Genomic DNA, 72,089 nt, shown 5'->3' on the forward strand with positions numbered 1-72,089 from the left:
CACAGTCAGTATTATACTGTACATTAACCCTCCCCTTGCTGCACAGTCAGTATTATACTGTACATTAACCCTTCCCTTGCTGCACAGTCAGTATTATACTGTACATTAACCCTCCTCTTGCTGCACAGTCAGTATTATACTGTACATTAACCCCCCCCCCCTTGCTGTACAGTCAGTATTATACTGTACATTAACCCCCCTATTGCTGCATAGTCAGTATTATACTGTACATTAACCCTCCCCTTGCTGCACAGTCAGTATTATACTGTACATTAACCCTTCCCTTGCTGCACAGTCAGTATTATACTGTACATTAACCCTCCTCTTGCTGCACAGTCAGTATTATACTGTACATTAACCCTCCCCTTGCTGCACAGTCAGTATTATACTGTACATTAACTCTCCCCTTGCTGCACAGTCAGTATTATACTGTACATTAACCCTCCTATTGCTGCATAGTCAGTATTATACTGTACATTAACCCTCCTCTTGCTACATAGTCAGTATTATACTGTACATTACCCTCCTATTGCTGCATAGTCAGTACTATACTGTACATTAACCCTCCCCTTGCTGCACAGTCAGTATTATACTGTACATTAACCCTCCCCTTGCTGCATAGTCAGTATTATACTGTACATTAACCCTCCCCTTGCTGCATAGTCAGTATTATACTGTACATTAACCATCCCCTTGCTGCACAGTCAGTATTATACTGTACATTAACCCTCCTCTTGCTGCATAGTCAGTATTATACTGTACATTAACCCTGCTATTGCTGCATAGTCAGTATTATACTGTACATTAACCCTCCCCTTGCTGCATAGTCAGTATTATACTGTACCTTAACCCTCCTATTGCTGCATAGTCAGAATTATACTGTACATTAACACTCCTCTTGCTGCACAGTCAGTATTATACTGTACATTAACCCTCCCCTTGCTGCACAGTCAGTATTATACTGTACATTAACCCTCCTATTGCTGCATAGTCAGTATTATACTGTACATTAACCCTCCTCTTGCTGCATAGTCAGTATTATACTGTACATTAACCCTGCTATTGCTGCATAGTCAGTATTATACTGCACATTAACCCTCCCCTTGCTGCATAGTCAGTATTATACTGTACATTAACCCTCCTATTGCTGCATAGTCAGAATTATACTGTACATTAACACTCCTCTTGCTGCACAGTCAGTATTATACTGTACATTAACCCTCCCCTTGCTGCACAGTCAGTATTATACTGTACATTAACCCTCCTATTGCTGCATAGTCAGTATTATACTGTACATTAACCCTCCTATTGCTGCATAGTCAGTATTATACTGTACATTAACCCTCCTATTGCTGCATAGTCAGTATTATACTGTACATTAACCCTCCCCTTGCTGCATAGTCAGTATTATACTGTACATTAACTCTCCTGTTGCTGCATAGTCAGTATTATACTGTACATTAACCCTCCCCTTGCTGCATAGTCAGTATTATACTGTACATTAACCCTCCTCTTGCTGCACAGTCAGTATTGTACTGTACATCAACCCTCCTCTTGCTGCACAGTCAGTATTATACTGTACATTAACCCTCCCCTTGCTGCACAGTCAGTATTATACTGTACATTAACCCTTCCCTTGCTGCCCAGTCAGTATTATACTGTAAATTAATCCTCCCCTTGCTGCATAGTCAGTATTATACTGTACATTAACCCTCCCCTTGCTGCCCAGTTAATATTATACTGTACATTAACCCTCCTCTTGCTGCCCAGTCAGTATTATACTGTACATTAACCCTCCCCTTGCTGCCCAGTCAGTATTATACTGTACATTAACCCTTCCCTTGCTGCCCAGTCAGTATTATACTTTACATTAACCCTCCCCTTGCTGCATAGTCAGTATTATACTGTACATTAACCCTCCCCTTGCTGCCCAGTTAATATTATACTGTACATTAACCCTCCTCTTGCTGCACAGTCAGTATTATACTGTACATTAACCCTCCCCTTGCTGCCCAGTTAATATTATACTGTACATTAACCCTCCTCTTGCTGCACAGTCAGTATTATACTGTACAGTAACCCTCCCCTTGCTGCAGTCAGTATTATACTGTACATTAACCCTCCCCTTGCTGCACTGTCAGTATTATACTGTACATTAACCCTCCCCTTGCTGCACAGTCAGTATTATACTGTACATTAACCCTCCCCTTGCTGCACAGTCAGTATTATACTGTACATTAACCCTCACCTTGCTGCACAGTCAGTATTATACTGTACATTAACCCTCACCTTGCTGCACAGTCAGTATTATACTGTACATTAACCCTCCCCTTGCTGCACAGTCAGTATTAAACTTTACATTAACCCTCCCCTTGCTGCACTGTCAGTATTATACTGTACATTAACCCTCCCCTTGCTGCACAGTCAGTATTATACTGTACATTAACCCTCCCCTTGCTGCACAGTCAGTATTATACTGTACATTAACCCTCACCTTGCTGCACAGTCAGTATTATACTGTACATTAACCCTCACCTTGCTGCACAGTCAGTATTATACTGTACATTAACCCTCCCCTTGCTGCACAGTCAGTATTAAACTTTACATTAACCCTCCCCTTGCTGCCCAGTTAATATTATACTGTACATCAACCCTCCCCTTGCTGCACAGTCAGTATTATACTGTACATTAACCCTACCCTTGCTGCACAGTCAGTATTAAACTGTACATTAACCCTCCCCTTGCTGCCCAGTTAATATTATACTGTACATTAACCCTCCCCTTGCTGCACAGTCAGTATTATACTGTACATTAACCCTCCCCTTGCTGCCTAGTTAATATTATCCTGTACATTAACCCTCCCCTTGCTGCACAATCAGTATTATACTGTACATTAACCCTCTCCTTGCTGCACAGTCAGTATTATACTGTACATTAACCCTCACCTTGCTGCCCATTTAATATTATACTGTACATTAACCCTCCTCTTGCTGCACAGTCAGTATTATACTGTACATTAACCCTCCCCGTGCTGCACAGTCAGTATTAAACTGTACATTAACCCTCCCGTTGCTGCATAGTCAGTATTATACTGTACATTAACCCTCCCGTTGCTGCATAGTCAGTATTATACTGTACATTAACCCTCCCCTTGCTGCCCAGTTAATATTATACTGTACATTAACCCTCCCCTTGCTGCCCAGTTAGTATTATACTGTACATTAACCCTCCTCTTGCTGCACAGTCAGTATAATACTGTACATTAACCCTCCCCTTGCTGCACAGTCAGTATTATACTGTACATTAACCCCCCTATTGCTGCATAGTCAGTATTATAAGACAAGACAAGACAAGACAAATAACATTTATATTGCGCTTTTCTCCTTGCGGACTCAAAGCGCCAGAGCAGCAGCCACTAGGGTGCGCTCTATTGGCAGTAGCAGTGTAAGGGAGACTTGCTAAAGGTCTCCTACTGAATTAGTGCTGGCTTACTGAACAGGCAGAGCCGAGATTCGAACCCTGGTCTCCTGTGTCAGAGGCAGAGCCCTTAACCATTACACCATCAGCCAACTGCTGCCTTGCTGCACAGTCAGTATTATACTGTACATTAACCCTTCCCTTGCTGCACAGTCAGTATTATACTGTTCATTAACCCTCCACTTGCTGCACAGTCAGTTTTATACTGTACATTAACCCTCCCCTTGCTGCACAGTCAGTATTATACTGTACATTAACCCTTCCCTTGCTGCACAGTCAGAATTATACTGTACATTAACCCTCCCCTTGCTGCACAGTCAGTATTATACTGTACATTAACCCTCCTATTGCTGCATAGTCAGTAATATACTGTACATTAACCCTCCCCTTGCTACCCAGTCAGTATTATACTGTACATTAACCTTCCCCTTGCTGCACAGTCAGTATTATACTGTACATTAACCCTCCCCTTGCTGCACAGTCAGTATTATACTGTACATTAACCCTCCCCTTGCTGCACAGTCAGTATTATACTGTACATTAACCCTCCCCTTGCTGCACAGTCAGTATTATACTGTACATTAACCCTCCACTTGCTGCATAGTCAGTAGTATACTATCCAATCAATTAAACATTGATTTAATGTCAAAAAGTAATCTCATCTGGGGAACTGCACCATCAGGTGTCTACCCCAGTCTATAGCCGAGGAGAGCTTCTCCCAGAACTCATAATTTTGTATACAATTTCAGGCGTAAAAGTGCTTTCTATGATTCCTCTTTTCCAGGTATTATTGTGGACTGTCTCAAATATCTTCTAACAGGACTGGATAAAATTTAAGAAATTTGAAATTAGAATTGTATACAAAATTATGAGTTCTGGGAGAAGCTCTCCTCAGCTTTTGACAGGGGTAGACACCTGAAGGTGCAGTTCCCCAGATAAGATTACTGTGTGTCATTTAATAATTGGTTAATTGATTAAATATTTTGTTAATGAGTTCCTGGGGGTGGGTATAAAGGTGTCACTAAGGTGAGGGCGATACACCTCAGGAAGGGCAATGCCCGAAACATGTCGTGTGTATCTTGCACTTTTGTGTGCTCCAATACAGTAGCACGCTGAACCTTTGGTGTGCCGTTCTTGAATCGTATCCAATGTGCTGCAGGAGTGGTGTACCAGCTGGAGTCTGGCACCAGTGAACCAGCCCCAGAAATACTGACCAGTGTGGTGGAATAGATGAATAATGAAGGAGGCACTCCAATGGCGAATAAACTTGCATTTATAATTCAGGTAGCAAACACGACATGTTTTGGGGCGAACCCCTTTCTCAAGTGTACGTGCAACCATGTGAAACACAACATACTTATGAACAGCAGTGCACCACACCCTTCATGGAGCACCCACCCCTTTAGTCAGCTGACTAAAATGACATCAATTGTCCAGATTAACATTTTCAGGGTAAGTCCATAATCCACATAAGTCCAATCTTAATGGCCACTACAACTCAAGTGTCTACCAAAAGAAACACCTGAGATACATAAGGATCGGAATAATCTGCTTAGGGTAGATAGTTTCCATAATAGGAATATAATTAAAGCAATCCCTAAAGGATAATTCCTGAGAGCCAGGAGGATCACATCCACCGAGGAAGGTTACCAGGCTGCAGCAGACCGGCTAGTTAACAAGTTTACATCCAAAGGGTATGATCACAAAATGCTTGAAGGTGAAGACTGAGGTGGGAGGAGTTACAAGAGATTCCTTGCTGGAGAGTAGACCTAGACAGGATCGGGTGGCTGGCCATATCCCGTTTGTACAGACTTACTGTAAGCAGTCGGGTTTGGTAAGACAAGTGGTGAATCGGTATTGGCCGGTTTTGCAACAAGATCCGGTGTATGGTGAAATCTTTAAATAACCTCCATTGTTTTCATTTAAAAGGGGTAGAACAGTCAGAAATTGGGACCTATTACAAAGATGTGTTGAGATGAGCTAGCTCACAAGGAAAAGAGGGACATTCCCGTGCATGAACTGCAATTTTTGCAACGCAATCATCAAGGGTGAGTGCGTGCGCCACCCGCATACTGGTAAAAAAAATCAGGATAAAATCCATGTACACTTGTGATAGCACTTTTGTAGTTTATGCACTGAAGTGTCCCTGTGGGCTCCTATATGTTGGTAAAACTACCAGAGATGTCAGAACGAGAGTACAGGAAGACAGGGGCTCGATCCGTAGATTCAAGCCATGCGTACTGAGCAGCCACACTCCGGTGGGCAAACATTTTTTCACCCGAGGACATGGAGTGTCACAGCTTAAATGGATGGTCTTGGACCATGTGCCACCACACAGAAGGGGAGGAGACAAGGACAGGTTACTGTTGCAAAAAGCAGCACGGTGGATGAGAAAATTGGACTCCATCGCACCTAGAGGTTTGAACGAAATGTTCAGTATGAAATGTTTCTTGTGATTAACCCACACCTGAGGAAGGGCTCTGCCCAAAACATGTTGTGTATCTTGTGACTCCAATACAGCTTGTTGCTGCACAGCTCCTGAGTGCCGTGTCCTTCTTTATTATTGTGGTCTTGTGATTAATGCCCTGTCTTGTATTTTCTCTTCCAGGTCGTGATGTCTTGTCATCGCTGTGGTGGGTGGATGGAGAGAGGGAATATTCGCATCTCTGGGGCAGTAAGTCTATGCAAAAATGGCTTAATGTCTGATATATATGTATTGTTCCTGAATGTTTGCTTACACTTACGTATCTCAGGTGTTTCTTTGGGTAGACACTTGAGTTGTAGTGCCCATTAAGATTGGATTTATGTGGATTATGGACTTACCCTGAAAGGGTTGATCTGGACAATTGATGTAATTTTGGTCAGCTGACCAAAGGGGGCGGGTCCTCCATGAAGGGTGTGGTGAGCTGCTGTTCATAAGTATGTTGTGTTTCACGTGGTTGCATGTACACATGTCGTGTTTGCTACCTGAATTATAAATGCAAGTTTATTCATCATTGGAGTGCCTCCTTCATTATTCATCTCTGGTATGACTGTTGTGGAGTGGTGACCCACGGAGGGATCGAGCTCCGGCGGACTAGGTTGACTGACCTGGTGATGGGCTTTACTCAGCACCCTTACCCTTTCAGTGTGGTGGAATAAGTGTGAGTTTGCCTTACAAACCTTTATAAACCGCTGCCTGACAAGAATAATAAACATCTGGTGGCCAAATGTAATTTCAAATAAAGCGTTGTGGGAAAGAACCTACGAACAACAAGTGGACTTGCAGATCAAATGCAGAAAGTGGAGATTGATTGGCCATACTCTTCGCAAGGATAAATCAATTGAGAAAGAAGGCTTAAAATGGAATCCTCAAGACAGCAGAAAAAGAGGAAGACCAAAGACAACTTGGAGAAGAAGTGTGGAGGAAGAAATAAAGAAGGCAGAGACATCGTGGACTGAGATAGAAAAACTCGCCCAGGACAGAAACCGGTGGCATGCATTTGTTGAGGCCCTTTGCTCCAGTGGGAGACACAGGTTATAATGTCTGCTGCCTATGCCGGCAGTGTGGGACTTACCAGAAGTTCATTTTAATGTGAAGTCAATTCTTACAAAAAATTAGACACACATATAGATAGAAAGTAATGCTGGGAATACAGTTTTTGCGGCAGATTTACTAGCCGATCAATTGTCAGATTGATTTTCCGATCATTTTTTCTGATCGATTTCCATTTACTTCCATTTACTTTACTTTATGAGAAAATCAATCAGAAAAACAATCGAAATCAGATCGGACCTGTCGGAAATTATCATTTGAGCCATCTATCTGCCAACAAAACCCATTGTATTCCCAGCATAAGATACAGTGAGGCGACTCTGCCCAGCAGTGGCCTATACAGAAGCATTTTCTCTTTAAGTCCACCAGGGGGAGCAGAAAAGGGCCATTGTAACATTGATAGGAACATTCATCTTTACGTGGACAAAGGTGCTCTGAATTCTTGTGTGGGTGTGGTGTAACTCTTTAGAATTCCATCCGGAGGCAATGCAGGTTTTGTTTGACAGCAAAAAAAATGAATACATTTGTGGGTGGTCTAGTAAAGTTAGTTCTGCTTTAAAGAGGAACTGTCACAAAAAAAAGTGTTTGCCTTCCACAGTAAAATGAGCCACACATTTATTTCTTCCTATGTTGATGTCACTTACAGTAGGTGGTAGAAACCTGACATTACTGACAGGTTTTGGGTTAGTCCATCTCTTCATGGGGGATTCTCAGCAAGGCTTTTATTTTTTATAAAGACATTCCCTGAAAAAGATTTATACACTGATGCTGGCCTCCCTGTTCACCGTTCACTTCTTTGGTAGTTGGCCGGAGCAACTGCCATTCACTAAGTGCTTTTAAAAATAAAGAAAGCTCTGAGAACCCCCCATGAGAAGATGGGCTAGTCCAAAATCTGTCGGTAATGTCAGATTTCTACTACTTACTGTAAGTGACAGCAACATAGGATAAAAGTAATTTATGGCTCATTTTACTCTGGAAGAAACGCTCTTCTTATTTGTATATGTTTACATATATTTTACATTTTAAGATTTTTGCGACAGAGGTCCTTTTAAGTCCCAACAGGCAAATGTTGGGGTCTTTCATTCGAGAGGTCTGACAAGAAGATTGACAACTTGGTTCGGCAAGCATGCATTGGATTTCTAACCAGCAAATGACAACAAAACAGGTGTGACTTCAGACAATTTCTAATTAGGACTAATGCATTATGTACCCATGTTTATTTCATCATGTCATGTCAGTTTAGGTACATTTTAATTTTAGAGGGATACACTAAATGTATGCACCAATTATTTATAATAAAATACAGTTAATTTAACATTTTACCCAGTGCAAACAGGTTGTAGAATCCAACTTTTCTTCTTTTTCTATATGATTGATATATCCTGTTTAGTTTATTTTGTTCACACATATTTAACCAAAATTAGTGATTTAACAGAAAATCAATCATTGTTATTGCACAGAAATAATAAAGAGGAGTTGGAACACCACAGGCTAATGCAATGAAGCATTTTTACTGCAACTTGTAAGGCCAACACCATTCTGCTGCAGACATTTCCCACACTCTGAACTTGGTGTTTAAGGCCTCTGTTCTGACCGAATCTTTTCCCATGTCCTGAACTTTACAAAGGACTTTTGTCTGTGTGACTTTTTTGGTGTGCATTAAGGTCCGCTTTCCGTACAAAGTCTTTCCCACACTCTGCACAGGAAAAAGGCCGCTCCCCTGTATGAGTTCTCAGGTGTGAAAGAAGAGATACCTTTTGAACAAAACCTTTGCCACACACTAAACATGAAAAAGGTTGCTCGCCTGTGTGCTGTTTTAGGTGGTTCATAAGACCTATTTTCCAACGAAACTGTTTCCCACACTCAGAACATGAAAATGGACGCTCTGTGTGAATTATCCAGTGTTTTTTAAGGTCTTCTTTACGTGTGAAACTTTTCCCACACTCTGAACATGGAAAACGACACTCATCTTTGTGACATCTCTGGTGTGAAAGAAGAGATCCTTTACAAATAAAACTCTTCCCACACTCTGAACAAGAAAAAGGCCGCTCACCTGTGTGACTTCTCTCATGTACAGCTAAGTTTCCTTTGGCAGTAAAACATTTCCCACACTCTGAACATGTAAAAGGTCGTGCACGTGTGTGAATTGTCTGGTGTCTAAGGAGATCCCCTTTAAGATTGAAACTTTTCCCACACTCCGAACATGAAAAATGTCGCTCAACTGTGTGACGCTTTTGATGCATCAGAAGAATTCCTTTCCGTTTAAAACTTCTCCCACACTCTAAACATAAATAATTGTGCTTATTCCTGTGAACTCTCTGGTGTCTAGAAAGCTCTCCTTTGCGAATAAAGCTTTTTCCACACTCAGAACATGAAAAAGGTCGTTCACCTGAGTGAATAATCATGTGTTTAAGGAGATATGCGTTCCGAGCAAAACCTTTCCCGCATTCTGAACACGAAAAGGGCCGCTCACCTGTGTGAACGGTCTGGTGTCTAAGAAGATATGCATTCTTAGTGAAACATTTCCCACACTCTGAACATGAAAACGGACCTTCCACTTCATGGCTTTTCTGGTGTTTAAGTAGGCTGCAATTCTGAGCAAAAGATTCACCACACACTGGACAGTGAAACTGCTTCCCATCAGGGTTTCCTCCTGGAGAATATTGTGTGACACCATTATCTTCTGCATTATAATCTGGAGGTGAGACAAGATGTCCCTCCGAGGTGTTCCCCACATCCTGTCCAACTGTTGGGGAAACAAAAGGAGATATTTCACAATGACAATAGACTATCATACCATATGGCTTTCTCTGCAATCAGGTAGCCAAACTTCATTTGTGGACGAGAACTACATGAAACTCATATTCATGGAGGACAAACTGTCCATATATGGCCAGTGTAAAACTGATAAAGATTTGAAGGATAGCTGGCTGAGGTGCGTATACACACACACACAATCTGGAAGCAATATGTATCATAGGATAGGACTTGATTCTGTGAGAGACACTGCAGGATCCAAATGCTATACAAACACATCACTGGGCAATAGGCAAACAAAGGGCTCGATTCACAAAGCGGTGTTAACCCAGTAAAAGACTTTAGGCATGATAACCATTGTACCATGCTGGTGAAAAGCCAGTTTAGGTGTGATAAGTTTAGGCGTTATAAGTTTAGATCGCGCAAAGTCCCGCGCGCAAAGCAGCACCATTAAACTTATCATGCCTAAACTTATCACACCTAAACTGAGTTTAGGCGTGATAAGGGGCTTTTCACCAGGGTGCTAACTGTTAGCACCGCTTTGTGAATCAAGCCTCTAGTGTTCTGTCTCTATGGAAGAGGGAGGAGGGACAATGGTATGGAGTGGAACAATACACTTGGCTACCGATTGACATGCAAGATTATTACAACAGACGTGAAGTTAAAGAGATATGGAGGCTACCATATTTATTTCCTTTTAAACAATGCACATTGTCTGGCAGTTCTTCTGATTCTTTGCCTCTTTTACTTTTAGCCATAGACCTTGAACAAGCATGCAGATCAGGTGCTTGACTGAAGTTTGACTGGATTTGCTGCATGCTTGTTTCAGGTGTATAATTCAGACACCACTGATGCCAGACTGATCACCAGGGCTGTCAGGCAACTGGTATGATTTAAAATGAAATAAATATGGCAGCCTCCATATCCCTCTCACTCCAGTTGTCCTTTAAAGTGACCTCAGCATTCACATGCAATAATGCTAGATTCTTCACTGAGACAACCCTGACCCGTTGCAAGCACTCTAGCGTGTTTACCAGCCCATAAGCTCAGTTCAGTCTTATCTGGTGATTTCCTATCACATCCAGTCACCTCGCACAACTCATCATTGTAGAAGTAACACACACAAACTGATTCTGCATTTACAAGGGTCATCCGAAAAGTATCAGCCATTTTCATTTAATCACTTTAAGTGAACCCGAGGTGGGCAGATGGGGGGCACATGGGACACAGAGGCATGTTCTCTGCCTCCTGACATGCCTCTGCATCCCCACACCGCCTCTCTCTGCCCCTCCCCTTCCCCCCCATCGCGCTATAGCCTCTCCAGATTGGCGACAATATTTGTCGCTATCTCTCAGGTAAACACAGGGAGAGGGATTCCCTGTTCAAATCAAAACACCCGCCAGGGGTGTTCCTGCAGGGTTTCCAGGGCTGCCATTGGGCAGCTCTCTCTCCCTGGCCACGCCTCTCGCTGCTCCCCCTCCTCTCTGCACGCTGTGAGAGACACACAGTCTCTCCATGCAGCGTCGTAACCTATAGGTCATGAAAGTAAAAGTGGGCCAGTGCGGCCCACAAAAGTGGCGGAGAGCGGCGTGGATGGCAGCTACCTGATCCCCACAGCCCCTCGGATCAGACTACTAATTTTTTTTTTTGAGCCCACCTCGGGCTTTATTTAAGAAAACTTTACACTTATTTTTGACACAATGGGCTATATACAGAAGACTTCTGATAAATTACTTAGTTATCACCTAATTGATAAAAATAACTTTTCAGCACATTAACAAGCAAAATAATCACTCAAAGCAAGTAGTACCTGACTTCATTTCAATATTACTTTTCTTACCTTAATTATATTTTATTTTTGCTCTTTGGGAGCTTAAAAAAGTAACAAAGATAAGGTGAAAACAGAGGAAAACAGGTAAAAAAGCTTTGTAAATCATGCCCTATATTGTCTGATAATTTTTCCACATAATAACCTCCTTGGAAGGTTTCCAATCCCTTTGTTGTAATAGAATCCCACTCCTCACCTATGGGATGGAGGGATTGGAGATGGGGTCTTCATGTTAATGCTGCTGAACAAACTGTAACAAGGGTTCTGCAGTGAGCTGACAAGCGGTGAAGGGGAGAAGAGGTTAACCTGATAGATGCAAGTTACATTACACAGAAAGAATACATTACGTGGCATATCAAAGTAACGGCTGTTACTTGTATTATTAATCACTTACCTGTGCTGATATCTAGAGGAGATTCCTCCTTTTTTATGGTCACCACCATGTCCCTCTCCTCCATAGACTGCTGATCACGCCTCACATGCATAATTCCTTCCTTACTTCTAATTGTCCTCATTATGTCACGCTGCTCCGTAGAATGCTGAGTACTTTTCTCATACATTTCATCTTCTTCTTCCTTTTTAATATTTACTTTCACATCAATCCGCTCTGCAACCTAAAATCATTAAAAAAGATCTTTAGCCGATTCAGAGCAGTTCTGACAGCTTAGCCATCTCCTTACTGATTCAGCATTAGCTTTCCATATCTACCTATTCAATAACAATGGGCTCAAGAAGACTGTATGAATGCCGGCAATACAGAGTCATTGATGTGCGTAGAGGGAGTCGAGGGATGGAGCATATAGCACTGCCTCCCACCTTGATTCGCTCTGCGTGCTCAGAATTACACAAAACGTTTTCAATGTATACAAATTATGCAGGTAGAAAAACACAAAGTCTTGTAAAAGTAACACCTTTTAATGGCTAACTGATAAAGGTAAATTATGCAAGCTTTCTGGGATCTAGTCCCCCTCTTCAGGCATATTTCCAGATGTTAGCTGAAGTCAAACTGATGATGGTAAATAGTAAACACGAAGATGACAGTTGTGCTGGTTACTGTTTAGCAGTTAGATGTCAAGTGATCAGCAGAAATCACGGTACAGAAACATTTTTACTGCAATGTATACAAAAAAAACAAAGGTCCAGCACTGCAGTGCAATTGTGCATTTAATCAGTATTCGTTTGTCACAAACAAAATGCAAAATTGAGTGCAAAGATTGCAAAGTTTATGTAGGACACAATGATGGGATATACAGTATAGCCAAAACTATGTAGCTGCATATAGCAGATAGAGTCCTACCCTGAGGTAGATGGCAGTGGGTGAAGGGCTATAACGGGCAGCCTAACAGCCGTTTTGCACGATGGTGCTTCTTCCGAGGCTATTCCACTGAAGACCTCTATTCAATAACCATCTTTACAGGGTTGGGGCACCCCACGAAATGTATTGTCTTTTTTGCACAATACATTTTTCCTTCAAGCATATAGGCTTAGACCTCCAATACTGGGTAAGCTGCTCCTACCTTTCTTTTTAACTATTATTTTTATGTTTTAAACATTATATACATTTTAGGTGCATCTCAATCCCCCGTACTTCTACATGTCACCCTACTGCGGAGGGCAGAGACGGGAATGTCTATTTTCATAGAGGGAGCAACTGTACGCCAGAGAGACCAGTCATCAACCCGAGTGCAGGACGGGAGTTACCCACGCGCTGGAGGTGGTTGCTGCTTGGCAATCCCGGTTTGTGAGTAACCTTTTCTGGTTAATATCTATTCCACATTGTTACATACTACACCATATTGGGATGCTACTCATCTTTTGCATGCTCATTTTTTTATCAAGATCACTTGATCTACTTCATGCACAAAATTAAGATTTTGGGGATTGTGTAATAAATAACATATTGAGAGTGATAGGGAAACGTAGAAATAGTATAAATGAATAAAGATAGATATATAGATAGACTGTATATTTTAATATTTTTTTAATCACTGAGCAGGATACTTTAAATCAATTAAACATCATGGAAGAATATTATCATGCACAATTCACTTTTTAACTCTAAATCATCAGATCAACCAACCTGACAATGGTAGGAGATGGTGGGATCTTCCTGTGGACAGTCCTGGGAATAAAGAGGACCTGTACTTCTCTCTGGTGGGTTTCTGTCCCTGGATCCAGCTGTAGGAAACACACACTGACTGAGAACGGAATAGATTGTTGTAGAGACTGAAGAATGAGAACCTGTGAATGGTTTCTGTATTTAGTGTGTATTACTGACCTGTGCTGATCTGTGAAGGAACGTCCTCCTCCTTACACTGCTCATCACCCCACACATACGTCTCTTCTGGTTCCTCTTTCACTTCTACTTTAATACTGATCACATCTTCAGCCTAAAATAAGATCACAAATGGAAGATCATGAGTTTAGGAACTGCACATAATTATAAAACATAAAAGCACTTAGGGCTCTTTCACACTACAGGCAGCGGTGAAAGGCTAAAACGCTGCGTTTTGGCTGCAGGCGTTTTCAAGGCGTTTTAACGCCTATACATTACAATCAGTTGTAATGAGAAACGCCGCGGTAGGCCCAGAAAAAGCGCCTGGGAGCGTTGAAACGCAACGCTCCAAAACGCGGCGTTTAGTGTGAATGGTAAAATGAAAGTCTATGGACTTTCTTTTACCTAGGAAAACGCCAACTTCGGCCGAAAAAGCCCTCTGGTGTGAAAGGGCCCTTAGCTGTTTGGTGAAGTCCTTAGAGTGCCCATACATCTAGCAATATTTGGGTAGATAGACCTCTTGACAGATCTCTCTCTGATCGAATCTTACCAGAAAGAGATCTGTTGCCTGCCCATACACCTCAAACCAATTCTGCCTATCCGCCTCCCACGTACTACATGCCAGCCCCGGTTCATGTACTCTGAAAATTCTCGCCAGCATGACTCTGGGCCTCTTCCACCATCACCCCTCTGTTCGCCATTAGCATGAGCGCTGTACCCTGTGGTGCATGTGTGACCTCCCACACACATGCAGAAACTCACGGGGGTGACAGTGTAACTGGGCTAGAGTCGCGTCACCAGGACAAGTTAGAATTTCACAAAACACAGGCACAGGGGAGGACATATTACACTCAGGGGACAGTGGCCAGAGGTCATTTGCCTACATCGGTTGTCGCAATATCAAATGTTGTTACCGTCGTGCACCTGATTGAGCACTTTCGATCGAGATGTTCCAGCATGTCTGATGGAATCATCAATCGTGCGAACATGTTGCATTCGATAAAATTATAGAATCGGATGGTCGATCATTAGATGTATGACCACCTTTAATTATATCTACCTTATAATGTTGGGGGATGGTGGGATCTTCCTGTGTACGATCCTGAGAGAAAAGAGGACCTGTACATCTCTCTGTTGGGTTTCTGTTACTGGATCCATCTGTAAGAATTACACACAGTAACTTAACACATCAAGATGAGTATTTTCACATTTTCTCATAATTCTGCATTAATGGGGGATTAGGGTTTGGGGGAGAGATCATTTATGCCTACAGTTATCTAGCTAAATAGAACTCGGGTACCTCAGGACCTTCCCATCATATTTCCATTTGGCATCTGCAACTCAATACACAAGCCAGAACCTATTTTAGCTCAGTACAGAAGATCCACCTTGTAATTGCTTTAGCAGTCCCAAATGCCATCCCCCATAGATCCCGAGGACCTCGGGAATAAAGTTTCCTCCAGCAGACAGAATGATCAGAGCTGTAGGTGCACAGACAATATAGGATACTAGAAATGTCACATGAGAGAGGCTCCAAAACAATATAGGGACCAAAAATCTGGGGTAACTGGGCACACTCTAAAAGGACACACAGAGTTGGAGAACATTTGGAGCTACAGTTTAGGGCATTTATTTTACAGCTTTCAGCACCTTCCGCATGGAGAAAAAGGGTGCCTGAATTCTCTCCCGTACAACTATTTCTGAGAAAGTTTCACAAATAGGCTACCTAGTCTATATGTGCGTATCAAACGATGGCTGTATCTATATGAAGCCTCGTACACATGATAGAGGGTTTTTGCCCTCAAGGCTGTCTCTACCAAGAATCTATAGCATGTGCACTGCTTCCTAAGTGGGCTGTCGAAAGATCCAGAGTGCTGGATCATCCTGGTTGAGGGCATTGTTCTCCTCACTGCCCCTCCCACCGGAAGCCTCTACATTGTCCCATTAACAACCTCCACAGCAAAAGAGCATGTCACATAGCTGTGCCCAAATGGATGGTCTGTACAGCACTCAGACCTGAGTCCCTGTGGGTGACTTTCTTTGAGCATGTCTATGCACCATATATGGAGCCCCTACACTGCTCTTTCCATGAAATGAAAATCTCCTCTTACCTGGTGATGTGAGGGACAACTGATTCTCCATTCTGATGGCCTTGTAGAGGTCCTTGTGTCCTTCTAAATACTGCTACTCCTGCATGGAGAAACAAATAAGGACATCCTGACACATTACAGAAGTCTCACCAACACCTTTAGAAATTTTTATATCTGTCTGCTGAACTGGTTGCCTGATGCATGTAGTTTGCGAGTGCAAAGGGTTAATATTGATATTTACCTATTGAGAACCTGACACCCAATAAGACGATCTGCATTCATAAACGGGTGCATGTCATATCGCCCCGCTCAGTTCGGTATGGGGAGAGCCGAATGATGGCTGTCCCTGCTGCCGCTAAACTCCAAGCGGCGTTAAACATTATTTCCCCTCCGAGTTGTTGCAATGTAATTCAGGGTCTGGCAGCCGCCAGAGCCTGAACTACCGCTACACGGGGTGCGCATCATAGCATTGCTGCTATGACGGCGCCCAGTTTCAGCGCTCGCCTCTCAGAGCCACGCGCCGAAATCAGCTGATTCGTTTAAAAACACCCAATCCGTTATAGCTTCCGCAGCTCCTCAATGCTTCTGTTCAGTAACGGGGAAGCTCTCTCCTCCTCTGGTGTTGTGGTGACTCCACTGAAGAAGCCTCTGACTCTTGTTGTGCTACATGAACTTCTGCAAGTAAAAATACTCTGCATATTGAAAAGTCATCATCCTGCCTGCTGCTCCCTCTACACACATACACCCCCCCCCCCCCCCCCCGGATCTGCACCAATCACCATGTCTTATGCCATGCTCCTCCCCTGCTTACATCTGCACCACTTACCCTGTCCTATGCCATGCTCCTCCCCTGCTTACAGCTGCACCACTCACCCTGTCCTATGCCATGCTCCTCCCCCCCACTTACATCTGAGCCACCTACCTTGACCTATGCCATGCTCCTCCCCCACTTACATCTGCACAACCCACTATGCCATGCTCCATCTGCTTACATCTGCACCACACACCATGTCCTATGTCATGCTCCTCCCTACATACATCTGCACAACTCACCCTCACCTGCACCACCTATCCTCCCACCCCCATATCACTGCTCCTCACCTGCTCACCCACTTCTCATCTATCCTCCCTCCCTATGTCACTGCTTCTCACCTGCCCTCCCACCTCTCCTCTATCCTCCCTCTCCCATGTCACTGCTCCTCACCTGCCCTCCCACCTCTTTTCTATCCTCCCTCCCCCATATCACTGCTCCTCACCTGCCCTCCCACCTCTTTTCTATCCTCCCTCCCCCATATCACTGCTCCTCACCTGCCCTCCCACCTCTTTTCTATCCTCCCTCCCCAATATCACTGCTCCTCACCTGCCCTCCCACCTCTTTTCTATCCTCCCTCCCCCATGTCACTTCTCCTCACCTGCCCACCCACCTCTTTTCTATCCTCCCTCCCCCATGTCACTGCTCCTCACCTGCCCTCCCACCTCTCATCTATCCTCCCTCTCCCATGTCACTGCTCCTCACCTGCCCACCCACCTCTCATCTATCCTCCCTCCCCCATATCACTGCTCTTCACCTGCCCACCCACCTCTCATCTATTCTTCCTCCATGTCACTGCTCCTCACCTGCCCACCCACCCCTCATCTATCCTCCCTCCCCCATATCACTGCTCCTCACCTGCCCACCCACCTCTCATCTATCCTCCCTCCCCCATATCACCTCACCTGCCCACCTACCCCTCATCTATCCTACCTCCCCCATATCACTCCCCCTCACCTGCCCTCCCACCTCTCATCTATCCTCCCTCCTCATGTCACTGCTCCTCATCTGCCCACCCACCTCTCATCTATCCTCCCTCCTCATGTCACTGCTCCTCATCTGCCCACCCACCTCTCATCTATCCTACCTCCCCCATATCACTCCCCCGCACCTGCTCTCCCACCTCTCATCTATCCTCCCTCCTCATGTCACTGCTCTTCACCTGCCCACCCACCTCTCATCTATTCTCCCTTCCCCATATCACTGCTCCTCACCTGCCCATCCACCTCTCATCTAGGCCCCCTCCCTATGTCACTGCTTCTCACTCTCACCTGTCTACTTACCTCTTATCTATCCTCCCTCCCCCATGTCACTGCCTCTCACCCCCACCTACCTCTCAACCCCATATCACTGCTCCTCACCTGCCCACCCACCTCTCATCTATCCTCCCTCCCCCATGTCACTGCTCCTCACCTGCCCACCCACCTCTCATATATCCTCTCTCCCCCATGTCACTGCTCCTCACCTGCCCACCTACCTCTCATCTATCCTCCCACCCTCATGTCACTGCTCCTCACCTGCCCACCCACCTCTCATATATGCTCTCTTCCCCATGTCACTGCTCCTCACCTGCCCACCCACCTCTCATCTATCCTCCCTCCCCCGTATCACTGCTCCTCAACTGCCCACCCACCCCTCATCTATCCTCCCTCCCCCATATCACTGCTCCTCACCTGCCCACCCACCTCTCATCTATCCTCCCTCCCTCATGTCTCTGCTTCTCACCTGCCCACCCACCTCTCATCTATCCTCTCTCCCCCATGTCACTGCTCCTCACCATCTCCTTTCCACCCACCTCTCATCTATCCTCCCTCCCCATGTCACTGACCTCACCCTCGACTGCCAATCTCCATGTCGCTTCTCCTCACCTGCCCACCCACCTCTCATCTATCCTCCTTCCCCCATATTACTGCTCCTCACCTGCCCACCCACCTCTCATCTATCCTCCCTCCCCCATATCACTGCTCCTCACCTGCCCACCCACCTCTCATCTATCCTCCGTCCTCCATGTCACTGCTCCTCACCTGCCCACCCACCTCTCATCTATCCTCCCTTCCCCATATCACTGCTCCGCACCTGCCCACCCACCTCTCATCTATTCTCCCTTCCCCATATCACTGCACCTCACCTGCCCACCCACCTCTCATCTATCCTCCGTCCTCCATGTCACTGCTCCTCACCATCTCCTTTCCACCCACCTCTCATCTATCCTCCCTCCCCATGTCACTGACCTCACCCTCGACTGCCAATCCATCTTTCCTCCCTCCTCCATGTCACTGCTCCTCACCTGCCCACCCACCTCTCATCTATTCTCCCTCCCCCATATCACTGCTCCTCACCTGCCCACCCACCTCTCATCTATTCTCCCTTCCCCATATCACTGCACCTCACCTGCCCACCCACCTCTCATCTATCCTCCCTCCCCCATATCACTGCTCCTCACCTGCCCACCCACCTCTCATCTATCCTCCCTCCCCCATGTCACTGCTCCTCACCTGCCCACCCACCTCTCATCTATCCTCCCTCCCCCATGTCACTGCTCCTCACCTGCCCACCCACCTCTCATCTATCCTCCGTCCTCCATGTCACTGCTCCTCACCTGCACACCCACCTCTCATCTATCCTCCCTCCCCCATGTCACTGCTCCTCACCTGCACACCCACCTCTCATCTATCCTCCTTCCCCCATGTCACTGACCTCACCTGCCCACCCACCTCTCATCTATGCTCCCTCCCCCAATGTCATTGCTTCCCATCCTTACCTACCCCACATTCTTGCCCCAGCTTATATCTAAAAAGGACTCAAGGTGAATACAAGCAGGATTCATGGCCCGATATTAAGTCTGGATCTGGGCTATATATCAGCAAATGGAGATGTAGATGTGTAATATACTTACTGATAATTTTTTCCCTTAGATATCAATAAAACCTTTACATCTCCTCCGCAGCCAGATGAAACAAGGTTTTTCACAGCAATTTCCCGTCTTTGTTACCCACCTTTTCCTGCCTGTGCTCTCTGCGCCAATAACACGCGGTCGCCATCTTGTGGATAATACAGGCACTGCACCCCTACCAATTCTACGTGTAGTTTATTACTTGGGAAATGCAGGTTCCTTCTTTACCTGCTGTCCACACCCATAACCCCCTTCCTCCCATTCTCTCTCTAACCTTCCCCCCCTTTCCCCCCACTACTACCACCACCACCATCATCATATTGACTGCATAGGGGTTCCTTCCCTCCCCAAACCCTTCAAACGGCTCTCCTCTCCCTAAGCACCCTCCTCTCACCACGTTCCACCTTTCCTGGTCAGGTTTCCCACATGCTTCCCCCCACCCACTAGTCTTTCTGTCACCTGCTTCCCTCCTCTCCTCTCATCAGCGCTCCTCCGCCAGTTTGCTTACTTTTCTGCTCTTCTCCCATCTGTTTTCCTTTGGCCGTCACCTCCCTCACCTGCTGTCCTACCACAGCCCCCACCTGTTCTCCTCTAACTAAATTCTTCATTCTACAGCTCACCATCATTAACTGCTCCCCTCCCTTTGCACACCTCATCTCCAGTTCTCCACCTCAGCCTCCTTATCTGCTTTCCGCTCTCATCCCGTTCTCTTCTGCTGAAATTCCCATGGCGAGTTAGTGTATCTGTTGTCTTCCCGCAGCCACCAATCACACCTGCTCTGCTACGAAAAGCCCCTTCCTCACCTTTTCACCTCCACAATATTATTTTTTTCTTTCTGGTCTTCTGCCCCCCTCAGCCTTCTTTCCTCTTATGTTTTCTTCCTCCTCACCTTTTCTTAATTCCTTAGCCCCCCTTCCATGCCTTTTCTCTTCTCTCAGTCTCCTCCATAATCATCTGCCTCCCTTTCTGAGCCCGTCCTCTACTGTTTGCATCCCCAACTCACTTATTCACCTACATTTTTCCCACAGCTGCCCTCCCCACCTGGTTTTCAGCCCCATAGTCCCTTGGTTCACTGTTCATTAGCACTTCTTCCTCAGGCTCCTCCTTCAAGTGTTCTTCTTGCCACAGTTGTTGGAACATGTGGCTACTGTTATCGTTTTCCAATTTATTGCCCTCTGCAGCTTTGTGGCACCTGGTGATTCTGTTCTGACAAATATTGCCAGTTCCCTGCCTTGCAGCATATTTTTCTACTGTCGCCAGTTTGTCAACTCTTCTCTCGTTCTGTTGCCATTCACTAGTTTTGTTCCTCATTTTTACATTGTGTGATTACACCTCCATATTGCTATTTCTTTGTCTTCTCCGTTGCTCCCGGATACACCTGAGGGCTAGTTCACACTGGGCGATTTTTCAGCGATTTGCTGATCACTGGCGATCAGCAAAATGCTGCTGCTAATGCGGATGGTGCATGCAGCATTTTTGGAATGATTGCATTTCAATGTTATAGAATCACAAAACACAATCACTTTTAAGTCGCTCTCCTGAGCTCCAATGAGAGACAGTCAGTGATATGACTATAGTAGGGATTAGATTGTGAGCGCCTTTGAGAGACAGTCAGTAATATGACTATGTATACACTATGTAAAAGCGCAGAAGAGGTCACCACTATATAAATACATATAATAAGTACAAAACTGAGGCTAAATATTTTTTAGAGGTGGTCTGAGATTCAGGTTCCCAGATAATGCATCGGAGAAGAAACTAATTTTTTTAAAAAAAACATTTTTTTTGAAAAAGTACAAAACTACTGGGAGGAATGAAAACACTCAGTGTGTCTGACTTCTCCTTGTTTTTTTTACTATTATTATTATTATTAAGTCTAAGGCCACAAAAAAACAAAAAACAAAACAAAAGGAAACCGGGTGCAGACAAGTTCTTAGTATCACTTATTATATACACACATTTAACTAGTTAAAGAGAGATGACACTTTCATGTGAAAGAAGAAAATGCTGTAAATGTAGATGTCTTTTTGCAAACTGCTGTTATTAAAATTAACTTTCCCCAAAAAAGTCCAAAGTGGACAATATGCTCACACTGATCCTTCTTGCAGCCTTAGCAACAGGACTCTGTTAGGAGTACAGTTGCTATGAGAGGGATATGGAGACTATTATATTTATTTCCTTTTATACAATGCAAGTTGCCTGGCTGTCCTGTTGATCCTCTGCTTCTAATACTTTTAGCCATACACCCTGAACAAGCATGCATATCAGATGTTTGGTTGAAGTTTGCCTGAATCTGCCACATGCTTGTTTTACGTGTGTGATTCACACAGTACAGATGCCAAATAGATCAACAGGGCTGACAGGCAACTGGTATTGCTTAGGATAAACAAGGTGACATGTGACATGATGAGATAGACATGGGTATGCACAGTGCCTAGCACACAAATAACTATGCTGTGTTCCACTTTTTCCTTCTTTGCCTGAAAGAGTTAAATATCAGGTATGTAAGTTGCTGACTCAGTCCTGACTCAGACAGGATGTGACTACAGTGTGACCCTCACTGATACGAAATTCCAACTATAAAACACTTTCCTAGCAAAAAATGGCTTCTGAGAGAAGGAAATAGATACAAATGGTCAATAGTTCATAGATTTTAGCTCTGGCTTACTTCAATGAATGTGCCATTGAGCAAAAACAATACAGTTAAAACTTAAAAAGTAGATTTAACCACTTAGTTCTATCTGGATGGATATATCCGTCCAGATAGACTGTGCACCTCCTGCTGCCTGAGACGTGAGACACTGGTAGTTATATTTTTCATTTGGAAGGGGACATCTCTGCTGAAAGCTCTCTCATTGGTCGTTACCCGTCTAGTGTAGAACAAATTCAGATTTTGTTTTGAAGGATTTCTTACATCCTAAACATCAGCAAGAAATGTTTCCTGTGTGAAGTCTCTTATGCCTAATGAGACAGGAATTCCACATAAAGCATTTCCCACACTCTGAACATGAATACGGACGCTCACCAGTATGAATTCTCTGGTGTACAAAGAGGTGTTCTCTCTCAAGAAAACCTTTCCCACACTCTGAACATGAAATAAGTCGCTCACCAGAGTGACTTTTCTTGTGTTTATAAAGTTCATGTTTCTGAATGAAGCCTTTCCCACACTCTGAGCATGAAAAGGGCAATACACCGGTGTGAATTTTCTGGTGTCTGAGAAGGTGTCCTTTCTAAGTGAAATCTTTCCCACAGTCTGAACATGAGAAAGGACGCTCACCCATGTGACACCGCTGATGTCTAAAAAGGTTAGAGGCTCTGAGTGAAGCATTTCCCACACTCTGTGCAAGAGAAAGGACGCTCACCAGTATGACTTCTCTGATGCGTGAGAAGTCTCCCTTTTTGAGAAAAACCTTTCCCACACACTGAACATGAAAAGAGATTATCGCCTTTGTGGAATCTCTGATGCATGGCAAGATTTATTTCTTGTGGAAAACATTTCCCACGCCTTGAAAATGAAAATGGACGCTTCCCTGTGTGGCCTCTGTGGTGTGAGAGTAGATCAGATTCCTGACCAAAACACTGCCCACACTCTGTGCAGGAAAACCGCTTTACAACAGAGTGGAGTCTCACGTGGACATCAAGCTTTCTCTTTTCTGAAAAACGTTTCCCACACTCAGAACACGACAATACACAACTGTTCTAACTGTGATTCTGTGTGTGAGTATTTGGGGTAACAGGATGCGATCTGTCAGCAGATTCCTCAGGATTAGAGGGATCCAGTGATCTGTCCTCATGGTTAAGTCTGTGATGTGTATTTCCAGTATTGGGGTTTCCTCCTGGAGAATATTGTGTGATGCCATTATATTCTGCAATATAATCTGGAGGTGAGATAAGACGTTCCTCCAAGGGATTCCCCACATCCTGGCCATCTGTTTCAAATATATTTTTATTAGTATTAAATTGAAAAACAATATTTTATGTTTTGCATCCAGTGTACATTAGTGATAAAATTCAGACTAAATAAGAATTCGGCCCAAATTTACAGGATTCAAATTTGACTTTTTTTTTTTCAATATTGGATAAACTTGGGGTATTCCAAATCCCAGGTGAATCCCCAATTGCAATGAAAGTAGAAGGGGGCTGTAGCATCCAAAATAATCAATTGCCAAAAAAATAGGTCGTGTCACCCTTTGTTTTCTAAAATATGTCCCCCATTTTATTTTATTTGTATCTGGTCTGGGTGCCTTTGCCTAACTGCAGGAACTGTTCAGTGGCAACAGGATTGTTATAGCTATAGTAACAAGCTTATCTCAGCATGCAGATAACAGAAAGCTTCCTATTTCAGATAAGCAGTGGCTGGTTAGTGTACTGGTTAAGGGCACAGCCTTTGACATGGGAGAGCAGGGTTTGAATCCTGGCTAGGGTCAGTACCTATTCAGTAAGGAGTTCAAGGCAAGACTCCCTAACACTGCTGGGTGGCCTCTTGATCACGTCCCAGTGGCTGCAGGTCTTGAGCGCTTTGAGTCCGTCAGGAGAAAAATGTTCAGATTATTAAGATAAGGACACTATAAACAGAGGGTATTTGAATCCCCCTCCCTTTGCAGAGTTTACACAGTGAGGTAAACTTGTTGTCTAGGTGATGTTTGCTGTGGGCAGGACAGTAAGCTGTGGCAGTAGGAAATTAACTTTGAGCACAGATGTCTGATCAGAGATAACTCCTGAGCAGTGCCAAAACTGTTAAAAATAATTCAGTCCCATCTTACCTGGCAATGAGAATCTCTGCTGATTCTCCTTCACAACTGATCAGTCTTCAGTTCTTAGCCATGTTCTGTATCTGCCTTTTTTGTTTATCACTCACCTGGGGTAGTATCTATAGAGGATTCCAGCTTTTGACTTGTCCTCATCATGTCACTCTTCTATAGACTGCTGGTCGTCCCTCACATGCGTTTCATCTTCTTCCTCTTTATTAATTGTCCTCATCATGTCACCCTCCCCCATAGACTGATGATCACCCCTCACATACGTCTGGCTATCTTCATCTTTCCCCTCAATTTTCACGTCAACGTGCTGTGTACCCTAATATTGTTAAAATATTAAATGACTAAGATTAGATAAAGAAAAATGATACAATTCAAGTCACTTTTGACTTTGAAATCATTCGTTCCACCTACCTGATAATGATGGGGGAGGGTGTGATCTTCCTGTGGACAATCCTGGGAATAAAGAGGACCTGTACATCTCTCTGGTAGGTTTCTGTTACTGGATCCATCTATAGGAAACACACACACGCTGACTGAGAACGGAAGAGATTGTTGTAGAGACTGAAGAAGGAGAACCTGTGGCTCTTTTCTGTATTTAGTATTTATGACTGACCTGTGCTGATCTGTGAAGGGATTTCCTCCTCCTTACACGGCTCATCACCCCTCACATATGTCTCTTCTGCTTCCTCTTTAATCTCAGCTTTAATACTACTGATCACATCTTCACCCTATAAGACCAGAAATAATAGCATATGAAGTTATAAGCAACACACTTTCTTGAAATTGATGCCGTTAAGGACAATTGAAGTAAGAGGTATATGGAGGCTGCTATATTTCTTTCCTTTTAAACAATACCAGTTGCCTGGCAGCCCTGCTGATCTATTTGGCTTCAAACTAAACCCTAAACAATTAAAGCTGCTCTTGTGTTTTCACACTGGGGATGATTTTGTGCATTGTCAGTACATTTTCAGCCCCCCAGCAAGTAAAAAAGCACCTGAAATAAGTTGTCCAAAATGAATTTAGATTTGATGTTACTCTTCCTACCAACTATTTCTGTCTTACTGGGTGTGTTGCCTACAGATGGATCCAGTAACAGAAACCCACCAGAGGGATGTACAGGTCCTCTTTATTCCTGGGATTGTCCACAGGAAGATCCCACCATCCCCCATCATTATCAGGTAAGTGGAGCTGAGAGTCTCATCACATATCAAAGTGATTCTAAAGGTAGGATCACACTTGTAGATTGCCACCCGATGTGGCTAAAGTGTGGATCTCTCTCTGATCGGAGCAGAGAGGGATTGAATCCTTCACACACTGCACAAGGATTTTCAATAGACTTCTGTAACGATCGGTGTAACACAGAGAGGGTCTGATTACCGGTGATCTGCAGTATCACTGGGAATACAGATATATACCCGATTATTGATGATCTGCAGTATCACCGATAATCAGATATATCTCTAACCTCTGGACACCTGGGTAAAAGTGTATAGTGCAACAGAAATACTTTGAGGACTGCACCTGTGGAGCAGGCGCACAGCAGTAAGGAGTACTGCACAGAAACACGTTCCTTCCGTAAGCCTGAGACTCTCCCGAGGGAGGGATCAGGCTAGGAGTAGGAAGGACAAGTGTGAGTGACACCAGGAGGAGTGTCACCCACAGTTCTGTGAGCTATCTCTTGGCTGAAGAGATAGCTCTCGAGGTCGGACAAGCCAGGTCGGCAACAGACAGACAGATCAGGGACAAAGACAGAAGACAGATGCGGATTCCTAAGACAAGCAGAGTATGGCAACAGAGTATCAGATATAGCGAAGTACCTAATCAGAGATCAGAAGAGTAGTCAGGAAAGCAGAAGGTCATAACAGATAAACAATGCAATTAGTACTTTAAGCTATCAAGAATCTGACGCAGTGTGGATTCCCAGCTCCAGCCGGTTCTGGCACACTGTCGGATCTAGCCAAGGTCTGAGAGCTAGCACATATAGTTTTCCCTAGACTGAGGTGTGAGGTCCTTGATCATCAACACCTAGGAACTGGTCTAGATAAAACACAGATAATATCACAGATACTGACAAGGTCTGAGTGCTACCACGTAGTGATCGCAACGCCAAACACCAGAGAAATGACCAGCACCCAGTATATATACACAAGCGCTCTCCAGCGCCTCCCCTAAGTGCTGGACCAATGAAACCTGATAGAATTGTCAGCTGATCGGCTGGATCAGCTGACAACCTTCTGGCTCTGCCTCTCAGCGCGCGCGCGCGTCCTTCTGAACCTGTGTGGACTATCAGTCCCAGCCACACCAGACCTGTGTTGTAATGCATCCGTTGGTTTGAACGCGGAGCCAGCCGCACCGCTGTCAGAGCATGCGGTGGCTTCCCCGCGTTCATCCATACTGCTAGTGGTAAGCTCATGCGTGCAAACCGCCGCCTTGTTCACTGGGCATGCGGCGGCTTCTCCGCGCTCCGTCAGGCTAGTGGATACAGGCCCATGCGCGCAAGCTGCCATGTTGAAGTCGGAATCAGCCGCCTACTTTAAGTACTTGCGGCGGCTTTTCCGCGTTTTCTCACAACTTCAGCATGAAATCTATTGAAACACAAGAGAGCCAAAGCTTTGCACTTCTTTGTAGTAGATCAATATATTTCTGTGATATTGAATTGCACAGTATTTGTGTCAACCACATCCCTTCAGGAAATATGTAGAGAACAATATTTTTTATTTATGCAGGCCCATTATATTTCACAAAGCTGTACAGGGTGTAATGTAGACAATAGTGCACAAAAGTCAATAATTATATAGAACTGTGCAATAAAAACGTATGAAAATGTGTCTATAAATAGTAAAAAGTATAAAAAAAAATCTAATAATGCTGGTACAAGCATAAGCACAAAGTTACGTCAATAGGGTAAAAATCTGCCCTCTTAAGATTATAGTCTAGAGCAATGGGATGGAACAACTAAGTTGGGGGCAGAATTAGAGCAGAGAAGGTAGCAGGTAGTTTGATAGCTGAAAGCCAGGTGTGTAGTTTGATAGCTGTGCCAGGTGAAGGGATAATGCTTTTGATGAATTGTATATTTTTAGATAGGGAATTTTACAGGTATGCTTGATTGTTTCAAAATTCAATTCTTGATGGATATGGAGTGGAAGAGAGTTCAAGAGGAGGGCTGAAGCGCGTGAGAAATCTTAGATACAAGAGCACAAAGAGGTGTCCACAGAGGAGGACAGAAGAGCTTGACATGCAGAGCAGAGATCACACTTCAGGAGATGTCTAGAAATTAGGAGAGGGATTGACCCAGGATTTCAATTCAGATACTCCATATTTTTGTTAAATTAAATACATTTGTTTTTCTGTGCATCAATTAAAAAGTTTTCCAATGACTGGTCTTTGGGTTTGCATTAGACCCCCACTTCTAAGCGATTTATTTAATTCTTTCCTTGCAAGGAACAAAGTATGGGGTGGCCAAGTTAAGTTAGAGTGGTGACCTGGTTTCCAATTCCTTATCCACATTTTTCAGTATGCGCTGCTTGAAATCTAGAGGTAAAACTTGTCAACCATGTTTTGGTAAAGGAATACATGAACCCGATTCCAAAATACTAATATCCAGGGCTGAGACCAGATTACGTGTAAAAATGGGGGTTAGGGAGCTGATACTTAGGACAGTTGGGCGAGGCATTAGAGAAAAATGTAACTAGTTTGGACGGAAAAAGCTTGGATTGGAGTAAGGCAAATAGATCAGTTTAGTTAAATGTCTGAAACAAACATTCTAATATTATCCAATACCTCCAAATGTGAATGCAATACACTGCCCTACTACACTTAAGATAGATTTAATTAGTAAATATGCACTTTGGTTTGCTATTGACATGTGACTTCGCAGGCTTTGAGCGAGTGACTGCATTCACTGGCTAATAACAGTATCATCAGGCGCTGTTCCGTACACAAATATGGGCGAGTCTTCCCAGTGCCCCACTTTCCATATCATTTGTTAGGCTCTGTATACATTTGCAATTATTGTCACCCATCGGGGATTGAGAAAGGATCCCTTGGTCAACAAATCGGGGACCGATGCTGTACAGACACATCTCTAGCCTTCAGGCTAGCCATGTGTTCTCTTGCTATAGAGGGGGTGGAGGGAGGACGATTGGCCAATGACAGAGCAGCTTTCCACAATTGGGGGAAGCAAAAACTACATGGCAATCAGGCATGCTTGGGCGTCAGGGTTTGTTGAGGATACAACAAGTTGGACATCGGCCGTACATTATACACACATTAGAAAGGGCAATGATCGTCAGCCGAAGCAGTCGTCACCACCCATTTTGGCCAACTTTTATCTAATGTATGTATTTAATCTGCATCATGAGAACAGTACCCCAAAAGTGTGATGCCCGGAAGGTGCGCATACACATCCAATTTTACCACTGCCAAGTATTATGATGTAACAATCTGTTCATAGTATTTAAAATGTCTTGGCCCTCATACTACATGGAAGAGGTCAACCATAATTGGATGTGTGTACACCCTTAGATTCTTTACTGCAGCTCTTATTACATCCTCGCTGGACTTGACATCGCCCAGGGAACGAAGAAAAAAGGAAAAATCATGAGCTGTGTATTTTAACACGTTATTTATTTAACTATTAAGGTGGTACAGTTTACCAAAATAGTTCACAATATTAAAAAGGGTTACTTAATGGTTGACAAGTTGGAAGACAAAGAGTAATCACACTAAACAATTACATTTAGAGGATGTCATTCTGTACACAGAAGTGTCTAGCATGTGGCATGAAGAGTAGCAAAAAATGATCCAACTATAGATCAGAATTATACTCCACCCAGGAGATCTACACCTGACGTGGCATAAGCTTTCATGGATGGATCCAGTGGATATAAAGTGTATGAAAAACTAATGCTGCCCATACATGCATAGATTTTAATGCAATCTAATGCAAAACTATCAGTTTTAAAACAATTATTTGAATTTTTTAATTTAATGTAATCAAAATTTTCCAATTCTCCTATTAATTTGAAAAAAAAATGTATCCTTTTTAACTTGTCCTCCCATTGTGAATGGCATCCAATGATCAGTTTAAATGTAGGAGTCCAGCATTAATCCAAGCAAGCTGAGTAGAGATGGTCAACAGGATGCTAATAATTTTGAGATAATACAATGTTTATGTAATTACATACAAGAAATAACTGAACAAAATCATCAGCTGCTGCATTTCATTGGTCCAGTTCCATACTGCATAAAATCAACATAGGATTTACATCATACATTTTTTTTTAGGGTCTCACTGACCATCTCTATTGCTAAGCACTGGGTCATAAGTAACCATCCACTACACTCACTGTGGATATTCAGCCCCCCCCCCCCCCCCTCATGCTTTTCAGTGCGACAATGCCACTTAGGACACTACTGTAATATATATATATAGCAGCTTTTAATTAATGGTGTCAGTACTGTGCAAATGTGGACCAAGTAACAGTTGAAATGTTGGGGAAACCTTGTTAAACATTGACATTGAAAACAGATATACAGTATATCTGACTGGTATAAATGCCTAAATCTATCTCCTTTCACCCGCTGCACAGCAGCACTTAGACTGAGATATGCCACACAGTGAAATTCTTACACTCTTAACGGGAAGCCATTGCTGGCTCTTCTATGAGGTGAGGTGGCAACACTTGGGGGCAGCAATCTTCAACGTTCATTGACCTCATGTTATCAGTATCAATAGTTAACATGATTAATATTTTGTAACTAACTTTGGATGAGACCTCTCATTATATGTATTAGAGGCGCTAGAGCCCGACATACCCTAACCTTTTGGCACTTTTCTGTTATTGACCTGAAGAAGCAGATTGGACATGCAAAACGCATTGTCTTTGTGTTTCTTGTGTACAAAAAGCAAAAAGTCAATTAACCCTCCGCACACTCACATGCAAATTCTTTCACAAATTGTATGCATTTCCACCACAGACGCCTGGCGTGCATCTTCGAGAAAGGTAAACCAACAATTCCTCTCTTAGTTTTTAAATGGTTTTTAATCGTTTTTTAATTGTTTTTAATCATTTCATGTATTTTATATATTTTGGGTGCCTCCGCCCAGCAGTTTACTCTCAGTATGTGTGTCTGTGTAGGAGGGGAGGCGCATCATTATAAAGCTTGTCTTAGGCAGCAAAAATATAGACCCACCCCTGATGCCTAATTAGCGTGCTACTGCTCATCACAGTCTAGTCAGCAAACCCTGAACTGTCTGTATGTTGGATAGTCACCCTAACTAAGCAGGAAGAGAGCCAGCAAGCTTGTCACTCTACAGGAAGTAGCAAGTATCCCTTCCCTTTACCAAGCATGGGCAATGGGCTCTCAGAGCATCCCCTTGTTCAGTTAGGAATAACAATTTACAAAGTGGGTAAAACTGCATTGTAAATCAGCACGGCTTGTTACTAAGGGTAGGTGCACACATAACATAACGTGAAAGGTCGCATTTTATGTCATCTGTGGGGTTTTTTTTGTGTGTTTTTTTTACCGCAGATGCGTTTTTCAAGCGTTTTGCGTGCATTTTAATGCGTTTGCATTTTGTATGTGTTTTTGAATTGCGTTTTGTGCAAATGACTAAGAAGACAACAGGAAGCAGAAAAACATCACAAAACAATTATTTTTTTAAAACGCATATAAAAACGCATGAAAAACGCATACCATTGCATTTCCATTGACTTTCATTATATGCGTTTTTGAAGCATTTTTGCATAGTATGCAGCAAAACCAGCGTTTTTAAAAACGCACGCATACAAAACGCATATGCGTTTTTTCCTGCAGCCCATAGACTTCCATTAGCGGCAAAAATGCAACGTTTTAAGCAACGCTAGCATTTCTACTAAGTGTGCACCTAGCCTAACAGTAACAAGCCACAGCCGAAAAACATACAGGTGCCAACGTGACATAAATATATATATTGCAATTTCAACGCTGGCTCTCTTCATGCAGTTCCTCCACAGTACATCATGGCAAACGGAAACACATTAAAGCAGTAGGATTAGCCATACTATTCCAGGGGGAAAAAAAACACATATATAAGTAGATAAATGCTTGATCTACTTACATAACACATGTATTATACTGTCCATGTTTTGATTTCAGTGAATTTTATATAGTAAATGAAGAGAATTCTGTTCCTGGTGGGGGCCATGTCTTTTGCCCACAGTTTTGAGATAATAAATCCTGATGTTATTTCTGCTCTTAACTTTTTTTCTTTTCTCCTCCAATCGCAGAGTCACCTCAGCCTTGCTTGTAAGCACAAGTGAGCAGAGGATCGTGTTTCAGATAGGCAGCTAGGCAGGGAAATAAATGGAAGAGGAGGATTATATTATAGATAAAAAGAACCCCCAGCATGCAACTGTTTGGCACTGACTACTAAAGGGCCAGTGCTCCTTAAAGAGAATCTGAATCTTTACACCTTATATTCAACAGGGGCATGTTTGCCCCTGCTAAAACGCCGCTATCCCGCGGCAGAACGGGGGGTCTTTAGCCCCCAAATCCCCTCCGTGGTGTCCGGGGAGTGCTTCCTGTTGAGGCAGGGCTAATGGCAGCAGCCCTGCCTCTCAGCGCTGTTAACAACCCACATTATAAGGTTGTTAATCAAGCCTGTAATCACGTTCTCATATCTAGCAGAAGGGTCCAAGGTGACTATTTCGCCTTCAACCATTTAGCCGAGATATGGAGATATGGGGACTCGATAACAACAGGCTCCATTAACCGATCAGCAGCTTCAAAGGAATTATCTTGTTTGATATAAGTTGTCCTCAGTCGGCAGAACTCGTGCTGTAAATTCTTAAAATGCTTTGATCTCTTTGTACTAGCAGAAAATATAGAAACTGAAAGCAGAAGTCCTCTGTTATCGTCTTACACTGCCCCCTAGTGACAAGTGGCCATAAATACACATTACAGCAGTGCTAATTATTAGCAAGGAAACGTAACAAATAAGAAATAAAAAATGTGCTAAATTAATTGGCCTGGAACACTTGCAAGCCTCTAAATAAATTGGCTTCTAAAGGGTTAACAAACTTATACAGTATAATCCCTTTATAGTAGACTTCAATGGACCAGAAAAAGTAGTTTACTATATCAGACATTTAGACACATTTGCTGGGACCTGAGGACCGAGTTTACTACATCCAGAGGTTTACTATGTCAGAGTTTACTATAATGAGATTCTACTGTAATGTGGGTTTTCACCAGCTGGTAAGCTTAATGTGTTTCTGTTTGCCATAATGTACTGTGGAGGGATTGCATGAAGAGAGCCTGTATTGAAATTGTGATACATATACATTTCTGAAGTGGGAGACCCGGGTTCTCATCTCGGCTCTTTTTGTTCAGTAAACCCGAACCTATAAAGTAAGGAGATTTTGGGCAAGACTCCCTAACACTGTTACTGCCTACTGAGTGCCCCCAGTGGCTGCAGCTCTGGTACTTTGAATCTGCCAGGAGAAAAGGGTGATGCTGTATAAATGTTTTGTGTCTTGTCTTTTATCTAGCTATAAATATTTCTTCATATTTATTTATGAATAATTGATGATTTTTCCAACTTAGAACTCACTATTATGGAATGACCATCCCTAAAGCCATCTTCAGTACCCCCTGGGGTCTGTGTACTATGTCAAGAAGCTAGTTTTTACAGGATGTTTTGTCACTTACTGAGTAGCTTCTTCAGATCTGATCAAGTGAAAGAAATACTGGACAGCTCCATACAAAGGGAGATAATCCACTAACTCCAGCCATCGGACACTTATCATGCACAACTTGAGTTTTTATGTCCCAGTTTACAAGTGTGTACTACCTTTAGACATACTTTAGGTAAAGATGATAAATTGGCATTGTGTGTTCATTTTGATTGGGGCAGCCATTTACACATGGGGTTTCTTCAAACTAATCCCTTAAAGAGAACCTGAGGTGGGTTTGAAGAATGTTATCTGCATACAGAGGCTGGATCTGCCTATACAGCCCAGCCTCTGTTGCTATCCCAAACCCCCCTAAGCTCCCCCTGCACTCTGCAATCCCTCATAAATCACAGCCACGCTGCTGACAAACAGCTTGTCAGAGCTGGCTGTGTTTATCTCTATAGTGTCAGTCTGCTGCTCTCCCCGCCTCCTGCAGAACTCCGGTCCCCGCCTGCATCCCTTCCCCCCCTGCTGATTGGAGGGAAGGGATGGGGGCAGGGACCGGAGCTATGCAGGAGGCGGGGGAGCAGCCGAGACTGACACTACAGATGTAAATACAGCCTCACAGCATGGCTGTGATTTATGAGGGATTGCAGAGTGCAGAGGGGCCTTAGGGGGGTTTGGGATAGCAACAGAGGCTGGGCTGTATAGGCAGATCCAGCCTCTGTATGCAGATAACATTCTTTAAACACACCTCGGGTTCTCTTTAACAGAAGAGATTCAACCATTTATTATCAACATGCAATGCTGATTTATTATATCTACTTAGATGATTGAGACCATACACATCTTAATGCTGGGTACACACTATGAGATTTTCTGGCCGATTTACCAGAAAGAAAGGAGATAAGGAATCCTCTCAGTGGAAATTTCAGAAGACAACATTTATTTGAGTAAACAATACAGCAAATAAAACTATCCCCTGATGACGGCGGAAGGCTGAAACTAGTCGGGACGAGAGCGGGCAATGCTGCATACCTGATCACTAGTATTGTGCTATAGTACCACACCAAGTGGGAAGCGATTATTGCCAAGAGGGTCCCTACTGGAGTAGGACCCTCTGAATGTGAGTTTTATTTGCTGTATTCCTGGAGAATTGTTTACTCAAATACATTTTGTCTTCTGAAATTTCCACTGAGAGAATCCCTTATCTCCTTTTTTTCTGGTGCACTGAGCTGCACTTTTTGGAGTGAAAGATGCACATGTGGGATCTCTGGAGGTGGAACAAGTGCATAGTAGCATTCTGACGTTGATCATACAGCTCTACTGTTTATCTAAGATATACTGCATGAGGTTAGAAGGATACGCCTCTACAGCGGCTGCAGTGTGAGAACTGAAGAACAAAAAAGTGCAACCATCTTGGGGCGCCTCTTGTGTAACGATTTGCTATCAATGAAATTTCTTGACCTGGATAAACAAGGACCATCACAGAAACCCCAACTGTAGTAGTCTTTGAAAGTGAAGGAAACACAGTTTAACATGTATAAAACTCTCTCAGTGGTCGTCACTAGTCTGGTGGATGGCAAATTCACATTTTATTCTTGTTTCTAAAAATGTCTTGCACCTTAAGCATCATCAGGAATGCTTGTCCATGTGAAGCCTCTTATGCCTACTGAGGCAGGAGTTCCACAGAAACCGTTTCCCACACTCTGCACAAGAATACGGCCGCTCCCCCGAGTGACTTCTCTGGTGAACAAAAAGATGTTCTTTCTCCGTAAATCCTCTCCCGCACTCTAAACATGAATAAGGACGTCCGCCTGAGTGATTTTTCTGATGTTTAATAAGTTCGTCTTTCTGAATGAAGCCTTTCCCACACTCAGAACATGAAAAAGGCCGCTCCCCTGTGTGAATTTTACGATGTCTCAGAAGGTGTCCTTTCTGGGTGAAACCTTTCCCACAGTCTGCACACGAGAAAGGACGCTCACCCATGTGACTTCTCTGGTGTCTAAATAGGTTGGAGCTCTGAGTGAAACATTTCCCACACTCTGGACAAGAGAATGGCCGCTCGCCACTGTGGCTTCTCTGGTGTGTAAGGAGAGCCCCTTTCTGAAAGAAACCTTTCCCACACTCTGAACAGGAAAATAGATTACCAGCCTTGTGGTATCTCTGGTGCAAGGTGAGATTTTTCTCCTGGGAAAAACGTTTCCCACACTCGTCACATGAAAATGGCCGCTCATCTGTGTGGCTTTTCTGGTGCGCAAGAAGATCAGATTTCTGAGCAAAACATTTACCACATTCTGGACAAGGAAAGCGATTCGCCACAATGTGGACTTTCAGATGAATGTCCAGCTCTGTCTTCTCTGAAAACCGTTTGCCACAGTCAGAGCATGAAAGCGAAGCACCGTTCACTTGTGCGCCAGCGGTCTGATCTTCGCCATTATAATCTGGAGGTGAGATAAAACGTCCCTCCGAGTTGCTCTCAACATGGTGTCTGTCTGTTAGAAATAAATATTTATTAATATTAAAAAAAAATGTTTTTCCACATTTCGTAGTCAGCACTTTCTTTTATGCTGCTGCCACTTACAGTAGGCAGTAAAAATGTGACAGATCTGACAAGATTTGGACTAGTCCATCTCCTCATGGGGGTCCTCAGGATCTCCTTTATTCTTTACAAAAGCACTCCCTGCAAAGGATCTATACAAAGATGTCGGCCAGCTGGCATACTCATTTGCACACTATTCTGCCAGTTGGACAGAGCAACTGCCCTTCAGTAAGTGGTTTTAAAAATAAAGACAACCCTGAAAATCCTAGATGAGGAGATGGACTACTCAGATCTGTCAGAATTTTACAACCAAATGTAAGTGACAGCAACATGGAGAAAAGTAGCTTACAGTGCACTTTATTCTGGAACAATATGTACATTTTACACACATACATGTATTTCAAATTTTACAGTTAACAGCTGTCCTGCACGCATTATCTCGAGATAGATAATGTGTGCCGGACCATCCTCAGCTTCAAATCAGGAAGAAAACAGCTATGGCCTCTAAGAACCGCACCAAATCAGCACACAATAATTTTGAAAAAAGTATATCCTTTATTAATTGATCCACAAAAGATTAAAACACAATTAAAAACAGGTGGGGGATAACAATAAACCCAGATTGTCGGAGAACCGGCAGGAAAATAAAGTGCAATTAGTGCTAATAACACACCACTAAGGGTGTGAAACAATTTAATGGGTGCCAATTTGGGGTAATGACCAATACGATTATATTGTACATAGGGGGAGTGGAAGGGAATAGGAACAAAAGTGCAGGTGCATAATTAAATAACAATAAAAATCTATTATATGCAATTATGACAATGATTAGTCCTCAATGTGTAGCAATGTAGAATAAAACAATAATAATCACTGTAAAAAAAGGTGTTTGTACAATGAAAGTGATAGGCGAAAGAGTCACCTAAAGAAATAGTGAGTGAAGATGGCAGTACCAATAAAAAGTGATAGATGAGCAACCACCATCAATGTGGTGAAAGTCCTACCGGTAAGTGATTGGCTCCACGGGGGGACTTTCACCACATTGATGGTGGTTGCTCATCTATCACTTTTTATTGGTACTGCCATCTTCACTCACTATTTCTTTAGGTGACTCTTTCGCCTATCACTTTCATTGTACAAACACCTTTTTTTTACACTGATTATTATTGTTTTATTCTACATTGCTACACATTGAGGACTAATCATTGTCATAATTGCATATAATAGATTTTTATTGTTATTTAATTATGCACCTGCACTTTTGTTCCTATTCCCTTCCACTCCCCTTATGTACAATATAATCGTATTTGGTCATTACCCCAAATTGGCACCCCTTAAATTGTTTCACACCCTTAGTGGTGTGTTATTAGCACTAATTGCACTTTATTTTCCTGCCGGTTCTCCGACAATCTGGGTTTATTGTTATCCCCCACCTGTTTTTAATTGTGTTTTAATCTTTTGTGGATCAATTAATAAAGGATGTACTTTTTTCAAAATTATTGTGTGCTGATTTGGTGCGGTTCTTAGAGGCCATAGCTGTTTTCTTCCTGATTTGATGTTGTCTTCATTGGCCATTCTGCTCATTTCGGGGTTCCTTATCATTTACAGATGGGACTGTATTATTGTTTATGGATGGTGCTCCACATGTTGTGTCTTAGGACCATCCTCAGCTGTCATAAGCCGTTTTGCTGCCTAATGCAGCTATGCAGAGTGGTGCAAGGAGCTACTTTATATTTACATGCTCCAGGCGGTTGGACTGGCGTCTCCTTCAACCACCGCCGGCACTGCACTCCCGGCATCCTCTTCCAATCACATAATCTGACGTGGTTGTGGAAGGAGGCACCCTATCGGCAATGAACTACTATTCAATATTTATTCATGTCAGCACACTACGTGTTACGGGACGCTCATCAGGCTCTGCCCATAACATGTAGTGAGCTGACATTAATAAATATTGAACGGTAATTAATTGCCTATAGAGTGCCTCCCTCTACTTCAAAGTATTTCTTGTACTCATAGAACTTATATGGATACAGAGGTTCCAGAAGGATAAAAAGATATAAAACATTTAAAATGAGGAGGTAGTGGTGGACTTACCTCCTCTGGGCAGACAGTAAATTACAACGTGTTTCGCAGGACTGACCCGTTGCATCAGGCAAGATGGAGCATATACAAAATCAGGTCTAGTACTATGCCAAGCGCCTCTTGGCATAGGCGCTTGGCATAGTACCTGTAACGATCGGTGTAACACAGAGAGAATCTGATTATTGGTGATCTGCAGTATCGCCAAAAATGCAGATATATACCTGATTATTGATGATCTGCAGTATCACCGATAATCAGATATATCACTAACCTCTGGATACCTGAGTAATATGAGTGTTTGGTGCAACAGTAATACTTTGAGGGGAATACCTGGGGAACAGGTATCAGGGCAGCAGGCAATACTGTCCAGGAGAACAAGTACCTTCCAGTAACCTGGGACTCTCCCGCAGGGAGGAGCCAGGTTAGGAGTTGGAAGGGCCAGAGCGTGCGTGACACCAAAGGCAGGATGTCACTGACTGATCTGTGAACTATCTCTAAGTGAGAAGATAGTTCTCGAGGTCGGACTAGCCAGGTCGGCAACACACGGACAGACAAAGTACAAAGACAGGAGACTGATTCGGTAATCCTAAGGCACGCAAAGTTTGGCAACAGAGTATCAGATATAGCGAGGTACCAAATCAGTGATCAGAAGAGTGGTCAGGAAAGCAGAAAGTCATAACAGATAATAAACAATGCCTAGTCTTGGGTGTAAGCTCCATGATAATCAACACCCTGGAACTAGTCTGATATATATATATAACAGAATGGTAACACAAGTCCCTAGACTTAGGTGTGAGGCCCTTGATCATCAACACCCTGGAACTAGTCTGAATAATAACAGAATGGTAATACAGATTCCTAGACTTGGGTGTGAGGTCCTTGATCATCAACACCCTGGAACTAGTCTGAATATAACAACTGGTAACACAGAATCTAACAAAAGGTCTGAGTGCTTCCACGTAGTGATCGCAACGGCAGACAACCAGTGAATGACCAGCACCCAGTATATATAGTACAGCGCTATCCAGCGCCTCCCCTAAGTGCTGGACCAATGGGAACTGGTTGCAACGTCAGCTGACCGGCTTGGTCAGCTGACTCGCTTCTGGCTTTCATAAAAGTTCTGCCTCTCAGCGCGCGCGCGCGTCCTTCTGAACCTGTGTGGACTATCAGTCCCAGCCACACCAGACATGTGTTGTGAACCACCCGCCGCGCTGGACGCGGAACCAGCCGCACCGCTATCAAAGCATGCGGCGGTTTCTCCGCGTCTAGCCATACTATCAGATGTAGGCCCACGCTTGCAAACCGCCACGTTGTGTTCTGAGCACACGCGGCGGCTTTTCCGCGTTTTCTCACAGTACCAGACCTGTTTTTGTATATGGTGTACAAGATACAGAGGCGCCAAAAGAATAAAAGGTAATGAAATGAACTTACAAAAGCCAACTGGTTAAACAGAGGAGGCAGCGGTGGTATTACCCCCTCCAAACAGACACAGGCAAGGACTGCGATTGAGACAGTCAACAATTTATTCGGAACTCCAAAAAACAATGCGACGCGTTTCACGGGCCATACATTCCGCTTCCTCAGGCAAAATACAGTAGGATTCAGACCTGTTTTTGTATATGCTCCATCTTATTGCCTGATGAAGCGGATCACTCCTGCGAAACACGTTGTATTTTACTAGCGTATGTAAATAAATTGTGTTGCTGAAAATTGATTGGCATTTTCTTGTATCTGCCCGGAGGAGGTAAGTCCACCAATAACTCCTCATTTTAAACGTTTTAGATCTTTTTATCCTTCTGGCGCCTCTCTGTATCCATACTACGTTATACATATCCACCCTTGGTGGAGGGGTGTTACCCCTTTTTTCCTTGCTCTACAGAGAGCGACTTCTTAATCCTGATTGGGGACAGGTCTAATCTCCCCACCTGCATTTACAGTGGTTACCTATGCGGTAACCCTGACTTGTGAGTATACTGCACAGACTCTTTCCACACACCTTCATTTACCAGTGCATACTACACTATATTGGGCTCTCGGGGTCCCTCTTTTGTTTATACTCATAGAGGATAAGCTAACTGAATTTAGTTCCACCCCTGATGACAGTATAGAGGCGAAACCGGTCAGAAAATGGGCATCTCAAAATGCTTTCACCAATTGGTATTCTGGTACTTGTAGTGCCTCACGGCAATGTGATTAATTCTGGGTCCCTGTTGCACAGGAACCACAAAGTGACAGTGTTATTTTATGATTTGTTTTACTTAATAAATAGCTTCTGCTTGGATCTGACACAAACCTTCATGGTGTGTTTGAGCACTGGGTGTCTGCAACATATCTACAGCTCTTTTTTCTCACGGAAGGAACAGTTTATGCTAACAGATCAACAGATATTGAATACTATGATCAGATTGTGTAGTAAAAACCCTCACACTATATGGAGGTGGTATAATTGGTCAATGATTGGCCAATCAAAATTGAATGTGTGTACCAGGCTTTACTCTGGGAATTCAGTGTTTGTTACTCACCTGAGCTGATATCTGGAGGTGAATCTTCCTTTCCAATAGAAGGCATCACGTTACCGTCCTTCATAGCCTGCTGATTGCCCATCACAGCCGTCTCCTCCTCTTCCTCCTTAACTACCACCATCGTTTCAGCCCCCGCCATCGTCTGCTGTTCGCTCTTCACGTACGTCTCTTTTTCTTCCACTTTCACCTCAACTTTCTCAACACGATGTTCTACCCCCTTAGAAGTAAGGAAAAGACATTGAGAAATGTTCAGGACCAATATAGTGCATCTATGCAGGTTAGAGTTAATTTTGAGCTCTAGGAGCTGGATTCATCTTACCTGATGATCATGGGGCATGGTGTGATTATCCAGTGGAGATTCCTGGTAATAAATAGGACCTGTACAGTTCTCTGGTGGGTTTTTGTTACTGGATCCATCTGTAGGAGACACGTGACGGAAAAGTATACATGATATATCTCATTTTTATTTCCCAGCAAAGATGACAAAACAGGAAAGGAATCTGAGTCATTAGAAGTCACTGACCTGTAAATGCCTGATATTTATAAAACATTTACACTAGAGTGAGTATAAGGACCCGATAACCGCTCCCAAGAGTGTGCTTGCTCTGTTACTCAAACACACAGCATAACTCAAACAACCTCATTATTATGAGACACGCCCCTCTCCTTCCTCAAGTCCAGGGTGGTCTCCTGTGCCCATCAGCACTTCTGTGTGAGAGGACCTGCCTTGCCACCTACTTCTCCCAGCTGAAGAAGAGCTGCTTCCTCACCTTCTGCCACCCACAAGCCCATACGCCTGGATAAGGAGTTTTGCTGACCCTTGGAGAGAGACCAGATGCCATTTTTGTTTAACTTGAAAAAAATTACAGAATCACCACACATGCAGCACCTCTCTGATCTCCTGTTGTGCAGTTAGTGAGCTTATGGGCTCAGGCAGCATCAACAAGCAATCTAAGTGCTTCTAGGTGCGATAAATCACTCATAAGTTTGAATTGCACACTTCCTAAGGTAGATCTCTGGGAGGCTGGCACCTCAAAAATATTAAAAGCAGGTTGAGGTTTAAAAGGAAGCTTAAAGAGAAACCGTACCCAGGGACTGAACTTCATCCCAATCAGGAGCTTATACCCCCTTTTACATGAGAACTTTTTACCTTTTCTCAAATGGATCATCAGGGGGGTCTGTATGGCTAATATTGTGGTGAATCCCTTCCCACAGTGTGATGTCAGGACCATGGTACTGACAGTTTCCTGTCTGTGAACCTCATTGCATTGTGGGAAATAGATGTTTATAGCTGTTTCCAACTGCCAAAAAAGCAAGCAGCATCTCCTTCCACTGACATTTCCTGCTAGCAGTAAAGCTGTCACCATGTGATAAATGTCAGAATGTAAGTCAGGGAGAGGAAAGATTTTACAATGGGCCAACATTGACTAAATCATTTATACATAATTATTGTAAAAATGAAGCACTTTTTTATTACATTATTTTCACTGGCGTTCCTCTTTAAGTGTCATGATGAGATAGAAATGTGTATGTAGAGTGCCAGGCACACAAACAAATATGCTGTTGTTTTTCTTCTTCCTCTGCCTGAAAGAGTTAAAGGGGCACTATGGTGAAAAATTGTAAAATTTAAAATATGTGCAAACGTAGACAAATAAGAAGTACGTTTTTTCCAGAGTAAAATGGGCCATAAATTACTTTTCTCCTATGTTGCTGTCACTTACAGTAGGTAGTAGAAATCTGGCAAAAAGAAAAAGGTTTTGGATTAGTCCATCTCTTCATAGGGGATTCTCAGGGATTTATTTATTTTCAAAAGCACTTAGTGAATGGCAGTTGCTCTGTCCAACTGCCAAAAAACTGTGTAGAGAGCAGGGAAGCTGGCCAGCATCATTGTTTAAATCCATTTTAGGGAATATATTTATAAAAAGCCTTGCTGAGAATCCCCTACGAAGAGATGGACTAGTCCAAAACCTGTCGCTTCTGTCAGATTTCTACTACCTACAGTAAGTGACAGCAACAGAGGCGTCCGAGCCATTAGGCAGCTATAAATTTTCGCCTAAGGCGACAGGAAGAGGCAAGGGCGCTTCTGCACTGAGTAGTGAGAGAAGAAATGCCTCTCAGCTGACTCAGGTGTCAGTTTACACAGCAGCAGCGGGGCTGACTGGACTTCAGCTCAATGATTCAAAGAACCACAGTAATGAATGAGTCAGTGAGAGAAGGCACTCATCCTAGTCAGGGATCCGAGGAGTACAGCATCATCAGCTCCTGAGTCCAACTCCTGAGAATTCAGTCCCTCTCTCTCTGCTACTGCTAACTGCGTGGATGTAGAGACTGTGTAGCAGCCAGGCATTGACTTCCCCCCAGGCCGCCTTTCATTCAATGATTTAGGGTTGGTCCTGTGTCTGCTGTATTCAGGTTTGTTGATGTAAGGCAATGTAAAATACTAGGCTAGCTGATAAAAGTGCAATTAGAGGGCAGGCTAGCTGGTAAATATACACAGCATGATGTAGAACTCGTCTGGAGGGTCAGTGGGAAAAAATCTGTCTGGTCTCTCTCCATTGTTATAATGACTGCATGTGCAGATAAGGTCTTAAACAGGTTGAAAAGTTTTGACAGTCCCTAGACTCCAGGAGGGCTGCTTGCTGACTTGTGTAAGAGATTGGCAGGGACAGCAGTCCTATTACCAGCAACTAGTCTCTGTGTAATGTGGGACTGCAATACATATAAACTGCTCCATCTCAGGCTATTCTCAGTCTCACTCCACTCCTCCTATCTCTGTATGTGTATAGTGTATGTCTACTGTGTGCTGTGTATAGTGTGCTGTGTGTGTGTGTGTGTGTGTGTGTGTGTGTGTGTGTGTGTGTGTGTGTGTGTGTGTGTGTGTGTGTGTGTGTGTGTGTGTGTGTGTGTGTGTGTGTGTTGTGTGCAGTGCGTGTACTGTGTGTGTGTGTATGTTGTGTGCAGTGTGTGTACTGTGTGTGTGTGTGTGTGTGTGTGTGTGTGTGTGTACTGTGCTGTGCGTGTCTAAAGTGTGTGTGTGTGTGTGTGTGTGTACTGTGTATAGTGTGTATGTTGTGTGCAGTGTGTGTACTGTGTGTGTGTGTGTGTGTGTGTGTATGTTGTGTGCAGTGTGTGTACTGTGTGTGTGTGTGTGTGTGTGTGTGTGTGTGTGTGTGTGTGTGTGTGTGTGTGTGTGTGTGTGTGTGTGTGTGTGTGTGTGTGTGTGTGTGTAGCGTGTGTACTGTGCTGTGCATGTCTAGTGTGTGTGTGTGTGTGTGTACTGTGTATAGTGTGTATGTTGTGTGCAGTGTGTGTACTGTGTGTGTGTGTGTGTGTGTGTACACTGTGTGTGTGTGTGTGTGTGTGTGTGTGTGTGTGTGTGTGTGTGTATAGTGTGTGTGTGTGTGTGTGTACTGTGTGTGGTGTGTGTGAGTGCATGCCGCAATAAGTATATTTTATGGTGAAACGCTCTGCTGCATAACAACTATTTTCTGGTGAACCCATGCCGCAATAAGTACATTTTCTGGTGAAACGCTGCTGCATTATGATTTTCGGGGGTCTTGGGGGTGGGGTTCACCACAGGAGTGGTGTTCACCATGAGGGGTGCGGGGTATGGGACTGGGGGCAATCACGGGGGAGGGGGGGCCACAGGATTTCTCGCCTGGAGTGACAAAATGGCTAGAGACGCCCCTGGACAGCAACATAGGAGAAAAGTAATTTATGGCTCATTTTACTCTGGAAACAAACATACTTTTTATTTGTCTATGTTTGCACATATTTTAAATTTTAATATTTTTTGCCATAGTGCCCCTTTCATTTTCAGCTATGCAACTGACAGTTTTTCTCCAGTCGGGACCCAGTCAGACAATAGTCCTTCACTGATAAGGAATTACAGCTTTCCTAGCAAAGAACTGGGCTTCAGAGAGTAGAGCATAGATAAAAAGGTCAACAGTTCATACATTTTAGCACTCCCTGTTTCACTGTGTGGAGACACCACAATAGATATACTTTAACATTTTAAACATAACAGTGGGATATCTAAAAGTCATTTGATAAGTAGGAGAATAGATACAATTATGTATCTCAGTGTATTTTCTTTTCTTCCTTTACAAGAAATGAAAGTTTCCTCTTACCCAGTGATGTAAGCGGCAGCTGATTCTCCATTTTGGCGCCCTTGTAGAGATCTTTGTGCTCTTCTATATACTCCCATACCTACATTGAGACATATAAACATCTTGACACCTTATAGAAACCTGACACTCAATGATAACAGTCACCATCCAGATATAGGCCTTGCTGTAACATCCCAGAATTCCCAGCTCACCTCTCCTGTCAGCAGCTCAATCATCTTATTAATGACTTCTAGAATGGTCTTCCCACTGTGTTTCCCAGGTGTCAGGGAGTGAGGTAAAGGCACTGTGATGGGGGATGGACCATGGAGATGGCTACTGGGGGGCAGCAGTTTATCAGAGGTCTTCTTCACAGCTTCATAATCCTGTGTAATAAAAAAAAGGCGTCATCACCACTTTGTACATTCCATAGATCCTTAGATCTTCACTGAAGTGTTCTTATAAGAGCTAAGATTGAAGTCGCGTGAAACTCCCAGAATCCTCCTCACCTCTCCAGTCAGCAGGTAGATGATCTCCAGGGTGAGGTTCAGTATCCTCTCAGTCATGTGACTTGGCTCCTCCTCCATCTTCACTGATGTAGTCATGATATCTATACAGGAAGCTCCTCTCTGTGAAAAGAGAATAATCTGAGAAGTCCTCTTAGGTTTCTCTGAAGAATTCTCTAGTGTCTCAAAGCGTGTGCCACAGGACTGAGGCCCATATTGAACATGCTCAGGAAGAATACCTGGGAACTCTCCAGCTGTTGGCTGGCACTGCTAGCTTTCTAGTATCTTAGGTGACCCATCTGCAGCCAAGCTCCAGCTGCCTTCCCTGTGCACAGACCAGTATGCACAGAGGCACTGAGTGTGTGTAATTACCCAGACTCCTCAAGGGATACAACAGCTACATGTGCAACATATCAGTGTGAATAAGAGGAAGATGATCGCAGTGGTCCTTTCCCATACTGATCTCTGCACGGAGAAGAAGCCTACACTGTAGTGGAGACACTAAGGAACGGAACACTTACAGGGGTAAAGTAGGACTAATGAGGGGCTTTACAGTTAGCAATGTGAAATGCTGGTACTAAAAGGGCCACACCAGCAAAAGAAATAAGCTGTTAAAACCTGACACAACCGACAAGTTTTAAATCAGTCCATCTCCTCATGGGGGATTCTCAGGGTTTTCTATGTTTTCAAAAGCATTTTCTGAACAGCAGTTTAACTGACAAAATAGCAAGATGTTAGCCAGCCTCCCTACTCATTTGAATACTATTTAGCAGTTGCTGAGTCAATAACTGACAAAATAGTACATAAGTGAGTAGGGTGGTTGGCTGGTATCTTAATATTTTGTCAGTTAAACTGCTGTTCAGAAAATGCTTTTGAAAACATAGAAAACAATGAGAATCCAATATGAGGCTATGGTCTAGTCCAAAATGTGTCGGTTCTGTCAGGTTTTAACTACGTACTTTTTTTGCTGGAGTGGCCCTTTAAGACCTGCTGTGACCTGACGATAACTGCCTAACAGACAAGTGGTAACATTAACAGCCAGTAGGAGGCGCTACTGTCCTACTCCTCACTCTATTGGATCCCATATACTGCTGGGCGGGTGTTTCTCTCTCTCCCACCCCAAGCTCACTTGTCTTTCCTGCCCCCTCCACGTGTGCTCCCTGCGTCTCACTGTAATTCACCTTCCTGCTCTTCTGGGCCCCACCGAACTATAACCAAACAAAAAGCTCAGTAACTAAGTGACAAACTCCCTCTAAAAATGCCATTACCAGCCAGCAGTGCACTTTGTAAAATGAGGCCAATGGCCTCAATTTACTAAGCTTATCTCCTGTCTTTAGTAACGTTTCTAGAGTTATCACCATGGTGATAAGGCATGTAGTGTTCAGGAAACATTTTACCTCAGGCAAACCTAAAGTTAACTCTTCGTTAAAGAGACTCTGAAGCGAGAATAAATCTCGCTTCAGAGGTCAAAGTTAGCAGGGGCATGTGTGCCCCTGCTAAACCGCCGCTATCGCGCTGCTAAACGGGGGTGCCTTCACCCCCAAATTCCCCCCCCGCACGACTTGGTCTTACATTTGGGCGCTCCTGGAGGCAGGGCTAACCGCCGCAGCCCTGCCTCCAGTCGCGTCTATCAGCGGCGCATCGCCGCCTCTCCCCCGCCCCTCTCAGTGAAGGAAGACTGAGAGGGGCAGGGGAGAGGCGGAGATACGCGTCTGACAGACGCGCGTGGGGCAGGGCAGCGGCGGTTAGCCCTGCCCCAACCAGGAAGCGCTCCCCCGCTGCACCGAGGGGATTTGGGGGATCAGGGACCCCCGTTAAGCCGCGGGATAGCGGCGTTTTAGCAGGGGCACACATGCCCCTGCTATTTATGAGGTCTGAAGCGAGATTCATTCTCGCTTCAGACTCTCTTTAAGGAGAGATCTCTAAAGTTAACGTTTCAATCCTTAAAATAACTACAGAATTCTAAAGTAAAAGACAGGCGGTTAATTAACTGCATATGAAAATAACTGCAGATGAGGTAACTTAAGGAATGAAGAGATACGATAACTCTCTCACCGTGGGGAGGTAATTTTTCTCTTGCCTTATCTCCAGCATGATCTTAGTGAATTGAGGCCATTGTCTTTATTGCATCTCTGTCTATTGCAGTCGCATCCCTGGAACTTTTTTAATGAAATGCATGACAGCTGATTCATTGATCAAGCAATCAGGTAAACAAGTCATTGGTGGGTGTGGCCACAGACAGGTGGGAGTCAGCACTCTGCTTACAGGATATATGAGATGACGTGACATGATGATATAGACATGGGTATGTACAGTGCCAATACTAATAACTATGCTGCATTCCTTTTTTTTTTCCTTTCTCTGCCTGAAAAAGTTAAACATCAGGTATGCAAGTGACGGCTTCTGTCCTGCAGAAAATGGCTTCTGATAGCAGGAAAGAAATAAAAAAGGTTCAACAGTTCATAGATTTTAGCTGGGGCATACTTTAATGAATTTGTCATTGAGCTGAGACAATGAAACAATAGAAACGTAGGAAGTAGATTTCAATGTAACATAAAACTGTGGGATATATTAAAAAAAGGCAATTATTGGAAGGATGATAGATAAATTGGTTTATCACATCAGTTTATTTTCACCTTGTGTTTCCTCTAAGCATTACAGTGATGGCCATGTGGGCGGTTGACTCTGGAGTATGTAGCGTGTCCGAGTGGAGTGCCTATCACAAGGTATGTAACTGAATTTATGAAGCATTGTGAAGGGCCGTGTGGAGTGTGGTACTGTAAGTCGCAACAGCACTGCTCAAGCCGTTCCATGGTAATGGCTGTATACCGGTCTCCAGTGTGTGGTCTGTCTCACCCACCGCTTGTAGTGTGTCTCCAGTATGTGGTCTGTCTCACCCACCACTTGTAGTGTGTCTCCAGTATGTGGTCTGTCTCACCCACCACTTGTAGTGTGTCTCCAGTATGTGGCCTGTCTCACCCACCACTTGTAGTGTGTCTCCAGTGTGTGGTCTGTCTCACCCACCGCTTGTAGTGTGTCTCCAGTGTGTGGTCTGTCTCACCCACTGCTTGTAGTGTGTCTCCAGTGTGTGGTCTGTCTCACCCACCGCTTGTAGTGTGTCTCCAGTGTGTGGTCTGTCTCACCCACCGCTTGTAGTGTGTCTCCAGTATGTGGTCTGTCTCACCCACCACTTGTAGTGTGTCTCCAGTATGTGGTCTGTCTCAGCCACCACTTGTAGTGTGTCTCCAGTATGTGGTCTGTCTCAGCCACCACTTGTAGTGTGTCTCCAGTATGTGGTCTGTCTCACCCACCACTTGTAGTGTGTCTCCAGTATGTGGTCTGTCTCATCCACCACTTGTAGTGTGTCTCCAGTGTGTGGTCTGTCTCAGCCACCACTTGTAGTGTGTCTCCAGTGTGTGGTCTGTCTCACCCACCGCTTGTAGTGTGTCTCCAGTGTGTGGTCTGTCTCAGCCACCACTTGTAGTGTGTCTCCAGTATGTGGTCTGTCTCAGCCACCACTTGTGGTGTGTCTCCAGTATGTGGTCTGTCTCAGCCACCACTTGTAGTGTGTCTCCAGCATGTGGTCTGTCTCACCCACCGCTTGTAGTGTGTCTCCAGTATGTGGTCTGTCTCACCCACCACTTGTAGTGTGTCTCCAGTATGTGGTCTGTCTCATCCACCACTTGTAGTGTGTTTTACATCCATGTGCAGTAACCTTTATGCCACTGCTGATGCATATACAATCTATATCACCTGGTTTTCTGCTGCCCTCAGAAGACATAATATTTATTTTCCCAAACTGAGGTTAGTATTGTACTGTGGACAAAGCTTTTTTAGCCAGTTCATAGAGCTTGACTTTGGATTATACATGTATTAAGTTACTGCTGCCCATATATTAGCCTCTTATCATGTGTCTGGCACACATCCTAGTTTACAGTCACTGTAATTATCGATTGTGTATAATCTGTTTATGTGAGGAGTAATGCTTAGCAGGTGTAATGCTGAAGTATGCTTCTTATCGAAGGCATGCCACAACCCCATCTGCGCATGCTCAGTAGAGTCCTTCTCATATCCCTTCACTGGCTTGTCGATATTTATTCCATAGGGGCAGTTTTAAAGGCAGGTTAGTGTTAGAAGTGCAGAGGCTTAGTGTTAGCAGTGCGGAAATTCGTTTTAGGAGTGGAGAAGGTGGAAGAGAGGTTAGCTGAAGCAGAGGTCGGGGGTAAATTGGTGTTAGTGAGACCACACAGGTATTCCCCTCACTTCATCTATCTAGTAGTACAACCTGATAAAGTATAGAACAGGTAGTACAACTCAACAAAGAAGGACTCAACATATCACCGGCACCATATAGAGGAGTGCTTCTTTGTGTCATCTGTGTCTAAACCTCATAGAGAAGAGATCTCCAATCACAGCACCCTCTACAACATGGAGTGTTGTGATTGGCCGAATAGTGTGGGCATGGTTTACTACAACCAATTTGAACCTAAAAGTTCAAGAGTGAGCCATAGACTCAATCACGTTAGCAGAATTTCCCTATGAGGTTTCTTGCTGGGTCCCCTAAACTAGACCAGCGGCAATTTTTGATCTACAAGAAGTGGATCTGGGGGGGATGCCAACCTGAAACATTGCACAGGGTAAATCAGATCCCAACTGTGAAGTCCCTAGTCTATTTTAGGGGACCCAGTAGAAATTCAGCTAACTTGATAGTTTCCAATAGGTTGTAGTAAAGTACGCCCACACTGTTTGGCCAATCACAAGGCTTTGTGCTGTAGAGGGTGCTGTAATAGGAGAACTGATTTCCTGCCGGGTCCCCAACGTTTACTACCACTGTTGTGAATGAGTTATTAACTTATAGCTTGAATTAAAAAGGAATCTGAAGTAAATTTTAAAACAAAAAACAGATTCTCACCTAAGGAGAGGGAAGGCTCTGGGTCCTATAGAGCTTTCACATTCTCCTACCGGTCTCGGCTTTCCTCCGCAGGCTCCCCCGTTAGCAGTCCACGACCAATCGGATTGGTCAGGGTTGGGGAGACTTTGGCACTCGGGCTTCTGAAGACGGGCCGCTCCGTACTGCGTACTCATACTTACGCAGTACAGAGTCGCCGACTTACGAAGATTGCTGAAGTCTCCGGTGGCGAGAGATTTGTACGGAGCAAATTGCGGGGAACACGGGGACCAGGAGGAGAACGGGAAGACTATAGGACCCAGAGCCTTCCCTCTCCTTAGGTAAGTATCTTGGTGAAATTGCTTCACCATATAATTCAATTCATAACAATTTACAGTTCTGCCCATGATTATTTTACTGTGAGTGTGTAACGAGGGGGCTGCATGCAATGTGAGTTTGTAGGTGGGGTGAGGGGGCTGCATTGTAATGAGTGTGTAAAAAGGAGGGGGCTGCATTGCAATAAGTATTTAACAAAGAGGTGGGGACTGCATTGTAATGAGTGTGTAATGAGGGGAGGGGGGTGCTGCATTGTAATGAGTATGTAATGCGGGGAGGGGGGCTGCATTGTAAAGAGCCTGTAATCTGGGGGGAGGGGAGGATGCTGTGTAAATTGTCAGGCTGCATTATCATGTATGTTGCTGGGTACTGTGGAAGGAGGTGTAATATAATGTCCTGATTAGAGTATGATCCATCTTATTACCTCCTGTGCTGCCACTTCCAGCAACGACCCCTCTCTACTTCCTCCAGCTTCACCTCTAACAAAAGATCAATGTTCAGCACAGAAATCTCCTACCATGCAAATTCCCACTGACCCAGGAAGGGAAAGGGCTGAGCCAATCAAAGCCGGCAGCTGCTGATCAATTAGCTGGCAGATGGTTAATTAGCCAGCAGCAAGAGGCTCTCTACATTTCTGCCTAGAACTTCCTGTCTGTGCGTTCCACCTCAGACGCCTGCTATCGCCATCTTGTGGTGTGTAAAGGAACTGCATGGTGTTATTGCAGTTGAGACTTGCTCTGCATTTTTAGAGGCTATATTTTATATGTTTTACATAACACTGCTTTTTGTTATGAGAAGGGAAGGTGTAGGAGGGGCAAATAATTCTGAGTTGCATGCAAATTTATTACAAAATTGTGTGAACCTGGGAACTGGGCAAATCAATCTCAGCAGTGTTTTTATTGGTCCAATTCTTAATAAGGAGTGCAGTATGATAGTGAGGCAGTATATAAAGCCACATCACAGGGGAGAACCATAATTGAGAGAACTACAATAAGAAGCACTAGCACAGGCTACTGCAATAGGGAGCACTATACATAAGGAACATGTAATGAGGGGTAAAAAAGGAGGCTGTGATAGTAAAGAAAAAAGGTTTTATCCACACCATCTGAAGACTGTGCCGTCTGCAAAATAAATCCTCACTAACTCTGCTAATACAGGGGTTCCCTGAGATCTAACAGTTATTTGAATGGTTTCTCCAGGGTGAAAAGGTTGAGAGATTGCTCTAAACAGATTCTAGTCTTCCTTTCCCCTCCCTTTTTCTTGTATCCACTGCTTACCACCCCCCCCCCCCCATCCCCCTGCAGCTATTTACAGCACGTAAGCACACCCCAATGTGTTGTGTACATTATATGAGCAAGTTTAGAAAAGCCATTGAAGTGCTCCTTCATTTTGGAAGAATATTAAGGTCTTGTTTTTTACTGGCCGCAATCACCTTGGATTTCCGGCACACAAATTCAGAAGAGCAGTCTTTTGAAATCAATAGTCTGCTTCTGATTCACGTGCAATAAAATACTCCAAAAGATTTTAAAGAGACTCTGTTACAAAATTTTTAGCCTTATTTCTTCTATCCTTTAAGTTCCTATACCTGTTCTAATGTGCTCTGGATTACTCCAGCCTTTTCTAGTTGCATTGTCTCTGTAATATATCTAATATAGTATATATCTAATCTTCTTTTCTTTGTCAAGCTTTGTCGACCCAGAGAGGAATGCACTGCCTCTGCTGTGATAGGGAGAAGTTAGGCACGCCCCCTGCAGGCTCTGTGTGTGTTTTGTTTATTCCTCACAGACAGCTCTCAATTTCAACTTGTCTGAGGGGGGAGGGAGCTGCCCATGCTGAGAAACTGTGAGAATCCTTGACTGGAGTGCAGAAAATGCACTATGTAATAAAAACTTGTAGTATACTGTAACATGATATATAATACACATACATCACTTCCTGGTTAGCGGCCATGTTTTTTGTTTGTAAACACTGCCTAAAACTGGCGATTAAAAGCCAGGATCACGGCAGGGAGCGGCGGAAATGGCAAAGAGGGATTCAGGAGATCACGGTGACTTGATTGGTATGTTTTTTATTGTACAAATCGGACAGTACAGATTATCTTTAACCCCATTCTACACTATTCAAAAACTAAACTTTATACGAAATCTTGAATTTGGGCTTTAACCTTATTTAAAGTGAACCAGAGGTGAAAATAAACTGAGATAAACTATTATATTTATCCTCCTACTCCTAAAAATTACCGTTTTAAAGCATCCCAGCATGTTTTTATTTACATTTAAACATTTACAATGTAGGTTGAATGTCTCTAATCAGTGGCAGCCTATCAAGTGTTCCAGAGTTAGAAAAAGGTCAAAAGTTCATGTATTATATTTCCTCCTGCCCTCAGAAGTTGTATTCTGCCTGGAAAACTTATCAGTGATGTTTACTGTATTCCCGACAAGGTACCAACAAGATGGAAACTGTCACTTCCATGCCTTGAAATGAACCCTTTTAGGCAGAAAAATAAAGAAAGTAGAACCACCTGGTTATTAATATATTTGGCACTGTACATACACGTTTATCTCATCATGTCACATATCACCTCGGGTACACTTTAATAATATGTATGTATTTTCCAAAAAGGATCCTAAAAGATTGCAGCAATCCCCACCTCTATAGGTTTTCAGCTCTGATACACCATTGAACGTAAACAGAGCTCTGAATGGCCACTGAGCTGAAAACCACCTCACAGATTGGTCAACTTCTTGGCCAATCAGTGGCTTTAGCTGTCAAATCAGTGGCCAATCAGATGTCTGTATCACTTTGAAGCCAGGCCTGTTATGAAGTTTGCTGCTGTGGACAGACTTTTCAAAGAAAGTCCAACACAGGAATAAGTGTGATAGTATTTATTTACAAAGTGGAGAATAAGCATAGCGACATATTGAAATACCATGCAAGCATATTTATACAGGGAAAAAAACAGCCTAAGAGAAAAATACAAAGCATTTCTAGCAAATAATATACAAAATTTACAGAAAACCTATGGCTGGATGCAAGTTCACAAGAGACAGGACCAAACAAATCAGCGAAACAGGAGACCTAGCATACAGCTGTGCAGACAAGACTGGCAATACAGTCAGGAGGTGGGGACAAACTTGGAAGAATGGGACTAGCTATACATATAGATCCCCTGGGGGAACAAACAAGTGTTACCTAATGATTAGCACTGGTAGGAATGGTCAATGGGATGCAAATGATTTTGAGTTGATACAGGATTATGCAAAGTTTATATGCAGATTTATGCAGAATGAAAATGGACCAATCAAATTTTACCTCAGCAGAATCTGATTGGTTCATGTTCAAGCTGCATACATTTGCTTAATGCTGCATCAACTCTGAATTATTTGTATCTCATGGACCATCCGAAATTAGCAGCACATAAGCCTCATCAGGAGACCTGCACATTGTGGTCATTGGTACTCCATGTAATGCAAAACTGAAAGAGAGCGCCATCAGCGGGGAAAGAAGCAAAAGACCATTTCAGAGCACCACCTTTCTGTAAATAAAGGCACTAATTAACGCTAAGGAAGGGATCACACTCACACATTCCCCTCAAGCGTTTTGCAGCACAATAGAGCATTTTGAAAAGCAATTTAACTGAGCCAATAATTTCAATGTAAAACCACATGTGTTGTGTGGGAAAGTAGTGCAGGTTGCATCTTTTTTTTTTTACGTTACGCAATGTAGAACCACATATGCCTCCAGAAACCGCACAGGCACCATACACTACCATTATATGCGATTCCGCATGCATTCTTTGTATGCTCATCTGTGGCTTCTGCCTGACACAAAAACGGAGGAAATGCAAACATCAAACCAACAAACATCGATTCCGCAGTTTTTATACCAAAAACAGTACAATTTTTTTTCCCAGCGTTTCTTTATATTGTAAGCATTTTGGGGACCGCTTGCAAGTTGCAGTCTGACAAGGTGCCCCAAGCATGCGTACAATATAAAAAATAAACAAAAAACACTTTTTAATTTTTTTTTTACTTTAATGTTTGCTGCTATAGGCAGTAGTGCTGCCTACAGCTTTTTTTTTTTTTTTTTGTAATTTTTACACTTAGAATTTTTTTTATATTAAATCCAATGCAAAAAATATGAATCTGCCGCCTGAATTAATGACGCTGAATGCATGCGTCGTCAGAGGAACATGTGGGGGGACAGGAAGAAGATGGAGGAAGAAGGAGAGATCGCCACTAAGAATCCGTGCACAGGGAAGCCGCGAGGTGACGGCGAGGGATCCCGCATGCCAGCGGCGCTGCAGGTGAGTAAACAGGAATTACTGGACGAGAATGACTTGTCCTTAACAATTGCAGCTACTTTTTTTAGGATGAGTCAGGTTCGTCCTTAAAGAGAACCTGTACTGAGTAAAAATATTTAAAATAAACACGAGGTAACTTCAAATAAACATTACATACTTACCTTGCCATCAGTTCCTCTCAGAAGCTCACCATTTTCTTCTGACAATAATCCCTTCCAGTTCTGACAATATTTTGTCAGATCTGAAATATATCAGTTGCTGTCAGTAAAATATCAGTTGCTGTCAGTTATAGCTGAGAGGACAACTGATGTACCAGGTAATGTCCATGTTTCCCTATGGCTCAAGTGGGCGATGTTACAGTTTAACAGTGTGCTGACCAGAAAGCTGTTATGGGGTAACAGCCATTTTCAAAATGGAGGACAGAAAATTCCCTTGATCACAGTGAACAAACGGGACGCAGGAGAGGAGAAAGAGACTGAGGAGTAGACTACATTGAAGGTAAGTATGACTTGTGTATGCTTATTTTGACTTTTTATTTTCAGTTCAGGTTTTCTTTAAAGCGGATCCGAGATGAAAAACTAACTATAACAATTAACTTGTCTATATATCTTATCTAAAGTTTAGATAGTTTATACAGCAAATCTAGCCGGAAACAGCTTCAGCTATTTATTTTTTATTTATTCCTGTGACACAATGAGAGCGTCCATGTTCTGTTTGTCACAGGCTGAGGGCCGGAGATGCTATCAGCTTGCCTGTGTGTAATGTGAAAAATTCAGTCCCCTCTCCTCCTCCCCTCTGCCTCTGAAATCACTGGCTAGTAAACTCCTCCTCCTCCTGCCCAGACTGAGCTCCCATAAGCCCTTGCTACAGTGCCTTGGCACTCTGAAAAAGCTGTGGGCTAGGCTTGTTTAGTTTATAGGGAATTAGAGAATTAAAACAAAAAAAGTATTTGGCTTGGGAAATGCCCTATAAACTATATGAAAGGAACACAATTATGCAATGAGTTAAAGTTTATCTCGGATCCACTTTAATGCTAGGAAGGTTACTGACACTGTACATAGTTTATTGCAAGCCATGTACTGTAAACCATGTACAGTTAGTCATTAAAGTTATCACCGGAACCAATGTTTGTTTGATGTCGGCATTTCTGTTCCTCGAGTAACACTGGACCACACTTCACTTGCTAAACTGAGGAAGTGGCAGACACAGCCCACACCATTTTTTTTTTCTTTTTTTCAATTCATAAATTGTGGTGAACTTTCCAATCAATGGAAATTTTTGAAAAATCTGACTAATGTATCACACAAGTGTTCATTTTTATTTTATTTTTTTTTTAATTAGGAAATAATGGTTGAAAACGGAAAAAAAAAAAACTGCTTAGGTGTATAAATCATGAAATTTACAATCTATCCTACACTATTCAATTTTCTGCATTATAAAAAGCAACAATTTTCACTACGGCCGATCGAAAAATATTAAGAGAAAAACAAAACAAAAAATGTGATTACATTTCTCAATAGAAAATATTCATTTTTTCTATACAGCCAATTGTTTTTATCAAAAAAAACCCCCCCTGAAAAACAGAATGTTTTATTCTATCATCTGGCCGCCATGTTTTTTTTCTGGAGCGAGGCTGTGGATGACCAGGCTGTATTTCTGCAGCTTGAAGCTGCTTGTTCACTGCTTTTTTCCCTCCATGCACAAGCGCTTTGTTCTATTGTGAATGTGTGGACCGTACTCATGCATGCCCAGGGTGGATGAGTTTATTCACAGCCACGGTTCTGGACAGAAGAAGCATACAATGCCTGCTAGGTCGAATATGTTTACGGGAACTTGGCGGTGGAACAGTGAGCTGGAGAAGGATCCAGAAGTCATCCAGAGGCTTCCTACCACTGAGATAGGGATCTAACTCTTCTTTTTTTTATGTTTTATTCCACTTCACTATTGACTTCCAAATTAATTACTCTTCCCCTTAGCACTTCACACTACGATAAATTAAAGGGTTTAAAAAAAAACACATTTGAAAATGAATATTAAAGGACTTTTTGAGGCCTATGTTTCTATCTAATATATGGGTACAGATATTGCATAAGTTACTCCTTTCTTCTTCTGTAACAACAGCGATGCCTAACACTGACCCTCAGCACAATAACCATGCCAAACACTGACCCTCACCACTATAACCATGTCTAACACTGATCCTCAGCACTATAACAATGCCTAACACTGACCCTCAGCACTATAACCATGCCTAACACTGACCCTCACCACTATAACCATGCCTAACACTGACCCTCAGCGCTATAACCATGCCAAACACTGACTCTCACCACTATAACCATGAGTAAAACTGATCCTCACCACTATAACCATGTCTAACACTGATCCTCAGCACTATAACAATGCTTAACACTGACCCTCAGCACTATAACCATGCCTAACACTCACCCTCAGCATTATAACCATGCCTAACACTGGCCCTCACCATTATAACCATGCCTAACACTGAGTCTCAGCACTATAACCATGCCTAACACTGACCCTCACCACTATAGCCATGCCTAACACTGACCCTCACCACTATAACCATGCCTAACACTGGCCCTCACCATTATAACCATGCCTAACACTGATCCTCACCACTATAGCCATGCCTAACACTGACCCTCAGCACTATAACCATGCCTAACACTGGCCCTCACCATTATAACCATGCCTAACACTGACCCTCACCACTATAGCCATGCCTAACACTGACCCTCACCACTATAGCCATGCCTAACACTGGCCCTCACCATTATAACCATGCCTAACACTGATCCTCACCACTATAGCCATGCCTAACACTGACCCTCACCACTATAACCATGCCCAACACTGGCCCTCACCATTATAACCATGCCTAACACTGACCCTCACCACTATAGCCATGCCTAACACTGACCCTCACCACTATAGCCATGCCTAACACTGGCCCTCACCATTATAACCATGCCTAACACTGATCCTCACCACTATAGCCATGCCTAACACTGACCCTCACCACTATAACCATGCCTAACACTGGCCCTCACCATTATAACCATGCCTAACACTGACCCTCACCACTATAGCCATGCCTAACACTGACCCTCACCACTATAGCCATGCCTAACACTGACCCTCACCATTATAACCATGCCTAACACTGACCCTCACCATTATAACCATGCCTAACACTGACCCTCACCACTATAGCCATGCCTAACACTGACCCTCACCACTATAGCCATGCCTAACACTGACCCTCACCACTATAACCATGCCTAACACTGGCCCTCACCATTATAACCATGCCTAACACTGACCCTCACCACTATAGCCATGCCTAACACTGACCCTCACCACTATAGCCATGCCTAACACTGGCCCTCACCATTATAACCATGCCTAACACTGACCCTCACCACTATAGCCATGCCTAAAACTGATCCTCACCACTATAACCATGTCTAACACTGATCCTCAGCACTATAACAATGCCTAACACTGACCCTCACCACTATACCATGCCTAACACTGACCCTCAGCACTATAACCATGTCTAACACTGACCCTCAGCACTATAACATTGCCTAACACTGACCCTCACCACTATAACCATGCCTAACAATGACCTTCAGCACTATACCAATACCTAACACCCTCACCACTATAACCATGCCTAACACTGACCCTCACCACTATAACCATGCTTAACACTAACTTTCAACACTATAACCATCCCTAACACTGACCCTCAGCACTATATCAATGCCTAACACTAACCTTTAGCAATATAACAATGCCTAACACTGACCCTCAGCTCTATAACAATGCCTAACAATGACCCTCACAACTATAACCATGCCTAACACTGACCCTCACCACTATAACAATGCCTAACACTGACCCTCACCACTATATCAATGACTAACACTGACCCTCACCACTATATCAATGACTAACACTGACCTTCAGCACTATAACCATACCTAACACTAACCCTCAGCACTATAACCATGCTTAACACTGACCCTCAGCACTATAACTATGCCTAACACTCACCCTCAGCATTATAACCATGCCTAATACTGACCTTCACCCCTCTATAACCATGCCTAACACTGGCCCTCACCATTATAACCATGCCTAACACTGAGTCTCACCACTATAGCCATGCCCAACACTGGCCCTCACCACTATAACCATACCTAACACTGGCCCTCACCACTATAACCATGCCTAACACTGACTGTCAGCACTATAACATTGCCTAACACTGACCCTCAGCGCTATTACAATGCCTAACACTGACCCTCGTCAATAGAATTATACCCAATTTCACCTTCACCAAAAGCACCATTATAATAATGCCTACCATTGACCCTCTATAGTGATGCCTAACTCTGACCTTCACCAATATACAATAACCCTCCCTCTGACCTTAACCATTATACCAATGACTAACTGACTCTCACCACTAGAAAAATTCCTAGCACTAAATTCGTGTTTTCTTTTTATAATAATGTGGATAAACTGAAAATCATCTCTCTTCCAAGTGAGATGACTTCTTGGGAAAGCTAAAGTCCTTGGTCATGAGAGGTCTACCTAATCTGCCAGATAGACAAAAAATGTTTGTGTGGCAAGATGGGCTTCTTCTGCTGGTAAAACTTATGAAATTTGAGCTTTCCTAAATGTTCTATCAAGCAATGATCAAATATCAAAAGCTTCTCCAGGACTTGAAGCAGAAATCACAGCAGTCTTTACACTGGAAGGAAACAACAGGGCTTTTAGAAATATCTCCATGGCATACAGAACATTTTGTTGCTTCAAGAATGCTTGGCCATATGACGTCTCTTATGTCTGACAACACATGATTTTCGCAGAAAACGTTTCCCACACTCTGAACACGAAAAAGGACGCTCGCCCGAGTGACTTTTCTGATGTCTAACGAGGTGTATGCGTCTAGCAAAACACTTCCCACACTCTGGACAAATAAACGGCCGCTCTCCTGTGTGACTTCTTTGATGCACAAGAAGGTCTGCTTTCCGAATGAAACCTTTATCACATTCTGTGCAGGAAAAGGGGCGCTCCCCTGTGTGATTTCTCAGGTGTATCCGAAGGGCTCCTTTTGCCATAAAGCATTTCCCACACTCAGAGCACTGAAAAGGCCGCTCGCCTGTGTGACTTCTGTAGTGTTTACGAAGGTCTCCTTTTCGTATGAAGCCGGTTCCACACTCGGAACATGAGAAAGGACGCTCACCTGTGTGACTTCTTTGGTGTTTAATAAGGTCTCCTCGCTGTATGAACCCTTTCCCACACTCTGAACATGAAAAAGGACGCTCACCCGTGTGACTTTTATGATGTTTAATAAGGTCTCCTTTTTGAATGAAACATTTCCCACACTCCGAACACAAGTAAGGACGCTCTCCTGTGTGACTTCTCTGGTGTTTAACAAGGTCTGCTTTCTGAATGAAAGTTTTCCCACAAAAAGAACATGAATAAGGGCGCTCCCCCGTGTGAATTTTCTGGTGTCTAAGAAGGTGTCCTTTCTGAGTAAAACCTTTCCCACACTCTGAGCATGCAAAAGGGTAATCGCCTGTGTGGTGTCTCTGGTGCGTGATGAGCTTTGCCTTCTGTGAAAAACATTTCCCACACTCTGAGCATGGAAATGGGCGCTCACCTGTGTGGCATCTCTGGTGTATAAGAAAAGATTCTTTCCGTACAAAACATTTCCCGCAGTCCGAACAGAAGAACTCCTGCTCAACACTGTGGACTTTTGAATGATTATCGAGCTCTGTTTTATCTGGAAAACATCTTCCACTATCAGAACATGACCATGAAGAGCTGTTCACTTCTTTGTGACATGTCTGATGCTGTAGGAGACACTCTTCCTGTTGAAAGTGCTCCCCACACTCTGTGCAGGAAAAAAACCCATTGCCTGTGAGAGATTCCTGGCATTCGCTGGTTGATCCATTCTGTGATAAACCTTTCCCATACTGGACAGATTTGGAGCAAAGATTCAGCCTCTGGTCCACATGCTGTGACCAGGACTGCAGCCAGCTGTGACCTGTTTCATGTCCAACAAGATTTGGTTCTGATGTCAGATATTTATGATAATCATCAGACAATTGAGTTGCTGTATCCCCCTTGTGGTAACTCAGATGCAGGTTTGGAGTAGCAGGAAGTGATTTATCAGAATAGTCCTCAGGATTAGAGGGATCCGGTGATCTCTCCTCATGGTAAAGTCTGTGATGTGTATTTCCAGTAATGGGGTTTCCTCCTGGAGAATATTGTGTGACGCCATTATCTTCTGCAGTATAATCTGGAGGTGAGATAAGACGTCCCTCTGAGGTGTTCCCCACATCCTGTCCATCTGCTGGGGAAATAATAATAATAATAGTCTAGTCATAGAACATTCATTCTCCTGTATGCAGGCAGCAGTCATGTATGTGGCTCTGGTAGTTTTACATTCCTGGCATTGAACTGGGCATGTTGGAAACACTGTTAAAATATTGGAAATCCTGTCATACATAAAATACAATGTGAAAGTATTGTGTGCATGCAATGACATTATGGCTGGGTGCAAGAACTGAGTCACTGGCACCAAAATGCAGCTGGGAGGTGATACTGACATCTGCTGGGGTCACAGGAGGTGTGCTCCTTTCATCCTGTCACATCAATGGATTCAGAAGAAGAAGGCAAGGGCACCGCTCCTTTAAGAGCCCTTTATATGCTATGTGGGTATAAACAGGTACAGCGGGGGGGGGGGGGGGATTACAGACTAGATAGCTAACTGTTTCTTGATGAGTGTCGCAGTGTCGCTTCATCAGAGGCAGTAGTCAGAGTTCTACTGTGCTTAACTTTTTGCAGACCGACGCAGTTTAAATCTACGTCAGGCGGGTGGCGCTGCGGTTCTGACCGGACGTAAACTCTACGTCCCATTCACTGCGCGCCCCCGCCCGTTCCCGCCGCTCTGCCCCCGCCGCAATGTGCTGCCCTGCCGCCTCTATGACGGCAGAGCATTCTGAGCCGGGCAGGAGCCGTTTTCATTGGCTCCTGGTCCTGTCATTACTGTAAGCCAATCCCATTGGCTTACATTGAGTGACAGGGTCAGGAGCCAATTAAAGCGGCTCCTGACCGGTGCACATCGCTCTGCCGTCATAGAGATGGCAGAGAGAGCAGCCTGCGGCAGGGACAGAGCGGCGTGACCGATGGATTAATGCGGCGATTCGTCGGAATGCGGCGTTTTAGCGTACCAGCAGCCTCTGGTCCTAAAGGGGGCAGAGGCTGCTGGTACCGAAGTGGTTAACAAAGGGCAACAGGCCCAAAATGTTGTGCTTATATAATGTTGTATCACCGCTATTTAAAGAGCAACTATTAGCCATACAATGCCAGGAAAATAAAACACATAAGCAGACAGTTACTTGCTCTACATACATAACAGATGTATTGCACTGTCCATGTTTTGGATTGTATTGATTTTTCATTTTTAGCAATAGATTATCTTGGTCCTGGCAGTGGCCATCTTGTGTCCTCCGGCTTAAGAAGCCAGCCACCCTGTCCCTCATACAGGTGCAGCCACCATGTCCCTCATACAGGTGCAGCCATCATGTCCGTCATACTGGTGCAGCCATCATGTCCCTCACACAGGTGCAGCCATCATGTCCCTCACACAGGTGCAGCCATCATGTCCCTCACACAGGTGCAGCCATCATGTCCCTCATACAGGTGCAGCCATCGTGTCCCTCATACAGGTGCAGCCATCATGTCCCTCACACAGGTGCAGCCATCATGTCCCTCATACAGGTGCAGCCATCATGTCCCTCATACAGGTGCAGCCATCATGTCCCTCACACAGGTGCAGCCATCATGTCCCTCATACAGGTGCAGCCATCATGTCCCTCATACAAGTGCAGCCACCATGTCCCTCATACAGGTGCAGCCATCATGTCCCTCATACAGGTGCAGCCATCATGTCCCTCATACAGGTGCAGCCATCATGTCCCTCATACAGGTGCAGCCATCATGTCCCTCATACAGGTGCAGCCATCATGTCCCTCATACAGGTGCAGCCATCATGTCCCTCATACAAGTGCAGCAATCATGTCCCTCATACAGGTGCAGCCATCATGTCCCTCATACAGGTGCAGCCAGCATGTCCCTCATACAGGTGCAGCCATCGTGTCCCTCATACAAGAGCAGCCATCATGTCCCTCACACAGGTGCAGCCATCATGTCCCTCATACAGGTGCAGCCATCATGTCCCTCATACAGGTGCAGCCATCATGTCCCTCATACAGGTGCAGCCATCGTGTCCCTCATACAGGTGCAGCCATCGTGTCCCTCATACAAGAGCAGCCATCATGTCCCTCACACAGGTGCAGCCATCATGTCCCTCATACAGGTGCAGCCATCATGTTCCTCATACAGGTGCAGCCACCATGTCCCTCATACAGGTGCAGCCATCATGTCCCTCATACAGGTGCAGCCACCATGTCCCTCATACAGGTGCAGCCATCATGTCCCTCATACAGGTGCAGCCATCATGTCCCTCATACAGGTGCAGCCATCATGTCCCTCACACAGGTGCAGCCATCATGTCCCTCACACAGGTACAGCCATCATGTCCCTCATACAGGTGCAGCCATCATGTCCCTCATACAGGTGCAGCCATCATATCCCCTATACAGGTGCAGCCATCATGTCCCTCACACAGGTGCAGCCATCATGTCCCTCACACAGGTGCAGCCATCATGTCCCTCATACAGGTGCAGCCATCATGTCCCTCACACAGGTGCAGCCACCGTGTCCCTCATACAGGTGCAGCCATCATGTTCCTCATACAGGTGCAGCCATCATGTTCCTCATACAGGTGCAGCCATCATGTCCCTCATACAGGTGCAGCCACCATGTCCCTCATACAGGTGCAGCCATCATGTCCCTCATACAGGTGCAGCCATCATGTCCCTCATACAGGTGCAGCCACCATGTCCCTCATACAGGTGCAGCCATCATAGAGGAATGGAGATGGGCCTTTCATATGGTGTACAGTATCTCCTCCTCATTTGTTGGTGCCATGATGTAATACTGAGGAATGGAGATGGACCTTTCATATGGTGTACAGTATCTCCCCCTCATTTGTTGGTACTATGATGTTGTACTGAGGAATGGAGATGGGCCTTTCATATGGTGTACAGCATCTCCTCCACATTTGTTGGTACTATGATGCTATACTGAGGAATGGAGATGGGCCTTTCATATGGTGTACAGTATCTCTTCCTCATTTGTTGGTACTATGATGCTATACTGAGGAATGGAGATGGGCCTTTCATATGGTGTACAGTATCTCCTCCTCATTTGTTGGTACTATGATGTTATACTGAGGAATGGAGATGGGCCTTTCATATGGTGTACAGGATCTCCTCCTCATTTGTTGGTACTATGATGCTATACTGAGGAATGGAGATGGGCCTTTCATATGGTGTACAGTATCTCCTCCTCATTTGTTGGTGCTATGATGTTATACTGAGGAATGGAGATGGGCCTTTCATATGGTGTACAGTATCTCCTCCTCATTTGTTGGTACTATGATGTTATACTGAGGAATGGAGATGGGCCTTTCATATGGTGTACAGGATCTCCTCCTCATTTGTTGGTACTATGATGTTATACTGAGGAATGGAGATGGGCCTTTCATATGGTGTACAGGATCTCCTCCTCATGTGTTGGTACTATGATGCTATACTGAGGAATGGAGATGGGCCTTTCATATGGTGTACAGTATCTCCCCCTCATTTGTTGGTGCTATGATGTTATACTGAGGAATGGAGATGGACCTTTCATATGGTGTACAGCATCTCCTCCTCATTTGTTGGTGCTATGATGTTATACTGAGAAATGGAGATGGGCCTTTCATATGGTGTACAGTATCTCCTCCTCAGTTGTTGGGACATACAGTCTGCTCTTCTACACTCTTAAAGGCAACACATGAACTGTATCTGTATTTAATGCTTATTACTAACCTGTGCTGATATGAAGAGACGATTTCTCCAATTCAAATGTCCTCATCATTTCCTTCATCTTCAAAGACTGTTGATTTACCACCACATATGTGTCCTCTACTTCCTCTTTAATTGTCACCATCATGTCACCCTCCTCCATAGACTGTTCATCATCCCAAACACACGTTTCCTCTTTAATTGTCCTCATTATTTCACCCTCCTCCGCAGAGTGTTGAGCAACACTCAAATATGTTTCTTCTTCAGCTTTCACCTTAAACTTCACATCCATCTCCCCTAAACCCTAAATAGTTGAAAAATAATTGAAATCATGAGAACCAACATTATAGAGAATATCTTATACAGGTTTGAGTTATTTTTTAAGTTCTAGACTCAACTTACTTGATAATGGTGAGAGGCAGTGTGATCTCCCTGTGTACAATCCCGGGAATAAAGAGGACCTGTACTTTTCTCTCGGGGGTTTCTATTACTGGGTCCATCTGTAGGAAACATACACACTGATGAATACAGCAAAGTCCCCATTATCCGGAACTCAGGCAACCGGAAGTCTCAATTAACCGGCATGCCTTAAAGAGAACCCGAGGTGTGCAGATGGGACACAGAGGCATGTTCTCTGCCTCATAACATGCCTCTATGTCCCCACACCGCCGCTCTCTGCCTTCCACCGCCGCGCTACAGCCCCACGAGATCCCGGAGGTAAACACAGGGAGAGGGATTCCCTGTTCAGAACACCCTGCAGGGTTTCCAGAGCTGCCATTGGGCAGCTCTCTCTCCCTGGTCACGCCCCCTGCCGCTCCCCACCTCCCTACATGCTATGACGGACACACAGTCTATAGTGCAGCGTCGTGACCCAGAGGTCACCAAAGTAACAGTGGGCCATTGCGGCTCATGGGAGCGGCATTTTTTGCAGCTACCTGATCTGCTCAGCCCCCGGATCAGGTAGCCTACTTTTTTTTTTTTTTTTTTGAGCCCACCTCAGGCTCTTTTTAAGGTATACAGGGACTGTTTTTAAAGGGTTTTGCCACGATTAAAATACAGTGGAACCTTGGTTTGCAAGCATAATTAGTTCTAGAAACATGCTTGTAATTCAAAGCACTCTTATATCAAAAGCGAATTCCCCCATAAGAATTAATCAAAACCCAGTTGATTCGTTCCACAATCCAAAAACAGTTATAGTAAAATAGTATAAATAAAACGTAAACAAGACTTTCACTAAAACTAACTGAATCATTGGCATCTGTTGGCTTGCCCCAACCTTTTTTGTGTGGCTTTAACAGGGAATTTATCCAGTGACAGTTAGGGCCCTTTTACACTTAACCTCCTTGCCGGTCTAAAAAATCCGGCAAGGAGGCAGCGCCGCACTTTTTTTAAATTTATTTATCTTTTAAATTATGTAGCGAGCCCAGGGCTCGCTACATGATAGCCGCTGAGCGGCGGCATCCCCCCACCCACTCCAATCGCCTTCGGCAATCAGAGTATGCAGGAAATCCCGTTGAGAACGGGATTTCCTGCAGGGCTTCCCCGGTCGCCATGGCGACAGGGCGGGATGACGTCACCGATGTCATGGACGTCGGGACGTCACAGGGAACCCCGATCCGCCCCTCAGCGCTTCCTGGCACTGATTGGCCAGGCGGCGCAGGGGTCTGGGGCGGGGGGGGGGGGGGCGGCTCGGCGCGGCGGGTAGCGGCGAATCGGGATAACCAGCATGGAGGTTAATCAGTTGCTCTCAGTTATAACTGAAAGAAAACTGATTTTCAAAGTAAAGCCCATGTTTTCCTATGGCCTCTTTTACACTTAACGCGTTTTAACTGAAATCTTCCTCCCATGCACTGCTATGGAAAAAAACGCGTACCAACGCGCACTAACGCACACCAGCTGATTAAATGTAAAAGGGCCCTTACTTTCGAAAATTTCGTGGAAATGTGACTTTGCACAGTCTCTACACTCAGATTAAGTACAATCCTGCAGTGCCAAAGAGAGGAGAATTATTGGCTGAGTTTGATGACATGACGCACGTATACTTTTTTTGTTTATACTGTATATCAAGATGTTGCTTGTATATCAAGTCCAAAATTTCACAAAAATGTTTGCTTGTATTGCAAAGCGCTCTTAAAGAGAACCCGAGGTGTGTTTAAAGAATGTTATCTGCATACAGAGGCTGGATCTGCCTATACAGCCCAGCCTCTGTTGCTATCCCAAACCCCACTAAGGTCCCCCTGCACTCTGCAATCCCTCATAAATCACAGCCGTGCTGTGAGGCTGTGTTTACATCTGTAGTGTCAGTCTCAGCTGCTTCCCCGCCTCCTGCATAGCTCCGGTCCCTGCCCCGTCCCTTCCCTCCAATCAGCAGGGAGGGAAGGGATGCAGGCGGGGACCGGAGTTCTGCAGGAGGCGGGGAGAGCAGCAGACTGACACTATAGAGATAAACACAGCCAGCTCTGACAAGCTGTTTGTCAGCAGCGTGGCTGTGATTTATGAGGGATTGCAGAGTGCAGGGGGACCTTAGGGGGGTTTGGGATAGCAAGAGAGGCTGGGCTGTATAGGCAGATCCAGCCTCTGTATGCAGATAATATTCTTCAAACCCACCTCGGGTTCTCTTTAAAACAAGTTACTCTCAATCCAAGATTTTACTGTACTCACTGAGTGTCTAGCCTTCCTGCTTCTCCTAGCGACTTTCTGGCATCCGTGCACGGCTCCCGGCGCCGTGTCATGTGATCCAATGTGGGTCAGGTCACACGCTGGGAGCTGTGAACGGGGGACCTCGGAAAGCCGCTACGAGTGACAGGAAGGTTAGAAGACGGTGCTGAAGACAACGCTAGAGACTCTGTATTTTAATTAGCACAGGGGGGTTTAGTGCTTTTTTGGTCGGTTGCTCAAGCAACCGGCAAGCACATATATCTGGCACCAGGCGATTCCGGCCGGTGCCGGATATCGGGGACTTCACTGTACATTGTTTCTGTGTGATGAGGATCTATGTGGACTTTCTGTATTGCTCTCTTGTTTAAAGAAAGTCTCCTCTTACCTGGTGATGTGAAGGGCACCTGATTCTCCATCAAGATGTCCGTGTAGAGATCCTTGTGACCTTCTAAATACTGCCACTCCTGTATGGAGAAATGGACATTAGGACTCTGGCACCTTATAGGAACCTGACACATGCCTTATCAGAGTTGCCACGTCTTATCAGAGTAGCACAGCGAGCGCTACAAACGTTTGCCTGCTAATTGGTAATGACGAGAGCTCCACACGTCCTGCTCTGAGCCCCTGTGGGTCCAATCACTTTAAAGGACATTATCTGCGCACTTTGGCCCAATAGTGACAGGAAACTTGACAGGCAGCCTATTGGGCCAAATTGTGGGGAGTGCTGTGCTACTCTGATAAGGCTCGCTAAGTCTGATAAGGCACATTAACTCTGATAAGGCATGTTAACACTGATAAGGCATGCTAACTCTGATAAGGCACGCTATTTGTTATAGTGAATCAACCCCATTGCTTTGTATTATGTATTAATGTATAATATTGTATAAGAACACATAATTTCCGCCGTCACTCACCACTCCCATCAGCAGCTCAGTTATCCTTTGTATGACTGCTAGAATCTTCTTTTCTTTGTTTTTAGAATTTTTTAGGAAGTGAGTTGGGGTCCCTGTGATGGGGGATGGGCCATGGAGATGACTGCTGGGCTTCAGGAGCTCACCAGATGTCTTCTTCACCACTTCATAATCCTGCAGAATAGATTTCATCACTTAATTTATTCCTAGGCTCTTCTTCACCTCTTAGCTCAGATGTGTGACTTATTAACAGACATACCATTGATGTCATGTGACCCTCCCAGAATCCTCCTCACCTCACCAGTCAGCAGGTAGATGATCTCCAGGGTGAGGTTTAGTATCCGCTCAGTCATGTGACTCCTAACATTCTCCATCCTCACTGATGTGGTCTACACAGGAAGCGCTCTCTGTAAAGGGATAATAATCTATGTAGAATGGTTTAGAGAGTCAGGTACACTGTCACCCCTCATTATGAACAGAAAGGCCATAATGTGCAGATCCTGCTTTGTGGCAGCCTATGTTTCCATATTCGGCAATTATCAAGAGCCAAAGAGCCTAAAACAGCCTAAGCGATTGTTCTATATTATGGTTGCATCTATAATAATATATTTCTATGTTTAATGGGGATAAAAGGCTCTACATTTAGCTGTTCTATAAGTATCCAGTAGATCTGGATATACAGTTGAGTAGATAGCTGTATATTTAGGTCATATCCGTGCTATAAACCAGCAGATCTGGATAAATTGTGTTGTATTATAGATCCATGTCTCAAACTGTGCAACCAACAAGCCCAGAGTTGTCTAGTTGGATACAATAATCTATATTTTGTCTTAAAACTATATTATGAAAAGCAGAGGCACAGCTGCCACAAAGGTGACCTATCCTATCTGATATGCTGACATCAAATCAACAAATGTTGATTTACGTAATACTTTAAAAGGGATTCTGAACAGAGAATAAAAATGTAATTTGAACTTACCTGGGGCTTCCTCCAGCCCACCGTAGCCTGTGAGATCCTTAGCACCTTCTGGGGCCCCTCCGTTCTTCTGCTGGCGGCTCCGGTTGCGTGCGCCTTCACCGGGAGCCGTGCTCAACTGCGCATACATGGCCTGTCCGCCTCAATCATGCGGCGCATGCAGTTCTCAAAAGAGTGAACCGCGCCAGGAGTGCAGACGGGCTGAGCATGCGCAGTTGCGTTTAGCTCCCAGCAAAGTCACGCACTACCGAAGCCACCAGCAGGAGAACAGGGGGACCCAGAGGATGTCAGGGAGCTGGAGGAAGCCCCAGGTAAGGTCCAACTCCATTTTTAGCCTCTGTTCAGGGTGCCTTTAATAACAGACTGTACATGATTTATTGCAAGCTTTAGAAAACCATTACGTTTCTTCTTCAGGTATTATACAGAACTAGATAAGATTATTCTGAATGGTGCCTGAAGAAGAAAGAAGAAACAGAGCTGGGACAAGGTCCTCAAGCACCCAAGGCTGAGACACCAAAGTGCGTCCTTCCATCCCTCCCACGCCAGCTGTCACACACTGATTGCTATTAGACTAAGAGGCACCCCCAACCTCTCCAACACCAGGGGCATAGCAATAGCTATAACAACTGCTATGGGGCCCTGGAGCAAATGGGGCCCAAGCAGTATTGTGTTCACTATTTGTTTTCTTGTTTTGCTCCACACTCTGACTTTATCTCAGTGTCCATAGACTAGTTTGCAGTGTACATTGCATAGGAATGTACAATGGCCAGTCAACTTATATCTTATAGGATAGGGCAGGTGGCATTGCTTTTGAGTGCCTATGTCTAAGGGCCCTGTCAAAATTCTGCTATTGGGCCCCATAACCTCTAGCTACGCCTCTGCCCAACACCTTAATCTCTAGTTATCAGGCTTGCAGTCACTGCCATTATTTCTCTCTGCTTCAAACCCAATAAAGGAATAATAGCTGAGTGAGTTGTGCTCACCCTCCTACACTGCACCCTGAGCCTGGAGCCTCTCTAACCTCTGCCTCGGCCCCGAGAAGAAACATGACGTTTCAAAAGCTGGCAATACACCATGTACAGTTAGTCATTAAAGGTATTATCTGAATCAACATTTGTTGGTCTGATTTTGGCATATCTGCTCCACGACCAACATCAGACCATACTTCACTTGTTTAACCACAGGTGACGACACTGACCATTTCGCAACAACAGTTTCGCACAAAAGGCAGCGTCCACACTTGTCCATGCAAGTTCTGCATGTGATTTTCCACATTTTCTCGCATGCTTAATTCTGAATTTTGCAACTCTTCTGGTTTTGTCCTTCTATTTTTTTTGTTTGTGTTTTTTTCGTAATGAGGATTTTTCATGCATACTAATTAAGTTAATTTACTTTAAAATGTATCTAATTACATTCTAATTTGGACGCTTTTTTTTATTACAAATCGAATGCGATTTTTTCGGCATTTTCATTGACATACAATAAATGAGATTCACACATCACACATGCAAAAAAAATAAAAAAAAAAATTCTGCTGCTCAATTTAAAAAAAATCACAAAATAGAAGAAAAATTAGAAAAAGGTGGGTCAATTGCGATGTCAATGAGATACAGAACGTGCGAGGAATGGGAAATCGCAATGACGCATGCAAATGTTGATATGTGTGAAGGAAGCCTTGTTGTCTGTTTATGTAACCATATTTGGCAAGTTGTTACAGTCACAAGCAAGTCTGTGATGGATCATATATTGGAATTAACTGCACTTTACAGAAGCAACAGATGCCACCTATAAATTCATATTAACAGCTACCTAGTTCTGGAGAACCTGGATCACCAGGAATTTTGGTGGGTTTATATTAGCTAAAAGCTAGCAACACAGACCCTGTATCCACAGCTTTTCTAACTGTGTCAAATTATACTTTATTTTACCTCCTTTGCTGCCAGTTCCAGCTATGTCTCCTGTCTACTCCTCCCCTGACCTGGAACCTCTTATTATCTGTACTTCACTCCTTCTTGTTTCTGCAGTCCACTCCTGATAACTAAGACTGCCATCTTGTGGAGAAAATAATAATTTCATTGTATTTAGTTCAAGTTCTTTGTGGTGGTGTTACACTGTATTATTAACTTAAAGGGAGTTTGAAGGCAAAATAATAAAAAAAATACTTGCCTAAGGAGAAGCAAGGCTCTGGGTCCTATAGAGCCTTCCCGTTCCTCTCCCTATCCCGACGTTCCTGTGCTGGCTCCTCTGTTAGCAGTCTCTGACCGATAGGTCAAAGACTACTCTCTGCCGCTGCAGGTGAGCTTTGGAAGTCTTCGGGAGCACTCAGGCTCCCGAACACGGCCGCTCCATATTGTGCACATGCGAGTGCACTTTCTTGCACACTTACGCTTGCGCAGTACGGAGACACCTTTCTTCAGGGGAACTCGGACTCCCGAAGACTTCTGAGTCCTCTCACAGTGGGCACTATTTTAGGTGAAAGAGGCGCCCTGGTGTATGATAAAAGCATCTAAAAGCAGTTTAAAATCGACAAAAAATTGAGGTAGCTTACCTCAGTGATGAAAAATCTTAGTGGTAACAAAATATTTTATTAGTAATAGCACAGGCAATGCATTTCGCGGGTCCAAGTCCGCTTCCTCAGGTCAATAGCAGTGCCAAACTAAGCAATAAGTCCAGCATAGGGAGCCTTTCTCTCTACAGAGGCTTCCTATGCTGGACTTATTGCTTAGTTTGGCACTGTTATTGGCCTGAGGAAGCGGGTTACCACAAAGATTTTTCGTCACTGAGGTAAGCTACCTCAATTTTTTGTCGATTTTAAACTGCTTTTAGATGCTTTTATCATACACCAGGGCACCTCTTTCACCTAAAATAGTGCACTCCATACAACCACACGCCACCTGTCTGAGGGGTGGAAACAGAATACCCGTGGTTCACCACGGTAGAGATCTGTTTCCTTTCTTTTCTTAAAGAGAGCGACCGCATCCAGGTGACCTCCCGAGTGGAGTCGGGTTCGTTGTCTCTACCTGTTTTCTGTGGTCGGTTGCCCCCCTGCAACCCACCTTTATGAGTAGTTTCTTACTCTTTGATTTACCAATTTGTTTTGATCTACTGCACCATTGGGCTCGCTTTTTGTCTCCTGTTCCTTTTTCTAGAG

The 72,089-nt window shown here is 44.0% G+C and overlaps 1 protein-coding gene and 1 pseudogene across 3 annotated transcripts; both read right to left on the reverse strand.

Annotated features, from left to right (window-relative positions):
* Nucleotides 1-8,245: 8,245 nt before the first annotated feature.
* LOC137536845 (zinc finger protein 585A-like) lies at nt 8,246-50,613 on the reverse strand (annotated as a pseudogene).
* A 5,172-nt stretch (nt 50,614-55,785) lies between these two features.
* LOC137534637 (zinc finger protein ZFP2-like) lies at nt 55,786-70,912 on the reverse strand. Of its 3 annotated transcripts, none has more exons than XM_068256238.1 (7): nt 70,867-70,912; nt 68,259-68,369; nt 67,966-68,136; nt 67,437-67,515; nt 64,796-64,893; nt 64,418-64,697; nt 55,786-60,768 (listed from the first exon to the last, which is right to left on the reverse strand). In XM_068256238.1, exons 2-7 carry the CDS (start codon nt 68,334-68,336, stop codon nt 59,222-59,224), a joined length of 2,253 nt encoding a protein of 750 aa, XP_068112339.1. In that variant the 5' UTR covers nt 68,337-68,369; nt 70,867-70,912; the 3' UTR covers nt 55,786-59,221. The 3 variants fall into 3 exon arrangements, with proteins under 3 accessions (XP_068112339.1, XP_068112338.1, XP_068112340.1); XM_068256237.1 differs by having other exon boundaries at nt 55,786-60,771; XM_068256239.1 differs by lacking the exon at nt 70,867-70,912 and having other exon boundaries at nt 55,786-60,771; nt 68,222-68,346.
* Nucleotides 70,913-72,089: the final 1,177 nt, after the last annotated feature.

This window comes from Hyperolius riggenbachi, chromosome 10 (genome assembly GCF_040937935.1).
Source record: "Hyperolius riggenbachi isolate aHypRig1 chromosome 10, aHypRig1.pri, whole genome shotgun sequence".
Classification (NCBI taxonomy): Eukaryota; Metazoa; Chordata; class Amphibia; order Anura; family Hyperoliidae; genus Hyperolius; species Hyperolius riggenbachi.

Bases quoted from the DNA above. Each gene is read 5' to 3' on its own strand.
- LOC137534637 (XM_068256237.1), bottom strand. From the start codon at position 68,336: ATGGAGAATGTTAGGAGTCACATGACTGAGCGGATACTAAACCTCACC. The intron at 67,516-67,965 runs GTGAGTGACGGC...TTCTCCATACAG, and splicing joins CTGAGCTGCTGATGGGAGTG to GAGTGGCAGTATTTAGAAGG. The intron at 60,772-64,417 runs GTTAGTAATAAG...TTATTTCCCCAG, and splicing joins GTCTCTTCATATCAGCACAG to CAGATGGACAGGATGTGGGG.